Raw genomic sequence first — 72,089 nt, forward strand, 5'->3', positions numbered from 1 at the left:
GAGTTTATTTGATCCCACTGTCACCAACAATATGGAGTTTATTTTATCCCACTGTCACCAACCAATAGGAGTTTATTTTATCCCACTGTCTCCAACAATATGGAGTTTGTTTTATCCCACTGTCACTGACCAATAGGAGTTTATGTTATCCCACTGTCACTGACCAATAGGAGTTTATTGTATCCTCCTGTCACCAATAAATAGTTTATTTTATCCTGCTGTCACTAACAATAAGGAATTTATTTTATTCCGCTGTCACCAATAATATGTAGTTTATTTTATCCCACTGTCACCAACAATAAGGAGTTTATTTTATCCAACTGTCACCAACAATATGGTGTTTATTTCATCCCACTGTCACCGACCAATAGGAGTTTATTTTTTTCCTGTTGTTACCAATAAAATGGAGTTTATTTTATCCCACTGTCACCGACCAATAGGAGTTTATTTTATCCCACTGTCACCAACAATATGGAGCTTATTTTATCCCACTGTCACCAACAGTAAAGAGTTTATTTTATCATGCTGTCACTAACAATAAGGAATTTATTTTATTCCGCTGTCACCAATAATATGGAGTTTATTTTATCCCACTGTCACCAGCAATAAGGAATACATTTATCCCACTGTCACCAACAATAGGGAGTTTATTTTATCCAACTGTCACCAACAATATGGCGTTTATTTCATCCCGCTGTCACCGACCAATAGCAGTTTATTTTATCCCACTGTCACCAACAATATGGAGTTTATTTTATCCCGCTGTCACTGACAATAAGAAGTATATTTTATCGCACTGTCAAAAACAATAAGGAATTTATTTTATCCTACTGTCACCAACAATTAAGAGTTATTTTATCCCACGACCCTTACTCCTACACACCATGGTGGGGTTTATTTTTCCATCAACAGTGGAACTTATTTTACCCTTACTTTGTCCACGGTGTACCACCAGGCCCGATTTTGTCTATACACAATACCACACAATAAAACACATAAGGGGAAGGGCACTACAAATCATATGTCATAAAGTCACACCCTGTATATTTGCCATTTCCACTTTTTGGCCATACCCTATGCGTCTGGTCCCCTCCTCCACTCCATGCACCACATTTTATGTATCCAAAGTGTCCTTTCTAGTTCTTACTATATTTTGACAACTATTCTTAGTAAAATTATGGAATGGCTGTGTCTTACAGTACCCCTCATATTATGTTTGTAATTCTGTAGTCTGGCTTAAAAGAATCGCACTCTATAATAAAAATCCACCTAAATTAAATGTTCTTGCACCCACCTTACTGTCCAAAGGTGAACCTGCTAAATAAACCTTTGACAAGCATGAAATATCAGGATGTAATAAAGGTACATAAAGGTTTATTTTACCAATTTTTTTTAGTGTTGCATAAAAAGACACAAAAAACATCTTTCAAAAGCCTTAAAAAAAACGTTGCCGTACTTTGTATAAGAAATATACTTTTAGTACCTATATAATGGTGACAAATCACAGAATAAAATGTGCACCTTCACAAGCCACAGGCAGTTATAACACAAGGTTGGCAAGCTAAGTATGTGTATGCGTGTGTTACACACTAAAGCTGGCCATATACTAACATTTTGTTAATGGAAGAATCTCTAGTTATTGAATTCTGACAATTCAAACCCTTTGATCAGCTGGCAATTTTCTTCCCCAATATCCTTGGTGCCAATAGGACCAGCCATGGAACTGGATGAAACTTGTTCTGTGTATGGCCAGTCTAGGGAGTTTTTATTATCTGTATATGTATATGTTTATATATATATATATATATATATATATATATATATATATATATATATATATATATATATATATATATATATATATATATATATATATATATATATATAGTAACACATATTTACATTCACTGCATGTGTTTTTGCATGCAATTCATGGGAATTTACAGCAAACTCCGGGATTAAAACAAAAAAATTGTCTTGCAGTAGGGATCCCCCCATCATCTAAGTGGTAGATGTAAAACGTAACTTATTACATGCTTTTCTGGCTGCCGCAGCCCTTCTCTCTCTGACACTCACATACAATTCAGGACTATTGGTGCTGCAAGGTATGTGATGATGTCAGAGTGTGACTGCCGGCCATAGCGCCTTAGAGAGGAGTTGGTGGCTGCAGGAATGCAAGGCGTTTTCTGATTGGACAAGGTGCATAGGTGGGAAGAGACATCAAATTCCTCACCTTGCCAATCAGAGAATGCTTATTATTAATGGAAAGTAATGCAGCGCAATCTATAAATGGCACCCGAGCAAGCAAATCTCTGTGGTTGGTATGCAGCATGGCAGCCAAAACCCAGAAGACAGCAGTAATCACTGTGGTAACAATGATTACTACAGTGATACTCTACTTCCACAGGGGTCCCACAGATATGACAGAAGCATAAGGTGTGGGATGGTGCATTAAATCGAGATCACACAGAGGTGGGGGCTACACGTGATGGGAGGGAAGTGATCTATGACATATTGATGCTTATGGAAAGAAGAGGGGTGGGGGTATGATGGCAATGTATTGAATGTCTTTGTTACTGTGGTATAAAAGGCATGATGACACTGCAGGTTGTGAAGCCACAGCCACATTTTCCCCTTTCCCACTTACCGGTACACTTTCTTCAAACCCTTCAAGAAGCCCCTACAAATTATTTGGAAATGTTGGCACCTATGTCCAGAGCTATGATGACGCTGGATCAGCAGGACTGAAATGCCTAAAAAATTGAAAATGCAATGGTATGAACAGGCACCAGCAAAATTAGTGAGTTGTGTTTTCCTTGAGCAAAGCACTTGCATTTTACTGCAGAAAAAAAACATTAATGGGTCCTCAAAGTCTCCTGAAATAATGATGCAGTCCACAGCGGTTACATGTCAGCAGTGCTTTGCACTAGTGCTTTTTCATACAACGTATTAACCTTGTTTTGGCTAGCACTAAAAAAATTACCAATAACCATTTAAAAATATATTTCCTAGGTAAATTTTAAATATTGCATATAAAATATAGGTGTATTTTACCTAGTAGATAAAAAGGAAAAAACGGTCTGGTGTCACCCACAAACCCCTTTCATCCCAATATATGCAACAAAAACAGGAAATCATCCAGGGACTCTAAATAAGGTGAATGTGGTTAGCTAAAAATTGACAGAGTAAATGCAGTCTCAAAATTTATTAAAATAGTCATGCAAACATAAACATGAATAATAGCCAAGTCACTGAAATGATATATACAGTAGAAAATGTCATTACACTTATCAAGGTATAAAATGTAAATGGCAGAATACACATGCATAAAAAGTATTCCAACACATTTTGCAAGACCATGCTCGCTTCATCTGGGTGTGTAGTACTTCTGTAGGGGGTATAATGAACCAAATTAGTATCAACACAGACATGGTATCGTGACAATTAGTCAAGAGAGTCCAAAAATGCATGGCCCTATACTCACCAAAGGCTGGATCAGACTACCAAGTGCTTGATACCCAGAGGTAATGAGTGTCCGGCTCAGGAGCTGAGGAGGCAGAGGAAAAACCAACCCAACAGAGCACAAACGGGGGGGGGTTAAGGCCAGACATGGCCGGGATGGGGGAATGTGTCACCAAAGATCTCCCAGTATCCATTAATAATGTCAACTGAAACATAAATGCATATATATCAATAGGTGCTGCCATACCAGCATAGAAGTAAAGTAGTATATGATAAAAGTATGTATAGGCATGAACCAAACTGATTCAAGAATAGTATGAGTTAGGAATATAGGGTACAATGGAGATTTTTTTTTAGAAATAAAATAGGACAAAAACAGTGTGATAAAATGTGTGTCCCGTATAGCATGTAGCCAAGTCCATTGTATATGTCAACTGAGATAAAAATATATTTATATCAATTAGTATTGTACCAACAAAGTAACCATGGAGTTTGCAATGTAATGGAAAAAAATGATATATATATACATATATATATATATATATATATATATATATATATATATATACACACACACATATGAACCAATGTTGTTCAAAGCTAGATGGACTTGGAAACTCTGAGACAGTGAAATGAATATCTAGTAGATGGAGCTTTGGGCTCGACTTTTACGCCTCTTTTTTTCTTTTTTTAAGGATGGGTTTGGCTCCCTCCAGGCGTACCCGCCTTCAATATATCCATTATTATATACTATATGTGCTCTATGTATTTGCAAATGTGTGCAAACTAAACCCCTGTTTTGAACGTGAACAGCGCTCAAGCAATTGCGCTTGATGCAAAGGAATTGGCCAGTAGGTATACTGTCTTTAAGCCATTTTTGGGTGGTGACTATGCACTCTTAGTAACGTGTTTGCCGATGTCTCCTTCTGAGTTACCAAAGCCAAGTCCTTAATGCCAATCGAGAGATCAAGGAAAGAGATCCACTCGTGGTCAAAAACTTTGGTGAGTTTAATGTTTTGATCGTTTGCATTCAATGTACTCATAAATTCCCCAAGGGACCCTGTCCAGATCACAAGCACATCATCGATGTACCTGAGCCACGTATGTAGGTGAGTCAGGTACATAAGCGAGGTGTAGACCAGGTAATTTCTGCCCGCACACCACGTTACGACGGCCTCCCCTGCTGTGTTGGCGAACCCTCTAGGAAACCGATTGGTTACTACCCCCTGTAAAGGGTAGAGGGAAGACAGTGAGGAACTCTTCTCCATGGACCCACATCAGCCCTTATACGAGGAAGAGTGGAAGCGAGTTTTCTCGACCTAGAAGCATTGCTCTCTTAGATGACATTTGACCGGAAGGTATTTCCATACACTAGGAGATACGGTTAAGGTGAAGTTGCCCTACCCTGGAGGACGAATTATACTGACCAGTCCTGCATCCACAACCAGGAGTGGTAACGTATGATTGAGGTAGCACGCCAACGTTACACTTTCACCTCTATTTAGCGCCTAGTTACCAGGGTCATTGTCAACAGTGGACTTGCCACATTAGTACATATCTACTACCAGGCCAAACACAAGTTTATATTGAAGCCTTTATTTTTGATGGGTACTTTGTTCTGACAGTCCACTTATTACTGTGCCACTGACTCTATCATTGCTGTATTGAAGCCTTATTTCAACATACAGAACTGATTGGATTCCATGACTCCCCTCATTACCTCTCACCCATCTTTTCCCATGGTTCAAGCCTCCAGGGGGTTGGTGTTGGGTTATTTTACTCGCAGCCTCTGCTGAATACCCAGTATTTCCGAGTGAGTATAACTGACACCAATTTACCTGGAGTTCGGACGTTTTGTCCCACATGTATATGCATGTGTTTGATTGGTCTACTGTGACCAGCCACCACATGGTTTGAGCTAGTTTAGCATTAGTAACCTCAATCTATCATAATTTTTTTTTACATTTATTCAATAAAATGTTTATATTTTATACTATTCAGTATGTGTTTACTGTCATACAATAAGCCCCAACCTTTTTCTTTCCCCCTCTGTTTGGGAATTATTCGGTTTACAGTTTTTTCAGGGGCTGGATGACAGACACCACTGCATACATTTGGAACATGGATCTTCAAGCTTCTTTATAACACATGTTTAGCTGGTGTTCTAACATCAGCAATGATGACCATACATGTGACAATTTTCAGGCAGTTTCAACAACTTTCAGCCTTTAAATGTAAAAAATTACCAAACAGGTGAATGCAACCTACCACCAACAGTTTCTGCCCACGCTCTGAAAAGTTTGTGGTAAGATCCTTGATCACTCTGGTTGATTTTCACATTAAATTCTGAATCAATTTGTTGTGTAAAGCCAAATAAATGTACCTTTTCTTTTCTGTTGGCACAGAAAGACTCGCCAACCTGAAGGACTGGTGAAACAATATTTGAACCAGTGTTATGGAAGATATGCAATTACCGTATACACTTTCTCAATAAAAAAAAAAAATCTCCTGTAATTGATGAATCTCCAAAAATGTAAAATAATAAAAGTATGGAACTGGCCATATACTTGCCAATTTCCAGTCAATTTCAACTACTTTTTTTATTATTATATAGGATTTATATAGCGCCAACATTGTGCACAGCACTTTGATCCAAAAATGCAATTAAAGTAATTGCTTGAAACTAAGCATTTTACCACTCACAAGTTCAATTGAGAATTCAAAACCGGGTAGTAAATTAACAGCTTTAATACAGGTCATTGAGGCTCCATGCCCAATGGGCTTAAAAAAAAAACGTCTGTTTCCTTGGCAGAAAAAAACACTCATTAGAGTGTTTTTTTTTACAGAGTTTAGGTGAGTTTAGGAGAGTTTTGCATTTTTTCTGCCAGAAAGCTCCAATCAGAAACGTAAACCAGAAGTGTTTTTTTCCTGCCTCTAAATGCTGAGCTCAAAATATGCCTGTAATCGTCCTAATGTGTATGGATAACATTGAGCTGCTTCTACAGACACAACACAAAACTCTTGTAAAAAGCATCAATTTTTAAGCCAGTGTGCATGGACCTTTAACGATCAAATAGAAAATAGTATATAAATACAGATTATTGAAATATCAAATAAAAAATGTTTAAAATAATTCCACCGAAATTGATTGGAGTTTTCCACTACATTCAATATGGGCAATTGGAAATAAAAGCTGGATTGATCTAAATTGCAAAATGTATGGCTAGGACGAGTTACTTGCGAAATTAAATACACATATTTCTTTGGTTTATAAATGGCCATTGCAGTTGTGGGACTGGAGATTCAAACACAGCTCCTGGCAATAATGACATTGACTGCAAAGTTCATGAATACCTCTAATGTTGTAGTTTTGTAAGGAACTTTCCTGGTGAAATAATATTCAGAATTTAGCATTGTGTTGAACCAGTGATCTCACAATGCATTGATCAGTGCTCATTTCTCTATATCTGACATTTATTATCTGTAATGGTTAGACAGACTATGTGCGCACAATCTTTATTTCTGTATTAGGCTGGATTCACACCTAGGCAGTTTTAGTGCTTTTTGCATTTTGCAGATTTGTACTACAGAACGTGTTCCATAGGAAACAATGTTAAATGGACTGTAGTGCAAATCTGAAAAATGCAAAAAGCACTAAAACTGCATAGGTGTGAATCCAGCCTTTGATCTGTCATTGATCCCCCCTATTTTTTTTTTTTGTGTGTTTTCACAAAGCCAGTAGAAAGTCACAGCACTTGGAAGATCTATCTTTTAGCCTGTCTGTCTGGATAAGCTTTTCAGTGGAAGCAAAGGCAGACAGGTTTATCGCTAAAATATGTCTTCCTGACAAATAAATTGTAATTATGGTCAAACTGTTTCCTAATTCGGACAGTACAGCCAGGCTCTGACCGTACTTTTCTATACAACAACTCAAACAATACAGCATGGTCAACGGTTGTGTCAGCCTGTTATTGGATAATGAATGAGCAGCAGCACAGCGATCAGATCAACCACGAGTTCTCTCCACCAATTAGCCGTCTCCCTGTGCACTGTACTCTCTGAGTAGTAGTAGTAATAGTAGTAGTAAAACCTGACATGCTTACAGTGCCACCCCTTCCTCTTCCAGTTGGATTCATGCCAGGGGCGTAACTATATGGGGTGCAGCAGTCGTGCCCGCAACTGGGCCCTGTGCTGCAGGGGGCCCATGCAGCCCCCTCTACATATGGCCGGCAGCAGCTTAGGCAGCTAGGGGTACCAGTGCGCCATGGGTGGCTGGAGGTGGAGGGTGACTAGCAGAGCTCCATGCTCGACTATCGCACTGGCTGCTCTTTAGTTGTGCATTCCCCGCATGACCTGTGTCTTCAGCCGGCTCCTCAGAGTACCCCTTTCCTGCTCCATGCATTGCCGCTCAGTCCGATGTCTGTTCTCCCCAGCCAGAGTCCCGCCCCCCCCCGAGTCCGGCCCACACTGCACTGCATACTTCTCCCGGGTAAACAAACTTTAAGCACACAGATGCAGTGCAGCCCTATGAGAGCCGGCTCCCGGAGGACATTGCAGGCTTGTCTGCCAGCCCCCCCTCCTCCCCCGTCATACACAGATGATGAAAGGTCTTTCTGGGAGATATGCTGATCACCCGTCCAGCACACTGGATGGAGCCCAGGCCAACATGGATGAGTGCGTGGCCTGCAGCTTGGTCATGGTGAGTGAGAGGACCCCATCCCCCACACACCATTACATACCCACTCCATCTCCCCTGGGGACAGGGACCCCTTCTCACCTGGGGGCAGTAACTTCATCTGCCCTGGAGAAAAGGACCTCATCTCTTCTGGGGACGGAGACCCCATCCTACCTAGGGACAGTCCCCCAATGGGGCACCTAAAAATAACAAATAAAAACAATTAAAAAAAACTACTGATGCCAGTGGTGGAACTACAGGGCTCAGAAAGGTCATACCTGTGACCACGCCCTGGAGTTCCACCGCCGGACTTAGAGGGAAGGGCCCTGGCTGGGGTTCAGGGGGGCCCTTCATGGTTTCTTGCATCGGGGCCCTGAAGGTTCTAGTTACGCCACTGATTCATGCTATGCAGTTAACTATAAGAAGCTAATATAAATACAGACTGAACAGACTGAACTAATATATTAAAATACATGCAACAATATTTTAAATGTATTCGTATTTGGGTTAAATGAGGTACTTTCATGTGCTTGCACGTTTGCTTTAACAGTACATATTTTGATCAGTAAGTAAACATCCAAATTACGCAAAGCGGTACTAAATCTAAAACCAAAAATGTATTATACTGCAGCTTACGAATCATTAGATGTGGTGGCTGCATTTGTTTACTTTGTCTTTTTTGCCTCTGTTTTCGCTGTCAAATTATGAGACCAAAAGCTATTGGCTGCTCTTTAGTGATATGGGCAATAAAACACCTCCTGTATTAGGCTGGGTTCACACCTATGCAAATTGGACGCGGGTTTCTCCGCATTCAATTTGCATAGCAGGAGATTGTGGCCGGCTCTCTATGGAGCCGGTTCACACATCTCCGCAGCGGCTCCGGTGCGAATTGCAAAGGAGTCCTGTGCAATTTTGGTCCGTTTCAGGACCGAATTAAGCCCAAAATTCAGGCTGAAATTGGACCTGAAATGGTGAATGGAGAAGAACCGGACTCCTGCTGTGAGCCGATGCGATCTCTAGTGTGAAGCCAATCTTAGTGAGACACACCTCTGGATGAAAGAAAACAGGAGGCACAGCAGACAGCAGCCAGTTAGTCTGGGGAGGGGGAGAGGGAAGTATTTATTTATTAATAAGTGCTAAATGTATTAGCCGATTTAAACACCCTAACAAATTGAACACTTTATATAATCAGTTAGTCTACTTTCACACTGGAGCGGGCGGGCGCCGGAGCTATTTTATTCATTTAAATGTTTTTTTTTTTCTATTGAGATGAAGGTTTTAAATTAATTAACAAAAGCTGATTAAAAATAACAAAACAGTAAAGTTAGCCCAATTTTTTTGTATAATGTGAAAGATGATGTTACGCCGAGTAAATAGATACCTAACATGTCACGCTTTAAAATTGCGCACACTCATGAAATGACGCCAAACTTCAGTACTTAAAAATCTCCATAGGCGACACTTAAATTTTTTTTACAGGTTACATATTGAGAGTTACAGAGGAGGTATAGCGCTAGAATTGTTGCTTGCGCTCTAACGCACGTGGCGATACCTCACATGTGTAGATTGAATGGCATTTACATATGTGGGCGGGACTAACGTGTGTGTTCACTTCTGAGCACGAGCTACTGTGGATAGGGGCATTTTAAAAAACTAATTTTTTATTTTTATTTTTTATTTTACTTTATTTTTTTTCCTTTTTTTTTTATTTATACTTTTTTTTTTACAACTTTTTTTTTTTGATCACTTTTATTCCTATTACAAGGAATGTTAACATCCCTTGTAATGGGAATCATTCATGACAGGTCCTCTTTATAGAGAGATGTGGGGTCAATAAAAGACCCCATATCTCTGCTCCAGGCTGGAAAGCATGAGATCATGAAAAAAATGTCACCAATCCCATGCTGACAGCCACGATCGCGGCTTTGTTTACTTCCGGGAACACGGGCATCATGTCATAACGTCGTGCCCGGGCCTCCGACGGTCATAGAGATGACTGGTGACCATCTGGTCACCGGAAATCTCTATCGTCATCATCCGGCGCCGGACGATTCTTACTCTGAGTCCCTGATGGCGCGGGAGAGCCTGGAAAAGCACCGGATGGCGGCGGGAGGGGGGATGTCCCCTCCCGTCACCTGTAAGAACGATCAAGTGGCGGAACTGCCGCTATGATCCTTTTTATGGTGCACAGAATCGCCGTCTGAAAACAAAGATATCTGAATGATGCCTGTGGCTGCTAGCATCATTCAGATATTCCCACTGAAAGTCCAGGACGTCATATGACGGCCGTGGGCGGGAAGTGGTTAAGCACCCCTGCCATTGTTAAATGGTTTGTCTCATCCATATAAACTGGTACATTCTGCTGGAGAGCTTGTCCTTTTGAAAAACAAAAGCCTTTTTTGGAAAATCACCAGATGGAAATAGTAGAAAGAAAGCCTAAAAAAAGAAAATAAATGCAGCCATCACATCTAAGAATTGGTAAGCTGTTATATAATAAATGTTTGCTTTTGGATTTAATACCCCTTTAATTTAAGTTTTCCTAAACACAATTTTGTTGGGGGGGTATTCTGGGTTCTCCAATATGCACATCCATACCTGCTTAATAACCTCTAAATGAATCTAAAAGAAGTTGTGACTATAGATCTCGTCATTGCTTGCCATTGTTGTTGGGAAGATATCCTGATGGATGGGACAGCAGTTTCCCAGTAAAAATTCTGGATTTCAAACAGACCTTTAGAATGAATGATAACTTTCTTTCAGAGAAGAGTCAGGTGCAGAAAGTGAAACCAAGGCTTCAGAAATCAAATCTTCTGCTTGGTTTTTGTAGGGTAAGCTGATAGCTCCTGGCAAGGAATGGGTTAATTGGCCCCACTAGAAGCCATGGGAGAGAAGACTCAATAGAGCCTTGTGTCCTGGCCAGTGACTGATGACCATCTGACCTCTAGTCTTCTACTGACTAGCACATGAAAGACCAGGGGCTAATTAAAATGATAAAGAAGAAGGGAGGAAATTGGGAGTTAATTAATATAGACACTTTAGCCAACTATTCGCAGATTCCCCTCTGTATCATTAGAAAGACCTTAGAGCAATGCAGAGAGGTAGAACTGGATACCTAGTACACACACTCCCTACAATTAATAAAACTTTGTGAGGCTCTTCTGGAAATGGCTAACAAAGGGGGAATACAAACTTGGTATTGTCTTTTAATCTTGTAAGGCTTATTTATACTAGATCAAAGGAAAAAAAAATATTTCTAATAACAGCCAATCAGAAGCCATGCATTATTTTTTTTGTATACATCGCACCTGATTGGTTGGTGTGATAACATACATTTTTGTCTTTGCGCCAAACAAATAATGTTTAGGAAAATTGTAAAATATTGTATTATCTGTATTTACTGAAGCCCACAATATTTATTGGGGGTTCCGAGTATAGAAAATTAAAGTGGTTTTAAACCACAAACCAAAAATGTAATATATTGAAGCTTAGCACTTCTTAGATATGGTGGCTGCACTCCTTTTATTTTTAGACTTTTTCCTCCCTCTGTTTTTACCTGGTGATCTGGCCAGTAACATGCCTGTTAAGCCGCGTATATACGATCGGACTTTCCGAAATGTGTGATAACAAGCTGTTGGCGGAAAATCTGACCGTGTGTACGCTCCATCGGAAAATTGTTGTCGGATTTTCAGCGGACAAATGTTGGATAGCAGGTTTTAAAATTTTCTGCGGACAAATCTCTGTTGTCAGATTTTCCAATCGTGTGTACACAAGTCCGTCGGACAAAAGTCCAAATTACAAACACGCATGCTTGGAAGCAAGGGCGAGCTAGAAGCGGTCAGTCTTGTAAACTAGCGTTCGTAATGGAGAATTAACATTCGTGACGTGGCAAATTATGAAATCTCGAAATGCAACGCACAATTCTCTTCTTCTTTAATGGGACAATAATGAAGCTGCTTTGCTGGTGATACTGATGGAGTTATTGAAAACAAATTTTTCAAAGGCTTTTTTTTTCTAGTGATATCAAGAATAATATTATTATGTTTTTTATTTTTTTTATTTGTGCAGGTTACCACAACACCATTATCCCGTAGTTTTTAAGATCAAAGATAAAACTATGTTGGTGCCCCTTGTCAATTTTACATTGTATTTTTTAAATGTAGCTGCCTACTCCCAAACTGCCATTTGAAGCAAAGCACGTAGCCAAGTATTATTCTCCACAATTTTTTTATTGTGCATTAAAAAAAGAAAACAAATAAAATTAGACATGCTATCTGCCAATAAAGCTTAACCAAAAAGTGCATTCTATGCATCCAAAAATATAGAAAATATACAAAATCGGATCATTATTTAACCAAAAATAATGTCAAAGCAATGACACCAAGGCCAATAATAAATAACATGTTATCTCCTCTGATTCCACAACATGGCTGGTTGATGAACAGCTGTTCAGAAACAAACTGAAAAGCACAAACTGAAAAGCGAGAATTGAAAAGCACGAAATAAAAAGTACGAAATGAAAAGCGCGAAATGAAAAGTGCAAATCAACACTCACCAAACTTCTACTAACATGAAATTAACAGAAGGAGCCCAAAGGATGGTGCTAAAGAGCTGAAAAACAATGTAGTACAGCACTAGGGTGGCACAGCGGTGTAGCGGGTAGCACTCTCACCTAGCAGTAAAAAGGGTTGCTGGTTCAAATCCCAACCACGACACTACCTGCCTGGAGTTTGCATGTTCTCCCTGTGCCTGTGTGGGTTTCCCCCGGGTACTCCGGTTTCCTCCCACACTCTAAAGATATGCAGGTAGGTTAATTGGCTTCTCTTCAAAAAAAATTGGCCCTAGTATACAAATGGGGACTTTGGATTGTGGGCGCTCCTTGAGGGTAGGGACCAATGTGAGTGTGCAATGTACAGGGATAGGGATAATTGTAGACACTTACACAGGTTGAACTGGATGGAATGATGTCTTTATTCAACATAACTATGTAACTAGGTTCATAATTGGTGGCCATGTGTATGCATGATGAGTTTTGGCCAACGCCCTTCATACAAAAGTCCACGGTTTTGTTGGCCAACAATCGGATCGTGTGTACGAGGCTTTAGGCTCCATACACACTGACTTTAAAATTGCTGCTTCTACAGGAGTTTTGTGTTCTGCCCGTAGAAGCAGCTCAATGCCATTCTTTGTGTCCATGCACATTAGGACAATTACAGGCATATTTTGAGCGGCAGCAAAAAAAATCCTTCTGGTTTGCATTTCTGATTGGAGCTTACTGGCAGAAAAAATGTAAAACTCTTCTAAACTCCTCTAAACGTTGTAAAAAAATGCTCTATATGAGCGTTTTTTACTCCCAACAGAACAGACGTTTTTTTAAGACCAGTGTGCATGGAGCCTCCACTCTGGATGAAAGAGCAACAGAGACACCTTTTGGAATGCAGCATTGTCAGTTGGGGGAGGAAAGTGTTAGATGTACTAGCAGATTTAGATGCACTAACAAATAGAAGCCAAATGCCAGCTAACACGTATAAGCAGTTACAGCAACAGTTTTTTTTTTCCTTTTGAGATAATAGTTTTAAATAAATAAATAAGAGCCAACCTTTGTAAGCACCCCTGTCAATGATTTGTCTCAAACCACTTACTGCTGAATTCACTTATTTATTGTATTTATTTATTTGAGGTACTTATATAGCGCCATCAGTTTATGCAGCACTTTACACAATATTGTACATTTGCATTAGTCTCAGCCCTAAGAGCTTACAATCTAAGGCCCCTAACTCACATTCATACACATACTAATGCCCCATACACACGGTTGGAAATTCCAATAGAAAAAGTCAGATCGGATTATGTTGTCGGAAAATCCGATCGTCTGTGGGCTCTATCTGACTTTTTCTGTCGGAAAGTTTGAGAGCTGGATCTAAAACTTTTTCCCATCATGTGTAAAGAATTCTGAGGCACAAAGTGCCATGCATGCTCAGAAAAAATTTGGAGACGAAAGCTATTGGCTACTGGCCTCTACGTAGTCCCGTCGTACGTTTTGTACGCCACCTCGTTCCAAAAGATCGGATTTTCCCGACAACTTTGTGCGACCGTGTGTATGCAAGACAAGTTTCGGACAAAATCCGTCAGAAAAAATCCGACGGATTCTGTGGTTGAAATGTCCGACCGTGTGTATGGGGCATAAGACCAATTTAGACAGGAGCCAATTAAACTAGCAGCATGTTGAAAAACATCAGAACACTAGGGGAAAATAAAAGAAAGAAAGCCTAAAAAAGAAAACAAATGCAGCCACCCCAATTTATGAACTGGTAATCTGCAATGTAAGTGTTTGCTCTCCAGTTTAATACTGCTTTACATAGATAATCATAAGTAAAGAATAAAATGCATGATTAGTACAAAATGTTTATATTCTCATATGTAGTCAAGTATTGTACTTTCAATTTGTGTTTTTTTTTTTTTTGTACCATTCTTTTATATCCCTCCTGCAGGGTTCCACTGCTTATCTATTCTGCTTTATTGCAGTCTTCTATTTTTTTTTCTAGTTTACTTACATCAATCCAGCACATGGGGTCGAGTAGTGATTTCACTTTTTGCCACCAAATGGTGCTCTCATACAACCCTGAGTACGCAGAATTATACAGGCAACCAAAGCCACGCTCAGCAGTTTATTTTTGGGATGTAACTTATCATGGGTGACCAATTAACAAAGAAGTAAATAAATAGTATTTTAATTAAATAGCTTATAACACAAGCTAAAAAATAAATAAATCACCAAACAGATACAAGTTGGTTGCAGTTGTGTAGTATCTTTGAGTTTTCTAGAAATTCAATTTTGTGAATAATACTGAAATAAATCCAGTGTAATTTACTAGATTTCCCAACAAATATGCAACGTATATGGAAATGATTGTATGATGCAGTTACACATGATAAAATACATTTTAAATCCTGCTCTGCTCATTCCAGTGGAGCAAAGCTTTTGCGCAGACACTTTGCATATCTTCTACACACTTCAGGTACACCGAGAACAATTGTATTTACAGATCCACAAGGATATTCCTGCCAGGACTGGCTGCAAGGCTCAGGAGCAAGTCCGTTCACATTATGAGCCATGCTGGGCAGACGCAAGCACATTGGCTACAAAGAGAGAATTAAAAAGAATTAATAGCTAGCTGGCAAAGGGATCCTCTGGGTATAGTCATGTGAATGCCTGCGGGCAGAGTAGGGTATTGTGAAAATGAAAAAGGTGCTTAATCTACTATATGTTTTTAGGTAATTGGTTTATACTAATTAGTGAAAAAATACAGATTAGAATATAAATTGCATTTATTGTTCCCAGATCACATAGGCAAATATATAGATTACACTACTGTGCAAAAGTTTTAGGCAGGTGTAAAAAAATGCTGTCAATTAAGAATGCTTTCAGAAATAGAAGTGTTAATAGTTTCTCTTTTTTTAAATTAATTAATCAAGTGGTAAGTAAACAGAATCCAAATCAAATCAATATTTGGTGTGACCTTTGCTTTCAAAACAGCATAAATTCTTCAATTCTTCTAGGTCCCTCTGCACACAGTTTTTGAAGGAACTCAGCAGGTAGGTTGTTCCAAATATCTTGGTGAACTAACCACAGATCTTCTGTGGATGTAGGCTGCCTCAAATTCTTCTGTCTCTTCATGTAATCCCAGACAGACTCGATGAGGTTTAGATCAGTGCTCTGTGGGGGCCAAACCATCACTTCTAGGACTCCTTGTTCTACTTTACATAGTTACATAGTAGATGAGGCTGAAAAAAGACAAGTCCATCAAGTCCAACCTATGTGTGTGATTATATGTCAGTACTTCATGCTGAAGATAGTTCTTAATGACATTGGCTGTAGTTTTGGGGTCTTTGTCCTGCTGCAGAATAAATTTGGGGCCAATCACATGCCTCCCTGATGGTATGACATGATGACTGTATTTCTCAGCACTGAGGACACCACTCATCCTGACCAAATGTCCAACTCCATTTACAGAAATGCAGCCCAAAACTTTCAAGGAACCTCCACAATGCTTTACTGTTGCCTGCAGACATTCATTATTATACCACTCCAAATACTGCCAAATATTAAAATTTTTGACTCATCGGTTCAGAGCATCTGCTATCGTTTTTCTGGACCCAGTTCTTATGTTTTCATGCATAGTTGAGTTGCTTAGCCTTGTTTCCACATCTGAGGTATGGCTTTTTGGCTGCAATTCTTCTATGAAGACAACTTCTGGACAGACTTTTCTGGACAGTAGATGGGCGTACCTAAGTCCCACTGGTTTCCACCATTTCTGTGATGATGGCACTGATGGACATCTTCTGATATTAAAGGAAAGTATGATGTGTCTATAGTCCTCTACGTTACCCGTTTCCATGTGCTTCTTCAAAAGAGTTTTAACAGCAGATCTTGAAAACCCAGCCTGCTTTGAAATCTTTGCCTGGGAGAGACTTTGCTGATGCAGAATATCTACCTTGTGTCTTGTTGCTGTGCTCAGTCTTAATATGGTGTATGACCTTAGTAGCAGAGTTTGGTGGCTCTTCGCCCAGTTTTAAGCCTCCTACACATTTATTTATGTTTCAGTTAATGACTGTATTTCAACCTATATATAAAATTGATGATCACTAGCTTGGTATTATTGGTTAATCACACACCTGACTCTAATCCTACAAAAGTCCTGACTTTGTGCAAGTGTACAAAGTATGCAAGTGTAAGCCCTTGTACACACGGTCGGATATTCCGATGGAAAATGTTCGATCGGACCGTGTTGTCAGATAATCCGGCAGTGTGTGGGCTCCATCGGACTGTTTCCGTCGGAATATCCGACGGACCAAGTTTTAGAGCTGGGCTATAAAATTTTCCGACAATATGATCCGATCGGACTTTGTCTGATCGTTTGTAGAGAATTCCGATCGGACAAAGTGCCACACATGCTCAGATCAAATTCCTAGACCAAAGCTATTGGCTACTAGCCTGAACGTAGTCCCGTCATAACTAAATGACGTCATCACGTTACGAACGATCGGATTTTCCGACAACTTTGTGTGTATGCAACACCAGTTTCGGACAAAATCCGTCAGACAAAATCCAACGGATTTTGTTGTCGGAATGTCGGACCGTGTGTACAAGGGCTAAGAATTGATGCTGGTTTGAATCAAAGGACAGCCACCAAATATTGCGTTGATTCCGATTTTTAATCTGTTTGCTCGCTTTGCAATTTGTAAATTGATAAAAATAAACAATTAAAATATATTTTGTTAAAAGCATTCTTACCTTACAGCATTTCTTCACACCTGCCTAGAACATTTGCACAGTACTGTATATTATATGGCACTCAACACTTAAAATAAAGTATGAAAAGCCAATGTCTGCTCTTTTATGAGTCCTTTGTAATGATGCATATCTAAATTAGTAAAACAAAATATGCGCTAATACAGTTGGATTAAGAATATTGTAAAACAAATCTCTAATTATCCTTCTTGCCAGTTTTGTCTTCTCAGTGTATAAACCGGTACACTTGGCATACAGTTCATGCTTCAGTCTCTCTAAAGAACAAATGTCCTATGTTCAGAGTTTTCTATCTCATGTTATGTCTATAGTTATCACACAAACTGCCTGTATGTATGGCTATACATAAGGCAAAGGATATATAGAGCTGCCAACCAGGTTCCAGCTTTCATTCGTTCACCTGGGAAAGCAGAATTAAAATGAAGCCTAAAGTGACGGTTTTGTTTTGGGAAATACTTTCTCTATCCTAATTATTCGTAAATCAGACGCAGTGAGTCCGTGATGATGGACCTTTTCTAATGCTTCTGAATGATGACTGAGTTCATTATATTTCTTGTATTTAACCATATCTCACAGGCACAGACATCCTTATCCTTAGGTATATGCTTAACCAATTTGCTTTGACTGGCGAGCCCAAGTGCACATTGCACCTAAAACCCTTTCTCTGCTTTATCGAACTGTAAAATATTGGGTCCTCTTAAGCCCCATACACACTATCAGATTTTCTGCTGAGTTTTTCCTTCAGAATTACCAAAAACAAGTAATATGAGGTCAAACATTAGGAGTTTCAATTTGTATGCAATCAGGCAGGCCCTTCTACTACATGGTTTTGGTAAATCTGATGACAAAAATCAGCAGACAATCTGATAGTGTGTATGGGGCTTTACATTGTAGGGAAATTTTTCAGCAAGAAAATACCGTGCAAAAGTAAGTGCCTCTGACCCCTGCAGGCTCTCATTATTGCCTCCTAGCCCTTCAGAAATGGCCCAATAATTGCAAGCAACACTCAAAACCAGGAGTATTGCTTGTATTTATCAAGCTGTCATTTCCCAGCTTTGGGTAGTAGCGTGTCCAGTTTGAGCATGGCTGACAAGATCTGAGAAGAGCAGGCCACAGTACAGTAGACTGAATCTGGGATTGGTTTTAGATATTTCCCAACATGTTGTAAACTCAGTGGTTGATCCCTTTTTCTTGTTTCTATACAAAAATGTAACATTGTACCAAATCAGGATGAAAAGTCATACTGGCATCCAACATTGTCAATATTTCCAAGGAAGCTGCAAAATTCTGTGGACTCTGCCCAGCTATTCCTAGCCTTGATTTAATGCAGCTGTCATTTATATATATAGTATCAATATAAGCAGTGCACATATAAATACATCCATATATAATTTTACTACAATCTTTGACTGTGGGGGAGATTTACTAAAATTGTAAAACTCAGAGTCAGCTGTGCATAGTAACCAATCAACTTCTAACTTCAGCTTGTTCTATAAAACCTGGAGGCTGATTGGTTTCTATAAAGAGTTGCACCAGATTTTGCACGCTCCGGTTTTAGTAAATCAACCCCAGTGTTATCTAATAGCCAAAATACTATCCTGGCCAAAGCTTTGCTTTCCTGAAATAGACAATCATATGGTACCTGTCAAGGTCTCACATCGGCTAATTTCTAGACCGGCCTTTTTAAAAAAAAAATGTTACACTTGAAATAACTTTCCGGTATCAGGGAACCCCTGCTAATAAGTTGGAAGATTGATGCTCATGCTTGTGGTTATTGGGAAGAATCTTCTCTTATTGATCACTAAAAAGATCAATGATGTCAATGGAAACTTATCTGAGAGGCAGAAACTACTCATTGCTCGAAGAACTCTTAGCAATCACTAGAGGTACCCTAGGGTTCCACAGAACTTTATTTGAGAAAAGCTGCTCTATATTTTGAGATCATCACCCAATCCTGTTGAAATTGATTAGGTTAGTGGAAGATCTTTAAAATCTATTATTTTACTTGGGAAAATAGTTGACGATGCCCAATAATTACTTTTCCATTTGATCCTAATTGTATTGTGTGCCATTCTTATATATATCTTATCTTGATGATCTCCTAACTATGGTACTCAGTTTACTTTTTGTACAGTCCACTACAAGGATGGGCTATCACTAATTAGATCTTACTAATTAGCAGATAGTGGAAAGATTCCTTTGTCTGCAGTTGATGATGTGTCAGAAACGTCACCTAAGTGAAGAGAATAGAGGATAGCATCAGTAACATCTCACAACAGTTAAAGCTTTATTTTAAATCAAAGGTATTTTTATACCCTCTTCTAAACTGGTCACATTTCAACTCTATACCAAAGAAGGGTTTAATTCTTGATGGGCAGATCATGTCTCAAAGAATTGCTGGTAAAATAGGTATGATACAGTCAAGGATTATGAGTGGCTAAATGGCTTCTAGTAAGCTAAGCAGCAGCACTCAATGTCAAGTGGCAGTTGCTGCTGTAAATACAATTTTGGGAGATAAAAAAAAAAGTTTAAAAGTATTGCTGCCACGTATGACTCGTATTGCCATATATATATATATATATATATATATATATATATAGTATCTAACAAAAGTGAGTACACCCCTCACATTTTTGTAAATATTTTATTATATCTTTCCATGTGACAACACTGGAGAAATGATCATTTGCTACAATGTAAAGTAGTGAGTGTACAGCTTGAATAACAGTGTAAATTTGCTGCCCCTCAAAATAACTCAACACACAGCCATTATTGTCTAAACCGCTGGCAACAAAATTGAGTACACCCCTAAGTGAAAATATCCATATTGGGCCCAAAGTGTCAATACTTTGTTAGGCCGCCATTATTTTCCAGCACTGCCTTAACCAGAGCTTCCCAGGTTGCCACTGGAGTCCTCTTCCACTCCTCCATGACGACATCATGGAGCTGGTGGATGTTAGAAACCTTGCGCTCCTCCTCCTTCCGTTTGAGGATGCTCCACAGATGCTCAGTAGGGTTTAGGTCTGGAGACATGCTTGGCCAGTCCATCACCTTTACCCTCAGCTTCTTTGGCGAGGCAGTGGTCATCTTGGAGGTGTGTTTGGGGGTCATTATCAGGTTGGAATACTCCCCTGCGGCCTAGTCTCCAAAAGGAGGGGATTGCGCTTGGCTTCAGTATGTCACAGTACATATTTGAATTTATGGTTCCCTCCATGAACTTGTCTTTGTACTCCTCCCCTGGTTGCCGCCACACACGCTTGACACCATCTGAACCAGATAAATATCTTGGTCTCATCAGACCACAGGACATGGTTCCAGTAATCCATGTACTTAATCTGCTTGTCTTCAGCAAACTGTTTGTGGGCTTTCTTGGGCATCATCTTTGGAAGATTTCCTTCTGGGGCAGCCATGCAGACCAGTTTGATGCAGTGTGCGGTGTATGGTCTTAGCACTGAAAGGCTGACCCCCCACCCTTTCAACCTCTGCAGCAATGATGGCAGCACACATACGTCTATTTCCCAAAGACAACCTCTGGATATGACGCTGAGCATGTGCACTCAACTTCTTTGGTCGACCATGGCAAGGCCTGTTCTGAGTGGAACCTGTCCAGTTAAACTGCTGTATGGTCTTGGCCCCCATGCTGCAGCTCAGTTTCAGGGTCTTGGCAATCTTCTTATAGCCTAGGCCATCTTTATATAGAGCAATAATTCTCCCCAGTGAGTTCTTTACCATGAGGTGCCATGTTGAACTTCCAGTGACCAGTATGAGCGAGTGAGAGCGATAACATCGGATTTAACAAACCTGCTCTCCAGTCACACTTGAGACCATGTATTACTAATGAGTCACATGACACCCGGGAGGGAAAATGGCTTATTGGGCCCAATTTGGACATTTTCACTTAGGGGTGTACTCACTTTTTTTGCCAGCAGTTTAGACATTAATGGCTGTGTGTTGAGTTATTTTGAGGGGACAGTAAATTTATACTGTTCTACAAGCTGTACACTCACTACTTTACATTGTAGTAAAGTGTAATTTCTTCGGTGTTGTCACATGAAAAGATATAATAAAATATTTACAAAAATGTGAGATGTGTACTCACTTTTGTGAGATATTGTGTGTGTAAATATATATATGGTACGGTTTTTTGCAGCTCATTCCGGGAAAGACATTTTAGGTGGGTTAAAAGATGGATAACCTATTAAAAGTAAAACAGGTCTCACTTATAATGAAAGGTTATTAAATTGGGTCTGTTTACTTGGGGGAAAAAAGTTGGCCTAAATGGTATCTTCTCTTGATTACTATTTGCAGGGTAAATATAAGGATTTGAAAACAAATTTGTTAGCCCAAGAACAATAAAGAATAAAGGATAAGAAGATGTCAGTTATACATACAGGAATATATATTTTTACCAACAATATATGAAGTGGCTCTTTACAGTAAAGGTAATTCAACTTTGGTAAGCCCTACCATAGTTTTTTTTATTATCTTTATTTATTATTTATTTTCCCACCAAAATGAATGAAACTGCCTTGTTAGATATAATTGGCCACAGTCACCTGGAAAATGTTCTTTTGTCTTTCTCTGGACCAACAATACCGGAGTCTTTGAAGGGTTGAATTTGATCAACATAAGTTTTCTTTGAGTCTAAATGAAGAGGGACATATCGAAATCCATTCCACTGACAAATCCTCCATTCTCAAGTAACATGCGCCATATTTTTAAAGCACATTCACTGCACATTCCCCCTATTTTTAGCAGAACACATTCATCAAGTCAGTAAAATTTGCCAAATGCCTCCTCTCCTCATTGTACTTTCACCAGTGCATCTGCATAATGCATAAGTGCATCTGCCCTATTGTTTTCTGCATTTTATATGCAACAAAAATTACCAAATAATACAGAAAATGTACAAGTCTTCTACTTTATTTGTCTGCTTATAATTTGTTTTTAGTGTACAAGTGCTGCAGCACATGCACAGTGCAGTGTACAAACCTGGCCTATTTCCAGCTTCTGTAAGATGGCAAGAATGGTGCAGAGTGTCGGGTGATGCACAGTGCGCAAGAGTTACATATTCCGTGGCTGCCAAATAGTGGGCCTGGGGATTCCAAATCAGGGAGATGATGTCTGCAGCCATAGAATGGAGCACTGAGGGAACTTGCAGGCCTCACTTTGCTGCAGGAGGGCAATCCAGAGGGTAGTGTCCCTTAGTGTGTAAATACACTGTGCATATTGTACATTATGGCAAAAGAGCTCCAGGGATCCACAGTGGATTTAAAGTGGACCAGCCTGTAGGTAGGTTGCCTACAAGGATGCTAGAACAGACAGTGGTTGGCCCAGGCTGGCGGTAAAGAGTTAATTTGTGTTTCTGCTGGGCTTTTTGTATCCAGCAAGCCCATAAAAAAAGGGGAAGGCTGTGGTCTGAGAGCCAGTCATTGCCACTACTAGCCGCACATGCTGTGAGTGCATTGGGAGAGGACTGCTATGCCTTGCAGTCCACCAGAGTCAACAGAAATCTGGAAATCAGCCAGGACTTGGAGAATGCCTAAAATGGTGTATGCCTGGGCAGCCAACTAGAGACCGCTAGGGCCATGTTGAGGATATTGTTCATCTACAGTAAAGTTGCATCAACTGTTCTACGCTTGGTCTGACGTTATTCAAAGGGGTGCATGCTGGTCCTGGCATATCAAAAGAACTTGTGTCAGTAAATCACATGTGGGGTATGATGCAAAGCTACTACAAAGGTCTACTCTGCATGTCTAGCAGGAGGAGTAATACGGTTACTTTGGGTAACTCAGAACTAGCACAAAGCACTCGCAGCCAGTCATAAAGGGTGGTACCTGGTGTAGATGACATGTCCTCCTTTAGCAAGGGGGTTGATTAACTGAGTCAGTCTGAAATAGCAACCGTCACCAAACTCATGTTAAGGAGGCCTTTAACCTGACAACGCAGTTCTGAGGTGAAGGAGTTAGCAAGTGCACACATGAGGTCTGTGCTATGTGCACTGCGAAAACCCATTCTGTTACTGGAAGTTAGGTAACAGATGTACTCTTGAATGGTGGAGAGGGCACAGGCTCGGCAGTGCCCCTCCAAATTGTAACATACATCTGGTAGCAGTGTGTAGTGACACAGGACAGCACTTCTCAGAGGACGCTGGACTTTTTTTTACCCCTCACACTGACACTGCTCATCTCTAAGTCAGGGAATTGCCTTAATATTTCATTTTTACATTATCGCAGCCCCTGCTTGGCCCCATGCATTGATGAGCATCTTTACGGTGAAAGATACCCCCATGTGCAGGTCCACTACAAGCCACATGTACACACCTTTTGCAAATAACATTTCACTAGATTTAAGTAGTAAAATCCTGAGAAGGTAGCAAGGTGGCTATCACTTATGGTTCTGGAGTGCTTGGGTTCTTAATTAAATGTTGTTTTTACAATTACACCTTGGTGCTAGGGTTTCTGTGTTATACTGAGCTGTCATGATAATATTAAGGCAGCTCTAGGTTACATGGCCTGAAAATATTACAATGGTATACTGTTGGTGATGCATGCTAGAGTTTGATGTCTCTTCATTTTAGGTTTAGCAAAAATATGAGGACCCACCTAAATGATCTAATCAGTTGCATTTAGGCAAGCCCTTGCACTACATAGTTGTTGGTATATGTAAAAAAGATTGTACAGTCAGATGCTAACATATGTAATGAGTTGTTGGATAAAGGCAGGCTTAAGATGATTGTGCGCCAACTAACCTCACCCCACATTGGATGCCAAAAGCTTTGGTGATCTATTGTGATGGTTCAATATGAAAGATTGCTCTCATGGAACAACATTGTCCATATAAGCTTGTTAATAGCCTGCAGGCTTTGGCCACTCAATGGCTGCTTTAGATTTGGTTCTGACCCATACATGGTCAGATTATTGGTTCTGATGCATTCAAGGCCAGATTATTGGTCAGGTAAGACCTAATGTGTTAAAAAAACAGGACATATTATGTTAGAAAGAAGGATTAAAGGGTAAACTCAATATGTCTCCTCCTTGAGAAATTGCTGCCCGCAGCCTTGGCCTGTGTGGTTTTTCTACAGATCCAGGTCTGTACCTACTGACAAAAATGTGTGAGAATGTGAAGTACAGAGTGTTTTAAAGCTCGGAAAGAGTTAAACATTAAGTGTTGTGGCGCGCGGAGGAGAAACTCCACGCCTAATGATTTCGATAATTGCCTTCCCATTTCTCCCTGCTCTCTCCCTCGCTGTTATCCCCCCCTCTCCTGCCTTGCTACTTCATTCTCCTTCTGCTCCCAGGCCTTCACAGTCCTATGTCTCCTCTCTACCTCTCACCTGCTATCTCTATTCAGGCCCCCTCCTCAGCTCTTCTTACATCTCTTTCACTCTCTATTGCTCATCTCTCTTGTCTCTCTCCTTATATCTCCCCTTCTTATTCTGTCTCACTCTTCCCCCCTTTTTTTTTTTCTTCTTGGCGGATTTGCAATTTCACTATAAAAGTGAGAATTCATTTCCAGGCTAATGCAGTGTCAGGCGGCTGTTTACTGAGCATGGATGATATATCGGGGACAGTGCATACAGAGGACTAGTTAATGATGCATTGAATTAAATCCTGACTCCTCAGCTGAGCTGTGCGCCTCCCCCTAGTTCTCAGGCTCCATTCTCTCTCCTCTCCCACAGCCTGGGCTTTGTCTTTTCCCCTCTCACCACTAGGGGTGCTGTTTGATAATAAGGATACCCTCAAAGCCAGGAAGGGCAGCCTATGACGATACTATGGCCAATATATAAAACTGAGGCAGAGGGAGTTTAGACAGCAAGCAGAGGTATCAAATTATTGCTCACTGATAACAATAATAAAGATGGCGAGCCTAATAATGTGAATTATTATTTAGCAAGCAGAAAAGGTCCAAGTTGCAGTAGCTATCAATATAAAGGTTAGCTATCAATAATAAAGATGGCGAGCCTAATAATGTGAAAAATTATTTAGCAAACAGAAGGGGTCCTAGTTGCAGTAGCTATCAATATAAAGGTTGCATTGCCTATCTGTATATATACATATATATATATATATATATATATATATATATATATATATGTGTGTATATATATATATATATATATATATATATATATATATATATGTATATATATATATATATATATATATATATATATATATATATATATACATGTATATATATATATATACATATATTATAATTTTTTTTCTTTTTTATTGATTTTTTTTTTTACTTTTTTGTCTTAGTATAGCATCTTTGAATTCACCTACTGATGTCTGACTAACTATCTCTGCTGCAAGTCTATTCCACGCATCAGCTACACTTTCAGTAAAATAATGCTTTCTAAGATTAAGTTTTGAACTATCCTCCTGTTATTTTGAGGTCACTCACATTCCCGTGTTCTTGATCTTAGCTTCTTATTGAAGATACTGCTGTCCTGAAGCTTATTTATCCCCTTCATATATGTAAAGGTATTTCAATCATGTCTCTCCTTTCCTTTCATTCCTCTAGACTGTACATATTAAGTTCCAGAAGTCTCTCCTGATATATTTTGTCACACAGACCTTTTACCATTTTTTTTGCCCGACAGGTAAGTATTCAATTTTACGTTTTCCTGGTGCCTTCACTGCCCCATACATATGGCCACTACCATATGTATGCTGCCATTGGTGGGCACCAGAAAAGGAACAGTATGGCAAGGTAAGTATTCTGTTTTCTGTTATTTATTCACATGGTTCAGGCTTTTCTCAGTTTTCTGTTATTTATTCACATGGTTCAGGGTTTTCTCTTATGCCGCGTACACACGGTTGGATTTTCCGACTGAAAATGATCAATGGGAGCTTTTTGCTGGAAATTCTGACCGTGTGTAGGTTCCATCTGACATTTTCCATCAGAATTTTCGACACACAAAATTTGAGATCTGGATCTCAAATTTTCCGACAACAAAATCCGTTGTCGGAGATTCCAATCGTGTGTACACAATTACGACGCACAAAGTTCCACGTATGCTCGGAATCAAGCAGAAGAGCCGCACTGGTTATTGAACTTCAATTTTCTCAGCTTGTCGTATGTCACCATGTTCTTGACGTTCGTAATTTCCGACAACATTGTGTGACAGTGTGTATGCAAGACAAATTTGAGCCAACATCCGTCAGAAAAAAATCACACAGATTTTGTTGTCGGAATGTCCGATCGTGTGTACGCGGCATTATTATATGCTCTATTATTATACAGGATTTATATAGTGCCAACAGTTTGCGCAGCACTGTACAATATAAAGGGAGACAATACAGCAACAATACAATTCAATAAACTTACTGGTACTACTTTTTAAGAGAATATTGAGACACTGCGCTCTATCCTGTTTCCATACATATAAATAAAAAAGATTTCTATGATGTGTCCTGAATTTGGAATAAAACTCAATGATGGATTTTATTAATATGTGAAATGAACTTACAAAAGCACTCTCTCTAAATGACCTCACAATTTTCTGCATTGCTTGCAGCAGAAAGTTAGATGTAGCTATAGATGTCAATTATAAAGATGTGATAGCACTATGAAAGTCTGACTTGGTAAAGACTTTATTGTGATTAGGAAGGCTGTTAGCTGAGAAGATGGCCAAGGGGCACACCACCTAAAGGCCAGCCATTGCTGTAGGGTCAATCAGTCTTTTTGAACTGGTTAAACACACTACAGTTTGATTGTGCATTCTAATTTAGATTTGCTAACAATGCAGCACAGTGGCTTAGTGGCTTCGTGGTTAGCACTTTTACCTTGCAGCGCTGCATTCAAATCCCGGCCAGGACACTATCTGTATAGAGTTTTCCTGTTCTCACTGTGCTTCTGTGGGGTTTCTCTCACACTCCAAAAATATAGGGACCTTAATCATTGAGTGGCCAAATAAAATTGATAATATGGTGCTTGACATTTGGCAGACCTACAGCTGGGACAGTCATGTATTATCCAATTTACTGTAAAAGTAGTTTTACAGATAATTAATAAATTGTACACCGAAGAATCCCCTTTCCTATTGAGTTGTTTCAATCTATCTCTATCTGTCATAACTGTGGGGGGCCTTTTCAAATTCAGTGGTGTTTGCCCAGGTCAACTGAATTCTTTCTTATTCTGAATTAAGGATATGAACACAAATGGCTGGTTGCTATGGGTTGCAACAGACATAAGCAACACAATAGGGACCTACATATCTGGTTTAAGTTCAGGGCAATGTAGACAATTTGGGTAGTTATACAGAACATCAGTGTTCACAGATCTTTACAATAGAATGGAAGGATGCCTAAACTAGATCTAACCCCTCTCAGGTTATTTTTTTGCCATCTGTGTCCCATTGGGGAGATTTCCCTCCACTTCCTGTCCTATAGCCAAAACAGGAAGTGAGGGGAAATCCCTTCAAAATGAAGGAATCCTCGGTTGTCACCATAACTAGAGCCCCTATTTGAAGATTTCCCCTCTCTTCCTGCCCTGGTGACAGCTCAGAATTTGGGATTTTCTTTCACTTTCTGTGATAACAGTAAAAAATGCAAAAAGAGAGAGTGAATCTCCCTAATAGAGACACAGAAAGCAATAAAAACCTGGCAGGTGTGGTAATCCCTCTTCACTTTATCCAAGTCTAAAAATAAAGTTTTGCACTTTTCACAGTTCTCCATTTCAGGGACGAATCATGCCTTAATTTTTGCCTGAAATCAGACCTGAAACTGAGCCAAAGACGCACAGGACCCCTATGCAATGTGCTCTGCGGCCAAACCAGAGTTGTGTCAACCGGCTCCACTGAGAGCCGGTCACAGTCTCCTGTCATGCAAATTGGATGTGGAGAAACCCTGCATCTATAGACACCAGGGATCTAACACTAACTTCTCTATTCCTTATAATGAAAAACGAGTATACATACCTTTTTGGATCTGACCCGCTCTGACCCAATCCCACACTGAGCTGTCAGCCGTGGCTTCTCTGTGTAGGCGAGTGCAGAGGAGATGGAGGACAACAGAAACACCATAGTAACTCTATGGGGTGAGGTTACTTCCTATTAATTTCACAGCTGTTGCCATCCGTGTCCTCTGCTGTGCTTCCGGCGCTGGAGATTGGGTTGGAGCGGGTCAGATCGTCTTCCAAAAATGTACGTATACTCATCTTTTTTTTACAGGGATAGAGGTTAGTTTAGGTCCCTGGTGTCTATTGATGCAGGGATTTTAGATTTTGCTTGGACTTCCACCTTAATGTACATTCATCCATAAAAACATGAATTCAGAATTCACACACTGCCCTCCACATGTGAGAAAAATACTTGCATAAATGCCCATGTATACTACCCTTAAAGTGTTTGTTAAGCCTTTAAAAAAAAAATGCCAGCCGCTCTAATGCCGCGTACACACGATCAGAATTCTCGTCGGAAAAAGCTCTGATGGTTTTCCCGACGGAATTCCGACGGAATTCGGCTCAAACTGTCTTACCTACACACGGTCACATCAAATTCCGATAATTAATAATGCGGTGACGTACAACACGTATGAGGTGACTAGAAAAAGGAAGCTCAATAGTCAGTAGCCAATAGCTTCTGTCTCGTAGTTGAATCTGAGCATGCATGATTTTTGGCATGTCGGAATTGCATACACACGATCGGAATTACTGATAGAAAGTTTTTCCGTCGGGAAAATTGAGAACATGCTATCAATTTTTGGCTGGCGGAAATTCGGACAGCTAAATTCCGATGGAGCATACACACGGTCGCATTTTCCGATGAAAAGCTCTCATCTGTCTTTTTCTGGCCGGAATTCCGATCCTGTGTACGCGACATTAGAGGCTGGCATAGCACACTGTGTAAATCTTTTCTAAAAACGAGAATTCTAAATAGCTATTTAGAGCTGTCTTCAGGCCGGTTACGTGACTCACGGCCGCTTTTCAGCTCTGACACACATCTACTGCAGGAGGGACTGTGATCTCCCTCTGACATCAGCCGGGGAGATCATGTGGCGGCTTGGCTCCTCCCACAGAAGCTCTGTCTTAGATCTTTAAAGCGGCCGTGAGTCACGTGACCAGCCGGAAGACAGCTCTAAACAGCTATTTAGAATGCTCGTAGAAAAGATTTACACAGTGTGGTATGCCAGCCTCAAATAGAGAAGCGGGCAGTGACTATTTTAGGTTTTTTATTTTCAATAATAGCCACAAGGTGGAGCGGAGACAGAGACAGAGAGGGGGCGTTGACAGGCAGCAAGGAGGGGGTGAGGGGGGAGAAAGGAAAGCAGAGCAGCGGTTGACGGAGGGACGCACTTTGACCATGGTAATCAGGGCTGAGTAGCCCTGGTTATCGTGGTCAGTTTAGAGAGGGGTATACAGGAAGTGGCAGGTTCAGGGAGGTTTTTCTACAGTTTAGAGGGGGGCAGATTACAGAGCACAAGCACTGTGCTGTTTAATTTGCTTTAAAGGGGTTATAAAGGTTTGTTTTTTATTTAAATAGGTTCCTTTAAGCTAGTGCATTGTTAGTTCACTTACATTTTCCTTCGATTTCCCTTCTAAATGTTTTTTTTCTTTGTCTGAATTTCTCACTTCCTGTTTCTCCTCAGTAAACTTCACACCATCATCCGAGCGGTGTTTAGTCAGCTAGAACAGCTTACTGAGGAGGAACAGGAAGGGAGAAATTCAGACAAGGAAAACAAAGAAAAAAAACATTTAAGGGAAAGCGAAGGAAAACGTAAGTGAACCAACAATGCACTAGCTTAAAGGAACCTATTTGGAAAATAAAAAACAAACTTTTACAACCCCTCTAAAGGATCAGGATCTGTATTATTTTTGTTGGGGGTTAACAAACACTTTAAAAGCTAAACAAGGATGTAGAATCTTTATAAAGAAAACTCTTTCAAAACCAACACAACTTTCATTAGGATTGTATACACAAGAAGAAGACTTCATCTGCTACAAGTAATGTTACAGTTAGTCTAGAACCTTTTAGACAATTATTGTTTTTATTATACAGGATTTATATAGCGCCAACAATTTACACAGCTCTTCACAACAAGAGCATACCTCCCAACATTTTGAAATGGGAATGAGGGACACCTACTAACAAATGTATGTAGGCATAGGACACGCCCCCTGACATGCCCCTTAAAGGAGAATTAACCAAAAAAAGGTTAATTAAATACACAAGGACTTTTTTTTTACCACTACTATTCCTTTATATTGGCTTTTAAAATGTACAAATGCAGCAATTTAGAAATTGGATGAAAGGTTTAGCACAGGGAAACGCCTTTTGAAAGATAAAAAGTGCATTTTATATACAACTATATATCAGACCAAAATGAGGTGGAATGAGGGACAAAGGGACATTGCTCCAAATCAGGGACAGTTGGGAGCTATGCAAGAGGACAGACAGTACAATTACAATACAATTCAATACAGTAGGAATCAGAGGGCTCTGCTCGTTAGAGCTTACAAATTCTCTTTGTCCTTCGTTTTGATGTAGCGAAAAGACTAGGCATGCTCTGAGGCCTCCAAAAATTGCACAGAAGTATTGGTTAAAACATCAATTACTGGGTGAAAGATCATTACCAAATGTAATTATCTAAAATTCTAGTCTGTAGATGGGTGGAACACATACTGTAGCCCTTTTTGGGATGTGCTCATCCTAACAGAGATTGCTGCACATGCAGGAGAATTTAAATCATGACCCCTGTAATACATTAGTACAGGGAGCCCCGGAATGACACGTACTGAAGGGGAGGGGTAATGGAGGGGCGGGCATGACCGGGTGCCTAGAGACACCAAGACAGAGGATAGGTGGAGGAAGAGAAACACACAAGGGGGAGGAGCCATATAAAAGGGGGGCGGAGCCGGAACGGGACCAGTCTCGAGGGGAAGACATCAGAGGAGGCAGCTTTCCAGCGCTGCTCCTCTCTGGACAAAATGGCGGCGATCGACCACGTGTTGGAGCGGCTGCGGGCGCAGGCGGAGGTACGGGGTTCAGAGTGGCTAACCGAGCAGGTGGAGCGCTGGATGGGCGAGACGGAGGCGGGCACGAGTAGCGGGGAGCCGGTGCTGCGGGCCCGGAGGTCCCGGCCTCCGGCGCGCTTTTCGCCGGGACCCGCCCCTCGGCCACCTCGTGAGCGGCGGAGCCCGGGGGCGGACAGGTCGGTCCCCCCCGCAAAACGGAGACAGCAGGACGATCGGGGCCTGGGGCGGTCTGCACGCCGCCGGCCTACCCCGGGGGGCGGGGCCACGGGCCACGATGGCGCCGGCTCCCCGCCGTCCAGCCCGGCGACCGTTCGCGTGGGGGACCCCTGTGGGGGGCCCTGCACGAGCAGGGGGACAGCCAGCGGAGCGGAGGTTTCTGCAAGACGGACGGAGTCGGCCTACAGGGGGACACGGGCGGTGGGTGGGGGGCGCCGGGCGGATGCGGGCTCAATTGATGGACAGACTGGAGGACTGACGCCCAGGGGTGGTGCGGGGGGGCGCCCTAGGTCTGGTTCGCTACGCCAGTCTGGGAGCAAGGCCCCTGTGGTGAAGGATCTTCACAGCCACCTGCTTGCTGCGGCCTCTGGGAGCGGATCGCCCAGGGGGCTTCTGGCGCCTGCGGAGAGGGAAGAGGAGGACCGGTCGGAGGGAGAACTGTCCGCTGAAGACGACGTGGTTCCCCCGGCGGTGGAGAGCGGCAACGCGGCTGCGGGACGTATTCCTGGTCGGCCCGGTAAGTCAGTACCTACTGTTTTATCTGATGTTTGGCAGGGGTTGCTGGGGGTGGTACAAGGGGCGGCTGGTTCAGCGGCGCCTCCGGCGCCGCTGGGTGGGGTGTCGGTGGCGGGGTCGGGTCAGGTGGACCCGGGGCCCGCGCCGCCCATGCAGGGTTTGTTGGAGGGATTGCGGGCTTTGGTGGACAGGTTTGGGGGGGGTGGGGGATCTCCTGCCCTGACGGCGCCTTGGGGGGCTGGTAAGGTAGCGGGGGCGGTGGGGGTCCCGCCGGCTGCGGGTGGGGAACCTGCGGCGTCCGCAACGGCAGTGCCGGTGGTGGGCGGGGGGTCCGGCGGGGAGGAGGCGGCCGCGACACCCAACCGTACGGATGTGGTTCGGATTGGGGATGCGGCGCGTTGTGAGGTGTACGTCTGCTTCGAGGGACCGCTCGGGGCGCACCTGAAGCAGGAGGTGCGGGAGAAAATTGCAAAAGGTGAGTATGTGGAGATATTCTCGCTGCTCCCACTGGAAAAATTCAATTTGGATCGGGTCAAGCCCAATGACACGAAAAAAGACGATGAGGAAAAGAGGCGTTATAGGCTGATACCGCGTACGTTTGCGAATTGGTTGCAGGCGTTCGCGATTTTAGCGAGCGTCATCGGCGAAAAGAACCCCGAGCACTGCTCGGCGTTGTTTTGCTATATGGACGCCATTGGGGAGGCACACCGGGTGTACGGGGGGGTGGCATGGCTCCGGTACGACGAACAGTTCCGGCAGCGGAAGGCGGTGCGTCAGGAGTTGCGGTGGGATCACAAGGACATCAGCCTCTGGATGAGGCTGATGTCCTCCGCCCGGGCCCCGCCTCAGTTTTTTCAGGGGGGGGCCGGGGGTACACCCTCCTCAGGACTGTCGGCCGGAAAGAAGTGGGGGGTGTGCTGGTCTTTTAACGAGGGTGCCTGCAAGTTTGGAAGTGCGTGCCGGTTCAAGCACGAGTGTTCCGGCTGCGGGGGGGCTCACGCCCTGTCTCGCTGCTTTAAAAGGGGAAAGCGTCCCGGCGACGCTGCTAACAAGAGGGAAGACGCCGGTGAGGGTGGAAAGGATGCTTCCTTTCCTAAATAGGTACCCGGACAGGGTGGCTGCGCGGCTGCTGGCCGAGGGGTTCCGGGAGGGTTTCCGGATTCCCTGTGACTTGAAAGGGGTGCCGCCGGTGGCGCAAAACCTCAGGTCGGCCTTGCAGCACCCTACGGTGGTGGACGAAAAGTTGGGGAAGGAAGTGGCGCTGGGTCGGATGGGGGGGCCGTTTACGGTTAAGCCGTGGGACTCGCTGGTGGTGTCCCCCTTGGGGGTTGTCCCCAAGAAGGAGCCGGGCAAGTTTCGGCTCATACACCACTTGTCGTTTCCAAAGGGGGGTTCGGTCAACGATTTCATTGACCCGGACGTCTGTGCGGTGTCGTATACGTCATTTGACGCGGCTGTTCGGTGGGTGCGGCGCTACGGCCGGGGAGCGCTCATGGCTAAGGCGGACATTGAGTCGGCTTTCCGGTTGCTGCCGGTGCACCCGGACAGTTTTCGGTGGTTGGGTTGTCACTGGCGGGAGCAGTTCTACGTGGACAAGTGTTTGCCTATGGGCTGCTCCGTTTCTTGCTCCGTGTTCGAGCAGTTTAGTTCGTTCCTGGAGTGGGTGGTGCGGGATGTTTCCGGCAGTGAGTCAATCATTCACTACTTGGACGATTTTCTCTGCATCGGCCCCCATGCCTCCGCTGTGTGTGCGATTCTCTTGTCCACGTTGCAGCACATCGCAGGCGTTTTTGGGGTGCCATTGGCGGCCGAAAAGACGGAGGGCCCAGTGGGGGTGTTGAGTTTCTTGGGTATAGTGATAGATTCGGCGGCTATGGAGTGCAGGTTGCCGGATGACAAGTTGGCGGATTTGCAGGGGGCGATTCGGGAGATTCAGGGCCGTCGGAAAGTTCAGCTGACAACCTTGCAGTCATTGCTGGGCAAACTGAACTTTGCGTGCCGCATCATCCCGATGGGACGGGTGTTCTGCCGGCGGCTGTCGGCGGCGACGGCGGGGGTGCGGGCGCCCACGCACTTCATTCGGTTGACGAAGGAGCACCGGGACGACTTGGGGGTGTGGCAGGATTTCTTGTCCTCCTATAACGGCAGGGCGGTGTGGATGTCGGGGCCGGTGAGCAACTTCGATGTCGCATTGGTCACAGACGCAGCAGGGTCTACGGGCTATGGTGCGTTTTTTCAGGGCAGGTGGAGTGCGGAACCTTGGCCGCGCTCGTGGAAGGAAGCGGGTTTCCTGGGCAACCTGGTGTTGCTGGAACTCTTTCCGATTGTGTTGGCTCTGGAGCTGTGGGGGGAGAGTTGCAGGAATTTGAAGCTGCGCATCAACTGTGACAACATGGGTGTGGTGCAGGTGGTGAATCGCATGTCTGCCTCCTCCCCTCCTGTTATCAGACTTTTGCGCCAATTGGTCCTTCGGTGCCTGCGTTTGAATGTGTTTTTGTATGCTGTGCATATACCTGGGGTGGAGAATGCCTTAGCTGACTCCCTGTCTCGTTTCCAGTGGGACAAGTTCCGGGAACTGGCACCTGGCGCGGAGGCAGTCGGGATTCCGTGCCCGGGGTGGATTTGGGAACTGCCCTTGGAGTCGCCGCGGGCTGGATACGCAGGTCTGTAAGTGGGGCTACCTGGACGGCATACGTGAAGGTATGGCGGGAATGGCAGGAGTTGGTGCGAGAGGTGGACGGAACTGGGGGAGCCGGGGATGGGCGCTTGCTGGCACTTTATTTTGTGGTCCGGAACGTGGAGAGTGGGCGCTCGGCGGCAGTGATCGATCGGAAACTGGCAGGCTTGTCATTCCTTTTTAAGTTGTTGGGGTCGGAGGATTGGTCGAAGGGTTTTTGGATACGTCAGATGATGAAGGGTTTTCGGAAGCAGTCGAAGAGGGGGGACACGAGACGTCCGGTGACGTTTGGGGTCTTGGGGGCCATTTGTGGTACATTGGTTTCGGTTTGCACGTCTCCGTTCGAGGTGCGGTTGTTCACGGCGGCCTTTTCATTGGCTTTTTACGGGGCTTTTCGGATTGGGGAGTTGGTCAGCCCGTCCCGGAAAGTTCCTGGGGGGCTGGGGGATCAGGACGTTCGGGTGGCAGGATCGGTGGTGGAGATAACTCTTAGGCGTTCGAAGACGGACCAACGGGGTAGGGGTGTGAACATTTGCTTATTCAGTTTGGCAGGGTCGCAGGTTTGCCCGGTAGAAGCGGTTCGGAGTTACCGAGCGGTTAGGCCGGGGAGTCCGGGTCCATTCCTTGTCCACGCGGACGGGTCTTTCCTGTCCAGATTCCAGTTCGTGGCGGTTTTCCGGCGAAGTTTGGCGCTGAATGGTTGGGAGGAGTCGGAATATGCTTCACACTCCTTCCGCATCGGGGCGGCCACAGAGGCGGCCCGGTGCGGGTTGGATGAGGCGGCGGTACGAAGGATTGGTCGTTGGGAGTCGCGTAGGTTTAGGTCATACGTTCGACCTCAGTTAGCGGTTGGGCGGTCCAGGGAGTGGGATGGCCCTTAGTTGTATTCCTGGTTGGTTGGTAATAAGGAATGCGATACAGGAACCGTTCCTGGGACTGATGGAGTTTTTTCCACGGGGGTAGGGTTGGGATCTCCGTGGGGTGGTAAGGGCAGTGGTTAGTGGTTTTGCTGTGGGGGTTATTGTTTTTCGGGGATCAGCAGGTTTTGGTTTCTCGTTTCAGATGGAGGTTCACCGCGCCTCGTTTGGATCGTGGGCCACTCCTACGTGTGTTGGGGGGCCAGGAGAGGAGACATGAGACCTGCGGGGAGGCAACTGGGTATTTCCAGGGCAGAAGCGGAATTGAGATGGTTGGGGATACCAGGAATGCGGTGGGAGAGGGTGGTGAGTGTGGTTGAAAGGTTCGTGTGGCTGCATGGGCCCCCGGATGTGTTGGTTCTGCATGCTGGGGGGAATGACCTGGGAGCCCGGAAAGTCCGGGATTTACTGAATGACATTAAGGCGGATTTTCTGAAGCTGCGTGCTAGGTTTCCCAGTACGATCCTGCTGTGGTCGGATATTGTCGCCCGGACGCAGTGGAGATGGGCAAGGTCAGTGGCCAGCATTCAGAAGACGAGGATCCGGGTGAATAAGGTGGTGGGGAGATTCGTGATTCAGAATGGAGGGCTGGTGATCAGGCACAGGGAACTGGAGTCCAACGTGGGTCTGTACCTAAGGGGGGATGGGGTTCATCTCACGGATGTCGGGATTGACCTGTGGTCTTTGGGTTTACAGGGGGGGATCCAACAAGCTTTGAGGGTGTGGGGTTGCCCTCAAGGGTAAGGTGGTCACCCTTTTCAGGCTGTGGCGTGAGATTTCTGGTGGTCTTTGACGGTGGCGGTAAAACAGAGGTGATATAAAAGGGTGGGGGGGGCTCATTGGTATTATGGGCCCCTCAGTTGTATTCCCGAACGGTGGACGGAATACTGGGAGGTTTTTCACTGCAGGAATTATTTGTCTCTGAGCGGTCACAGCGTGAGGCCTGGTATGGTAAACAAAGGTAAAGCAGTGAGGTTGGTTTTTGGAATTAAAGTGGGTCACCGTCAGAGATCACCAGACTGGAGTTGATAAAAGTTGTTCAAGGTTTTGGTTTACAGTTGTAGATATATATTTATATATTTATATATTTATATACATATTTTGGAGGGAGTAAAATATTTTGGTTATGTTTAATAAAAGGCTGTTGTGGCCATTTTACTCCAAAGAAAAGGTGTGGTCTCATTATTATAGATATATAAGGGCTGGTATGGGACATTATTGAGAGGGGGACTGTTGGGCTACGCAGGTCAAGGGAGCCCCGGAATGACACGTACTGAAGGGGAGGGGTAATGGAGGGGCGGGCATGACCGGGTGCCTAGAGACACCAAGACAGAGGATAGGTGGAGGAAGAGAAACACACAAGGGGGAGGAGCCATATAAAAGGGGGGCGGAGCCGGAACGGGACCAGTCTCGAGGGGAAGACATCAGAGGAGGCAGCTTTCCCACCCTCCCTCCCTACTGGATAGCATGTTTAGGTGTGAGTTGTTGGTTGGATTGCTGGTGTTTTTCGTTGTGTTTGTTTTCTGTCTTTCAGGTGCAGTGGGATGTTCGTCACAACAGTGAAGTCGGCCCTTTGGGGGGCTGCTGTGTGAGATTTCTGGTGGTCTTTGACGGTGGCGGTAAAACAGAGGTGATATAAAAGGGTGGGGGGGGCTCATTGGTATTATGGGCCCCTCAGTTGTATTCCCGAACGGTGGACGGAATACTGGGAGGTTTTTCACTGCAGGAATTATTTGTCTCTGAGCGGTCACAGCGTGAGGCCTGGTATGGTAAACAAAGGTAAAGCAGTGAGGTTGGTTTTTGGAATTAAAGTGGGTCACCGTCAGAGATCACCAGACTGGAGTTGATAAAAGTTGTTCAAGGTTTTGGTTTACAGTTGTAGATATATATTTATATATTTATATATTTATATACATATTTTGGAGGGAGTAAAATATTTTGGTTATGTTTAATAAAAGGCTGTTGTGGCCATTTTACTCCAAAGAAAAGGTGTGGTCTCATTATTATAGATATATAAGGGCTGGTATGGGACATTATTGAGAGGGGGACTGTTGGGCTACGCAGGTCATGCATAGTGAAAAGCCTACTGCCTATTCTCAGTAGAATCCTGGAAAATCCTAGTGACTAGTCTACAGAGATGTCCCTGGCAGAAGGAGCTGCTGGTCAAGTCACAGAGAAGACAGAAGCCCCAATGTCATGCTGGAAAGGAAGGAAGGAAGGAAGGCAGGAAGGAGGGAAGGAAGGAAGAAGGGAAGGAAGGCAGGAAGGAAGGAGGGAAGGCAGGAAGGAAGGAGGGAAGAAGGAAGAAGAGAAGGAAGGAGGGAAAGCAGGAAGGAAGGAAGAAGGGAAGGAAGGAGGGAAGGTAGGGAGGAAGAAGGGAAGGAAGGAGGGAAGGCAGGAAGGAAAGAGGGAAGAAAGGAAGGAAGGAAGAAGGGAAGGAAGGAAGGAAGGAAGAAGGGAAGGAAGGAGGGAAGGCAGGAAGGAAGGAGGGAAGGAAGAAGGGAAGGAAGGGGGAAGGCAGTAAGGAAGGCAGGAGGGAAAGTAGGAAGGAAGGAGGGAAGGCAGGAAGGAAATAAATGATGCTTCGGTATTTTATTTCCATATCCATGAGACTGATAAGCAAATGGTATCACTAATATACATCTGTCAGAGGTATCCATGTGCTTGACATACATAAAGGAGGATGGATTTATGCATAGATGCAATAGGGCCCTTTTTCGGGAGTGGGTGGATGTTTAAAACTTAAAAATCCCTAGTTACACCTCTGGATTGTACAGTCAGTACTAGTCATAGTTCAGTTACTCCATTACCCAGCTGTCACTGGCAATACTGAGATCAATCACATCACTCGAGGATATCTGTCAGTGTATGGCAATTCTTTTGGCCAGCTCTCAGCTTTAATGTAGACAATTATAAATACATGTTAATACAGTTAGTTGTAGAAGGTAAATGCAGCAGGGGTCAGATGTCAATGCACACCCTCCTCGTCCTGTACAGGGGAGACACTGGGCCCTTTGGTTCCCCCCCCCCCCTCCTTGCGTTTGCCTGTCTCTCCGAGTCTCCACAAGCTGTCTCTTCTATATTCCACTCCCCTCCTCCCTCTGTATGATTTATGACCAGTCCTGCAGTTTCTGACAAACTATTTGTTGGAAAATTAGATTTTTTTTGCTGTTGGATGCTTCCTCTGGGAAGGAGGGGGCACACCGCCGAGCCCCCCCACTGCACACACAGTGCCACGCATGAGAGGGGTCCCCCAGCAATAACCCAGCCACTTAAGATAAATGAGAGAGATTAGAAAGCGTTTTACAGAAACTTCTTACTACCTCTTGCGCGTCTGTCAGTACGCCATTTGTGTCGGTGTCACTTGTGTCATGGCGTCCTATATCTATATATCTCTGTGTGTAATATAGTGTGCCTTTGCTTGTTTTTATTTATATATTGTATATTCAAAACTATTGAGATCTGTCTGTCCATCTGTCAAGTGTACATGTCATGTTGAATTAATATTTGTAGATGCTATTGCTATATTAAGCTGGTTATCAGTGTGGACTTAGACCACAAAAAGCCCTGTGCAGGGAAAAGCACAGTGTGCCATGCATTGGGGTGCCATTGTGCATGCCCTTGCACCAGGATGGAAAATGTTCTCAGGGTGGCACTACTCTACATATTTTTACACTGCCTAATATTTGAAGTTCAGGATTAATTATAACCTTGTGTCTAGAGTTTAAAAAGTGTAAAGCTGTAGAGTTTAAGAACAATCTATAGATACCAATTTAAGCACAAAGACATATTTTCAGATCCACGGGTCTGTGGTGCTAACATACAACGCCATCATTCTCATCCATCACCTGCCTGTGTTGTGCAATGTGTGAATGAGGGACAGAAGGAGCCAATGGTATGCTGGTCATTCCTCTTTTTGAGATATTTTGTTACTAGACCCAAAACCCAGTTCATCCAGAGCACATGGGGGACAAAAAAGGGAGGAGAAGGGTTATGCCAATCCAAGGGCAAACCATAGGCATGCGCAGGCAGAGGGTGTGCCTGAGCACACTCTAATCACCCCTGTGCAGCATTCATGCCCCCTGCTGCCCAGGTCAGTGTCATTTACTGGCTGCTTCGTTTTCTGAATGAGCACAGTGAGTGATTGGTACATATCACTCACTGTGTTCATTCATAACTGAAGCCTAGTAAACTGTGTTTATTAGGCTTCAGTTTGTGAAAGAACAGGTAGCCGCCCAGTACAAAGCATTTCCCATTCATTCTCTGTCCAGTGCAGCTGACGCTGCAGAGAAAGGGGCTGGGAAATCTCTGTCCTCATCCCCTTTCTCTGTCGCAAAAGTGAGACATCAGGGGTCTGTTTAGACCCATGATATTTCAGAAAAAAAGCTCCCAGTGGGGCCCCTAAAAGAATTGTAAATAAAAAACACTGTAAAAAAACTACAAATAAAAAAACTACTGACACTGCCCAACTGACACCAATCTCTGACACCATCCACCACCCTACTGACACCGTCAACATTTTAATACATTTTAAAATGTTTGTTTACATCTATAAGTGTATGTCCTTCTGTGTATATATATGTATATATACATAGATAGAGAAATATATATATATATATATATATATATATATACATGCATGTGTTTGAGCTTTGGGGTGCACACTCTAATGCCCCATACACACGGTTGGACATTCCGACCACAAAATCCGTTGGATTTTTTCCGACGGACTTTGGTCGGAACTTGTCTTGCATACACACGGTCGCACAAAGTTGTCCGAAAATCCAATCGTTCAGAATACGGTGACATACAAAACGTATGACCGGACTATAAAGAGGCCAGTAGCCAATAGCTTTCGTCTCTTAGTTTATTCTGAGCATGTGTGGCACTTTGTCCGTCGGAATTGTCTACACACAATCGGAATTTAAACTAACAAATTTTGTTGTTGGAAAATTTTAGATCCTGCTCTCAAACTTTGTGCGTCGGAAAAACCGACTGAAAAAGTCAGATGGAACCCACCCACGATCGGATTTTCTGACAACGTGATCCGATCGCACATTTTCTGTATGGGGCATATAGCAATAGACTGCGCACACCAATGATGGCCACCTGCGGATCAGAAAAATATTGTTTTGCAGGTTATGATAAATGTTTTCTTAAAGTAAACCTTAACAGAAAGAAATGAATGTGCTGTTATTGCTGACCTCCCTATAAAATGCCAACTTACTGGCTGTTATGCTCGTTTTAATATCTACAATGGCCTAGAATCATGTATGCTGACCAAGAAAATCAGAGAGAAGGTCACACATCCTTAAAGTGATTGTAAACAATCACCTTGCAAACCAACACATTCAGTTTAAAATAGAAAGGAAAGGCAAGACATTTATGTAAAGATATAAAAATATATAAATACCTTTTTTCCCTTTTTTTATAAGTGATCTCATTCCCTCTGTTCTCAGCTACATAAGAGCTTAAGAGCTGGGGTAGGAGAAGCAGCAGCACACTGAGCTTCCCAGTGATAGATTGTGCAGTGTGGGGGGGGGGGGGTGTCAGGACAAGTCTGATCATTGGAGGAGAGCACATTGAGTTCCCAGCATAGCCAGAGAACTGACCATGGTGTGCTCTCCTGCTTAGTGTGGTCTGTTTTAGGAATGAGGGGGACTAGAAGGAATGCCAGGGATTTCACATAAAGGAAGCAATACAAACAGAACAGGAGACTTTCTCATGCAAGTACATGGTACAACAGGCATATATCAGGAATATAAGTGTTAGGGTAACAAACGCTTTAACTGCACACTTGTTCCAGGACAACAACTTAAAGTACTGATGTCAGAGGATCAACATGATTTGTATTTGCAGGACCAGAACTCAGCAGTGACAGCCCAAACTGTATCTGTGTAGTCGAAAGTGGACTTCGCAGACCACCCTCATTATTCTCCATCTATTCCAATGTCCCTCTAGTGCCGGGCTTCAGTAACTAACATGATCTCTGTGAGCCAAGCTGGGAGGAGTGTGGGACTAGTAGTCTTTTGATCAGCCATTCTGATGTTGTGATATTACCCGTGAACTACACATCCCATAGGTCCCTGGGCAACATGAACAGACCTCTGGGAGGAATTACAAAAGTGCCAGCAGATCAGCCCGGTGCCCTCTTCTTCCTGGGCCTCGCAGAGTGAGCACCTCTCTGCTGTGACCGAGTGACTCCAACCTGGCCCCGGAGGGCCCAACTCTGCTTGCTGTTCCCGAGACATCTCTGGGGCACCACTTCATCAAACAGATCTGACGGTCGCCCATGTGTAACAGCTGGTGGATCATTGCTGTTTGCCTCCCCGAAGGACATCTTATCCAGGGTCGCTGTTTAGGAGGCTCCTATCCGGTTCTGCAGTTGGTGAGAGGGCGGAAGCCTATCATTCACAATCCTTGCCTGGTTATCTTGCTTGAACACTTTGTACAGACACCTTGCCCATGGAAACACTTTACTGCATTCCATAAGACACTGTACATAGAAATCCATATCCCGAATTACTATCCTGCTTGCCATCACCTCACTGTGCCATATTTTGGCATATTTTGGATATAATTCAATGAGCTCCATCTGCCGGTGAAAAACATTGCAGGCCTGCGTTCTGGACATTGCTGTTGCTATTGGTTAAAGGGCCCTATCCTACTCCTATTCTATCTGGTCTCTCATTAGGATATAAAGGTTGAATCGGCCGGCCTGGGAACCCCCTTTTGTGTGGTACCATATTGCATTAATCGGTGGATTCCTTGCAGCAGTACCCTCGTAAGGGCTTCTGATTTGATTACTTAGCAATCCGCCAATCACCCTGCTGCCAGACTCCCCACGATCAGTTAAGACAATGAACAGTCATTTTTTACGGTTTTGTTACGTTTATTGCGGGATACAACTTGAGTGGAACAAAGGGGTGATATGAGATGCCCATAGCCTTTGGTGTATTGCACAACAATACTTAAAAGCCTTGGTTTGAAAATTGGTGCACACATAGTATTTTCAATCTCTTTCTTCGGTAAGACTACGGAAACACTATTTCTTCACTTCCATTGTGACGAGAAAGAATCACTCTGAATAATTCCACCTTGCAGACCATAACGGCATTGCCTCAGTGAATCAAAGAACCAGAGGCCTACACAGCCTCTCCCCGATGGATCAATGAATCAGACAGCCATACAGTCTTCGGAAGGTATTGCCAATGTGCTAACCAGACCAGAGATAACACAGTATCTCCCCCCGATGGCCTGACACATGGTAATAGGTGGACTACTGTTCTCAGCCAGTCCTTTACTGTCAATGCTGTGTTCCCCGGCCACAGCATTCTGCACTACTCTTGACAACTTCTCTTCCCTTGTTTCGGTTACACTGACATTTAGCTACTTGGTAGTTCTGTGCCGGTCATAGAACATTGATCTACTCTGCTCTGATTTACTGCTACTTCTTCTGTACTGATCTTGTCCAGCATACAAGTCTTGTGTTCCCTGGTCACAGCAGCTTGATACCTTTTCAGAGACGAAGATCTTCATCTAATGCTCCCTCCTAGCGGTTCCTCCTTCCCTTCTCCGCGCTCGGTGCACCTCAATAATCCATGCTGTTTTTCCTGCACTACTTACTCCTCCCTGGCAGCATGTGGCCCCAGCTTATATGGGAGGTCTGCCCCAACACCAAAAGATAATTGGTCAGGGCTTCTCACGTGAGCTGCCTGCTACTCAGACTTCAGGTCCAACCCCCATTCCAGAACCATCTTTCTGAAAGCAGTGGAGGCATCTCTGAATCAGAGCACAGGTGACCACACCCACCACTACACTGAACACTCCCAATCCCAAAATCAAAACAGACAGGCCCAGCATGCAGTATAAGCCTGCCTAAATTTACCTGCACATATCCTGAGTCTTGGCTGTTATCCAGAACTCATTTGATCAATAACCCCTTTTTGTACATATAACTTTATTCCAATAAACCTAAGATAATATATATTTGACTGGTGTTGGAGTGTAATGCCTGGAAGATAATATCTGAACCCAGAGTGTCAGGTGGGTTGGAGTGTTCACAGGGTCAGGACGCTGCAGTTGAACAGGTAAATCAAAGCAGTGCTACATCTGTAATACTCTTTAGAACACATAGCTTACTGCACCTGACAGCAGTGTGATAGTGTAAATGGGCCTCTAAGGTAAATATACACTATATTATCAAAAGTATTGGGATACCTGCCTTTACATGCACATAAACTTTAATGGAAATGATGAAACAAGAAAAGCCGCTCCAGGTGAGTGAGTCTCTGGTTAAAACGAACACACACTGGTCAAGTGCTAGCCCAGTCATGACTAAGCGCTAACATTTGTGCGAAACACATCTACCTCTTTGTCCCCCTGCTCACTACACTACTTGTCATATGAAGCTTCAATAAAAGGATTTTTGGAAGTGCAGCCGTCCGGAATTATTTCTTTATATTTAATGACATCCCAGTCTTAGTCCGTAGGGTTCAATATTGAGTTGACCCACCCTTTGCATAAAGACATGGATGTTTGGGGTGGGGGAAATTGACTGGCCTGCACAAAGTCTTGACCTCAACCTGATAGAACACCTTTTGGAATTAATTAAAGCTGAGACTGTGGTCAAACATTCCCATAGACACACTCCTAAACCTTGTGGACAGCCTTCCCAGAAGAGTTGAAGCTGTTATAGCTGCAAAGGGTGGGCCAACTCAATATTGAACCCTACGGACCAAGACTGAGATGCCATTAAACTTCACATGCATGTAAAGGCAGACGCCTCAATACTTTTGGTAATTAAGTGTACCTTGGATCCTTAGTAATGTATAATCTTCTGTGAGGGTTTTCCTCATACATTGTTGAAGGGGGGAGAGAGTGAATGTGAATAACACCCACGTGAGTGTGTGTGTGAGTGTGTATAGGTTTTAATGACTGTTCTTATGTTGTTGTGTCCTGTATGACCCTGATTAATATCCATGATGTTCTTTGGCTCATGGGGCTCATGGCTTGGAGTCAGTATTGTTATAAGAAATTGGCTCTCATGCAAAAAAACTAAAATAAATACCCTTTAAAACAGTAATTTGGACTATTCGAGAGGAGCCCTACCTGCGATCACTCCTCAATGATTCTGGGCAGGTGGTTGTAGAGAGGGAGGTCTAGCACTACCTCAGCACCTCCAGCTTTGGTATTTATCTTTGACTAAAGAAGTCTCACCATAAACAGTATTCTTTGCCTGAGCAAATTCCCTGTCCCTCAATTCTTCTTCCCCATCTCTGACCTGGCAAACCTTCCAAAAGCCACCTTCTATTGACAGCAACTTCTGATCTCTCACTTCAGGGATTGTTCGATATTCTCCAATTTGGAGCTAGGGCAGAATGCCGGTTTTTGATTGGTCTCCTATGGATTCCAATTGGAAGGCTTTTTAGAAGTATTTTGCAGGTCACTGAAGGTGGAATAGACTGGGTAATGGGACACCTGCCCAGGCAAAGAAAGTGGTATCTATAATTGTAGAATTGGACAATTGGGCAAAATGCTGTGCTTCACATCCACACATTGCCTAGATTTGGTTTATCTGAATGAGCTTTTGTTTCATTGCTCATCTCATTCAGTGAGACATCTGCCTATCCATGTCCAGTCCCATAGGCTTTATTCACACACAAGTAGTTATACACATGTAGAAACACAGTGAGGGAGATTTACTAAAACTGGTACACACTGAATCTGATGCAGCTGTGCTTATGGACCAATCAGCTTCTAACTTCAGCTTGTTCAATTCAGATTTGATAATAAAATCTAGAAGCTGATTGGTTACTAAGCACAGATGCACCAGACTGTGTGCACCGGCTTTAGTAAACCCCCATCAGTGGGTTGTTTTACTAAAAGAATAGAGACTCACTTAGGAAAGTGTGAATAAGGCGAAGTTGTGGTCACTGTAAATCTTTGACTTCATGTGATTGAAGTGAACACAGGGGTTGATTTACTAAAATTAGAGAGTACAAAATCTGGAGCAGCTGTTCATGGTAGCCAATCAGCTTGTATCTTCAGCTTTTTCAATTAGGCCCGGTTCACACTGGTGCGACATACGCTCCAACTTCGGGAGCTGATGTCGCATGATGTGCATAAATCAATGGTTCTCTATGAGAGCCGTCTTAACCAGTCCGACACAAGTCGGTCCGACTTTGAAAATGCTTCCTGCATTACTTTAGTCTGACTTGGGCATGATTTCAGCGCATTGATTTGAATATAAGCCGCATCCAAGTTGGATCATCTTCTTAACTGATCCGACTTGTGGAATGCGACTTGTGCTCTGAGGATCTTAAGGGGTGGAACCACACGGCAAAAAAAAAAGGGGGCATGTGCCCCCCCAAATTCATACAAGACCCTTATCCAAGCAGGCAGCCTGGCAGGCCAGGAAAGGGGGAGGGACGAATGAGTGGCCATACCAGGCCACATGCCCTTAACATGGGGGGGTGGGTGCATATGGGGACAAGCTCCTCTTCCTGACATCACTGGGCGGTGGCTGTGGGGATTTGCGGACAGGGGGCTTATCGGAATCTGGAAGCCCCCTTTAACAAGGGGACCCCCAGATCTTGCCCCCCGTGTGAGTGTGTATGGGGTACATTGTACCCCCACCCATTCACCAAAAGTGTCAAAAAGAAATAAAAACAGTATTACCAATAAAACATTAATAAAAACATTAATACCAGACTCAAAGGGCCTGACATCAGGTCGGATCAAAGTCGGATCCTGTCATCGCATGGATGTCGGACATGAAGTCGCAGGGCAAATTTGGATCAGAAATCATCCAACTTTCATGTCGGAGCAGTGTGAACCCAGCCTTAAATAGGAGGGCCGGGTTAAAAAAAAAAAATTAAAAGTCAGCAGCTGCAAACACTATAGCTGCTGACTTAATAAGCACACTTACCTGTCCAGGGCGCCCACGATGTCGGCCGCCCGAGGCCGACCCGTCCCTCGGCTCTCGGGTCCCGGCCCCGCCATTCTATCTAAGGAAAATAGGCAGTGGAGCCTTGCGGCTTCACTGCCCGTTTCCTACTGCGCATGTATTTTTTTTTTCAGGGTGGCCCTCCACTTTAAGCTTTGACAAAAAACCTGGAAGCTGATTGGTTTCTATGCAGGACTGCACCAGATTTTGCACTCTCCAGTTTTAGTAAATCAACCTAACTGCTTCAACGTATTCAATAAGCTAAGTCAACATACACTTTCCTGTGAGAACATTTCCTATTACTTTAGTAAATCAACCTAAATAACATGGCAAAAGGGATGTTTTTGACCTAAATTTTTTGTGTTTTCCTACTTTCAAATTTTATGCTTTTACAAGTATTTACACCAATTATTAGCAGTTTTATTTTATAGGTTTTTAATGTGTTTCCTGCTAAATCAAGTAACTGAACACATATTGTACATGCCTTTTTAGTACCTAGAAGCATTACAATGTGAATTATGTAAATCACAATCTTAATTTACATAGAACATCAATGCAACTGCTTACTACTAGTATGAACGGGGTCTTAAAGTGTACCTAAAGCCCAAACTTTTTTTATTTTTTTTATTTAGCTTTGGATAGAGTGATGAGGGTTCAGAATCTGTAAAATTTTATTACTGTCTTTTAGGGAGATGTCCTGGTGGTCATTGTCACCAGGACTAAAATTGACAGGGAAATTACAAATTTTATGTTGTCACCTGAACAGGAGGGTAAATCTTCCAACGAGAACTGCTTAAAGCCTCATACACACAATCAGATTTTTAGACGAACGGTCCGTTTTTTGTTGCATGATAGTCTCATGTTGAAAGTGAAGAGGTTACTCACCATATGGAAATTTTTGTACAATAGAATACAGAAATGATGTAATGTGTTGACTAGTTTTTTATGTGTTCTTTTGTTTCTGAGCATGCGTAGTCTTGCTCTTACGATTTTTTCTGTACGAAAAGCATACTAATTAAATGAAAATTGGACGTTGAGTTCACGTACGACAACAATTTTATAGTCTGCATATCCAGCTTTTGTCTGACGAAAAACCAGAATCGGCTGTTGAAAGCACCATACTAACAATCCGAAAATCGGCAGATTGTTCATCAGACAAAATTTTACTTCCGATTTTCGTATCGTGTATAGACAGGCCTTAAGACTGGCCATACACACACAGAAGGAAATTAGCTTAAACTGGTGCACACAAAAGCTGGTGTAGCTGTGCATAGTAACCAATCAGCTTCTAGGTTTTATTGCCAAAGCCTAAAGCCTTGTACACACGGTACGATTGTTGACAGGGGATTGCCTGTTGACAGACTGTTTTCCTAAAATCTTATCGTTAGTATGCTCCTTTTGACAATTGTTGTCCAACTTTCGGGAAAACAAATGACATGGATGACAGCCTAGTAAAATTTTGGCGGACAACAGTTTGACATCAGATTTTCATATGGTTAGTACACAAATCTGTCACACATAATTTGAAAGTACAAAAGTACAAACGCGCATGCTCAGAATCAATGCTCACCAAACACGAAATTAGCAGAAGGGGCCCAAAGGGTGGCGCTCAAGAACTGAAATTCCTTTTCAGTTCGTGTTTGTTGCATGACAATTGTGTACCGTTAGTATGCAAGACAAGATCCTGGCACATGCCCTTTTGAGAAAATCAGACGCTTGGTTGGCCAACAATCATACCGTGTGTACGAGGCTTAAGAGTTTAAATTTGTATGCAATCAGGCAGGCTCTTGCACTACATGGTTTTGTTTTTTAGTAAATCCAAAGAAAATCTAAAAGTGCGTATGGGGCTTAAGGGCCCTTCCATACGGACATTCTGATCAGGTCTGCCTGTCAGTTTTTCAGACGGACCTGATTGGACCCTCAATTCATTCCTATGAGGCAACAGATGACATGTCCGCTGACACCCGCTGCTATCCGATCCGATCCTGTCCGTGAAATCCAGACGGATAGTGACACTATTTTCCATCTGTCTGGTGGATTGGATTGCATGAGATCGAATGAAAATGGACAGTCCATTTTCATCCAAACTGTGAGCGGAGACGGACCTGTCATCCACCTGCTCAGCAGGGATCAGTGGATTGCTGGGCGGATCCCCTCATGTGAAAAGACCCTATGACCCCTTTCACACTGAAGCCTGTAAAGCGCCTCTTCTCTCACTTCAGCGTGCGCTGGCAGGATGCACAAAAAAAGTCCTGCAAGCAGCATCTTTGGTATACACCGCTCCTAAAGTGCCCCTAGCCATTGAAATCAATGGGCAGCGCAGACGAAGCGCCGCCAAAGCCGGTTAAAAGCGCCCCGCTAGTGGGCAAAAAGTGCTGCTAAAATAGTGGCACTTTACCGCCGACGCCTGGGGCGGCTCAGTGTGAAAGTGCCCTAACTGAACAAGCTCGAGTTAGAAACTGGTTGTTTTGCACAGCTGCACCAGATCCTGTGTGCACCAGTTATATTAAATCTCCCCCACAGATTTCTTTTGTTCAGCCGGCAGATCAGTTCCCTCCTTCCACCCAAAACATGGATGGATGAATCTTCCTTGTCGGTCATTGTATTTTGATAGCCAGCACCTGTCAGAAAATCTGAAGACTGACGGCATCTTTATGCATAATAAATGGATGACGACACACTGAAAAAATTCTTTATAAAAGGTAAAACTAAAGGCTAAACTTTTGTTTTGATTTAGAGTAGAGGATGATTAGAGTATCTGCCAGGGTTTATTTCTATCTGTGCCCCTGTTTCACCCTGAAGATTCACTCTCTCTATTTCTCTTGGTAACCATTATCAGAGGTATCCATACTTTCCTCTCACTTCCTGTTTTGGCTATTAGACAGGAAGTGAAGAAAATCTCCCCAGTGGGACAGAGATGGCAAAAAAAAAAATTGACAGAGGTTATAACCCTCCTTTACTCCAAAATGAAAATGGATTGCCTTTAGTTCTAATTTAATGAATACAAATTAGCAGAACAGTAGATCATTGTAATGTAATCCTTTTATGCCTTTCACCTGTAGAGTCTATAAACAAGCGCCTGTGTGCATGGATCATGTAAGAGCTTTCATTCATTTGCAATCTTTTTACCAGCCCCTTCCTTTCCTGAATGAACACAGTGAGTAATCAGTATTGATTCCTCCTCTGTCCATTCATCGCTGAAGCATAGTAACTGTGTTTATCATGCTTCAGTTTGCGAATGAACAGTAAGCCATTCAGCACAGAGCACTTCCCATTCATTCACAGTCCATTGCAGCTGAGACTCTAGAAAAAGAGACTAATGGATCTCTGTCCTCAGTTCCTTTCCCAGACTCAAATGTGTCTGTTTAGACCCCTGATATTTCACCAAAGCCTCCCCCCCCCCCCAAAAGGGCAGTTAAATATTTATTTATTTTTTACTGTAAAAAAAAAAAAATTTAAGGGCTCCTTTACATGTGCTTTGCTCTCTATAATTTCTGCCATGGCTGTGGCAGAAATTGCGGCCATGGCATGTGTGCACCTCTAGCCACTGCCTCTGTTGCTAAAGCGGCTATTGTTTGGTGGGCAGTTCAACCATGGGGTTTTTACCCCCCCCCCCAACCTCATGTATATGAATACAGCCACAGGTCCTAATTTGTCCGGTTTACAGGTGTGGATTAGTGGCCCTGAATGCACACTGTCCTCGGCGCTAGCCACATAAACAACCACCCATGTGAATTCACACACCGAGCTTTAGGAATTTTGTTGTGTTTGTGTCCACGAATAAAGATTTTAGTGTATTTTATTTCATTTGATATTTTTGGGGGGGCTGTCTGGTATGCTGTATGGGGCCCTGTTATTTCTAACAGCAGCCCTGTATGTTATTATTCACTATTCCATTGAATGACAGCAGAGTCCCTATCCCCAGATTCAGTGTATGTATGAAGAATGTGCTACTGGTTAGAAATCAATTAAAGATACTGATATTAATACTACCATGACTATATATATAAATATACATATGTAATATCAGAATAGTTGGATGCAGCACAAGTAGAGAATGCTTTGTTCTGTCCTCCTTTCCATCTGTGTCTTTCCAACATAGGAAGAACCACAGTTGCAAGATAACAAATAGATGACTCCCATAGTTACATAGTAGTTCTACAATTAATAGTGTCTGGGCTTAAAGTTGCTGCCATCAGGTAGAATTTGCCATCTATTTATATCTATATAGTGACAATATGCAAATTCCCTGCATTGGTAAGTACCTTTAGCTCTGCATGGATCTGTTGAGGGAGCATACTCCCTTCCTCCTGAGGAACAAATTTAAATGCGTCAGAACCGTCCAAGATCTGCACCCACTTGAGGACAACTCTAATAATACATGATGTTGGTTTGGTGGGACAATAGAGACACATTATAGTGACAGGCATGTATATGTACATTGACAGCTAATATTCTGTATTTTTTGTAATACTATTAAAGCGGAGGTCCACCCTAAAGTGGACCTCCGCTCATCGGAACCCTCCCCCCCTCCGGCGCCACAATTGGCACCTTTCAGGGGGGAGGGGGGTGCAGATACCTGTACAGTACAGGTATTCTGCACCCACTTCCGGGATAGCTCTCTGCGGAAAGGGGCGTAGATTAAGCCCCTTTCCGCAAGTGCCCCGCTGCCTGCTGGGAAACACACAGATCCCAGAGGCAGCGGGGACCGTCCTTATTGCGCAGCGTGATTCGCGCATGCGCAGTAGGGAACCGGGAAATGAAGCCGAAAGGCTCCATTTCCTGATTCCCATACCCAAGATGGCGGCGGCAGCACCCGACAGACGATCTAGAGATCAGCTTCGGGTGCCGACATCGCGGGCGCGCTGGACAGGTAAGTGTCACTATTTTAAAAGTCAGCAGCTGCAGTATTTGTAGCTGCTGGCTTTTAAAAAAAAAAAAAACTCCCGCTTTAAATGTAATGTTAACAATAAAACGATTGAATTTTAATGAGTAATGTTTACTTGTGAATGCAGAGAAAGCCTCATATAATTTTGGTGTTATGTTGCAAGCTGTAATAACATAACGAAGGTGTTATAATTATAATACACCAAAACATACTCAAAGATCCACAAATGACCTGTTCCTGTCACCTACTATGTTACCATCTTCCATTCTAAGAACCCTTTCACATCAAGGGCGTTTTGCAGGTGCTATAGCATTAGAAATAGCGCCTGCAATCTGCCCTAAAATAGCTGCACCATTGTCTGTAGTGTGAAAGCCCTCTGCAGCGGTGTGCTGGCAGGACATCAGGAAAAGTCCTGCAAGCAGCTTCTTTGGAGCGGTGAAGGAGCGGTGTGTTTACCGCTCCTCCACCGCTGCTCCCCAATGAAATCAATGGGGCAGTGCTGCAATACCGCTGGCAAAACGCCACTATTGCAGCGTATTGCCGGCGGTTTTAACCCTTTCTCAGCCGCTAGCAGGGGGTAAAAGCACCCCGCTAGCAGCCGAAATGCGCCGCAAATCCGACATTTTACCGCCGACGATATGGGCGGTGTGGTGTGAAAGAGGTCTTACAGCCTAGACTTCTCTACTGCAGTATCATTTCTCTGGAACACTCTCCTTCCCTCTCAATCTGTCCTTTTGGGCCAGGTTCACATATGTGTGGCCATGGATCTGTGCCTTGGGTCCGGTGTGTGTCTGTTCACAGGTTCAGGTGCGAATTAGGTTGGAACTTTTGGCAGAATTCGCACCTGAATCGCACCCAAAGGTGCACATGACCCTTTTTGAATGCGGACCGCGGCCGCCCCAGATCTGTGTGAACCGGCTCCATTGAGAGCTGATCACACTCGCCTGTCATGGGAATTGGATGCAGGGAAATCCACATCCAATTTGCATATCTGTGAACCCGGCCTGACATAAAATGTTTTGCTCCCTTTACTTTATAGGAAAAACAATGATCAGTGCTTGGCCAAGATTTTGCAACTAATTGAAAAAACTATGTGCTCAATAATAAATACTTCTAGTGGTCATAAGCACATCAAAAGGCATGAGAGGGATGACATTTTGCCAAACTTTCAGCTTGGTTCATTAAACTCTTTAGGCAAAGTTTCTTAAAGTGGTGTTGCACAGAAAAAAAAAATCATTAAAATTCCTAAAAACTAAATAAATAAAAAAAAAACATTTGGAAATTTTTTTTTTTAACTCACCTCTAAATGCCTGTTGCTAGGGGGTCCCTCATACTCTGCCTGCTTCAGTGCCTGGGCTGGTGACATCACTTCCCCTCGGCACAGGAAGGGCTCAACTCCTGTCAGTCCTCCCTCCTGTCAGTCATCTGGGACACGTGAGAGGTCTCAGATGACTGCGTGGTGCCGCTCGCGCCATGCACAGTGGGTGCCCGGCTGTGAAGCCACAGCCGGGTGCCCACAGTTGCAATGCTGGTGCCGCCGAGCAGAGGGGGTGACGAGCAGGGCTTTGATCCCCCACATTGCTGAACCCTGGAACAGGTAAATGTCCGATTATTAAAAGTCAGCAGCTGCAGTATTTGTAGCTGCTGACTTTTATTTTATTTTTTTTAATGGAAACTCCTCTTTAAATAAAAAAAGAGACAGATTTTTTTCTTATTTTTTTCACTGCCGTATTTCTTCTTTTTTTTAAATAAAATAAAATAAGGCAGATGTTTTTTGGTACTACAACATAGAAACAAAATGATGGCAGAAAAAAGACCAAATGGTTCATCGAGTCTACCATTTTTTTTTTATACATGTATAGTATTTTTCTTTTTATTTATTAACTTTTTTGTCTGAGTTTAGATCTATGTTTGTCCCAAGCATGTTTGAAACCACTTACAGTTGACTGACTCACTCCCTCTGCTGTGAGTCTATTCCAAGTATCAACTACCCTTTCAGTAAAATAATACTTTCAAAGATTTGTTTTGAACTTTCCAGTTATTTTGATGTCCTGTCCACCTGTTCTTGATCTTGGTTTCATATTGAAAATAACAGGTCCAAGATAGTTGAAATGAGCTTCTGTAACCCACAGAAGCCTTTTAAAGCCCATTGCACCCTTAAAAAGCACCCCAATTTCTCCCTCCTAGTCAGTGGTAGCCCATCCAATAAGGGCGCACTGGCGCCACCTCCCCTATCCATGCGTTCGGCTACCTGATCTACATATCAGTGGCGCAGGACCATGGATTCTAATATGGGGTGGGTGTTTTTTTGAAGCACCCGATTAGAGCCAGAGGCTCTAATAGGCTTCCAAAAAGGGTGGCCTTGGAGCAGAGCATTGCGCTCCGAGGCCACCCAGTTGTGTGACCATAGCAAATTAATTTTCATTAACGTTCCTCCCTGCCAATCAGGAGGCAGGGCTGGGAGCTGGAGGAGTGGCTACCAGAACCGTGGCAACTGCTGTCCACACTCCAGGGGAGCAGGAGAGGACATCAAAGCCCCACCACACAAGCGGGGTAACTGATGGACCGAGGGGGTGCTGTTTCAGTGCCGTGCCACATCACCAAGGTGGGAGGGTGTTGCTTTCCGCCTACCCAAAAGAACCCAGCCACCACTGCTCCTATTGATTTTCACTTTCAGTAAGTTAATATTTGAAATCATCAAGATACAGGCAAGAATATAAAAGAGCATGCATATACAGTATGAACAGTATACAAAAAATTGCCCAAGTCAAGTTGTAATGGCCAGAGGTGTAGGGTCATATCGAGGCCCAATTGGAACCTATTGTTTTTCTGGTCAATGAGACTATGGTTCAGGTTCTGTGGCCTACATATATTAGGCATTGACTTAAATGAGTTTCGGGAAAATTAAAACTCTCAACTTCCCTCATCCATAATTATCACTTTCTAGGGTTATCCCACAAAGCCCTGTAGTCATACCAAGTAAAGGCCAGTTATGGTGCTGTCTGCTGTATGTGTGTTGCAGGGTACATGCATTTTAGGTGCGTGTTACATGCGTTATCATTGAAATATATTGTGCTAGATGTTGCAAGCAGGATTTATTTTCCAAATCTAAAATGCACTGGTGTCAGTGAGCCCTAAAGCTTAGTTGTGTGGTTTGCTTGTGACTACTTTGTCATTTATGGCTTATTTTCCTCATTCACTACACATTTTTCTTTGCCGAGTATGGCCTCTCATTCTATATTCTATCCATCTCTCTTTTCATCTTTTCTTACATCCCCCCCCCCCCCCCCCCCCGCTACATATTACCTCCATGTCCCTAATACACTTATATTTTCTTTATGATCCTGTATAGTGCCAATGGCGGTATTGTGCCGCTTGTCAATAATGGTAAATAGACTTATGAATCATTTGTAGACAGCTGTCATTCTCACTGATCATTTCAGACTCCACATTCAGCAGTTTGTACTCTGGAACTTATTATCTAATGTATCTTGATACACTGCATATCTTATCTCCAATCTAAATGGTTCATTTGCTAGGACTTTTTACCTAAAAGCTGGCAATACAAGTTTAGATCTTCCTGTGATTATGAAGAATAGTGTAAGAAATGCCCCTTCTTCACGCTCCAGAAATTAAGCTTTCCCTTCCCTTCTTCCGTTAGTAATTTCTTGTTCTTGCAAATCATTTTAAAAAATGGTTCTTACTGTTAAAGCTGAATTCCAGACAAACAGCTAAATACACAGGTAAGATATCTACAAGGGAGCTGTTTTTGTCCGTCAAAGGATTTGTATTTCTGTCCATCCAGTCCTGAGAATTACACAGCCCTATCACAGAGCACAGCGCTGTCTGGACAGGAGACCTGATTTTTCTTTGCTGCAGTTGAAAGGTTATACAATATCCCACCCTTGAAACCATGGTTCCCCATTACCCTGCATACATTGTAGTAGAAATCATAAAGTAGATCCCATTTTTATTTTATTCTATGTGGTCATGTGACCCCAAATTTCTGTCACTTCACATTCATACAAGGGATGTGGATGCAGGAATTGTCCCCGGTGCGTTATCATATTCTGACAGCAGGGACTACCCCCCTCCCTGTCTGAATACACAGATCACTGCAGATCAAATGCTGTTTTCCAATGAGGACTGTTTGATGGAAGCTGGTTTAACAACCAGCTTCTGTTGAACTGAGAAAGATACACATGTTCTGCTGAACCAGCCGAATCTCAATACCTGTTTACCCAGCTTTAGTAAGTTGAAGATCCAGAATAAGCATCTCGTAAATAAAAGTTAGAATTCTTTATCTCCATACTTATTCCAGGTAAGTGATGCATGAGCATGACAGCCAGGCAATTAGCATTCTCTAGAGAAGTCAGCAATGACAGCCTTTACATATTTCCCTTCTGACAATGTTCCTTTAAAAGCTAAGTATACATATCCACAAAAGAAAAGGAATAAGTGCAGTGCATTATATAAGTCCATATGTATATAAGAAAGGAACCGTAATAGTATAATTAATGTTCTTGAGCAATAGGAAACAGGAACACCTCGTGATGGAAGACACAATGAAATCCTGTTGAAAGTGTTCAAGGTGACTAATCCTCCACCAACCAATCCAAACTCTTACCAGATCTGATGGACCTCTGAGCTAACAGAAGGTCATAAAGGCTTGTATCCACAGATGGGATAGATGCAGTTGGTGAGTGTAACCGATGGTACCAGATGACCCAGGATCAGATATAAAATGAAAACAAACACACTCTAAGTGTTCTCGGTATAATCCATTTAATAAATCCTGAATAATAATAATAAATAATAATAAAAGGTTCACAGTATAAAATTCATTGATAGCCCTGATATAAAAAGCGCTGAACCAGCAATGAAAATGAACGGCAATATAAAACAGCAGTAAGCCTTAGACAGCTGTGGGTGATGTCCGAATGATAGCTCCTCCTCCCGTACGCGTTACGTCTTACAGGACTTTGTCAGCGGAAATGCATGAGCATGATAGCCAGGCAATTAGCATTCTCTAGAGAAGTCAGCAATAACAGCCTACATTTTACCCTCCTGACAGTGTTCCTTTAAAAGTTAAGTATACATATCCAGAGAAGGGAAAAAGATTGCTGAAATTCCCCTGTGGGGCAGCAGCACTGGTGTATGGACAGGCAGCCATGGGGGAGATATGTCACTGAGATTACAGGTAACATTACCGATACCAGCCTGGAGTTAGTGCAGTGGTCAGTTACAGGGGATGGCATGCTCCTTTGTACCCCTGTATAAGGAGATGGTCCATCCAGCATCCTGTCCAACAGCATCTAGAAGGAGCACCAGTCTAAAAGTGAGAAGACACCTATGCATCATTATTTGTTTTATTATTAAGTTCCGTATGAATTGGTTTATGTCCAATGAAAAACTTTTTTCTATCGTTTGTGATAATATAGACAATTTTCAGATGGATGGACACAGGTGCTCCACACGTGCTTAATTACAGTCCAAAAGTGATCCCATGTCTGTGCTTTACCATATATAATATTGAATGGACGTTTACCAGATGAGAAGACCCCAAACGAGGTCTAGCCACGCATTAGTGGGCAACACCCCCCACTATGGGTATGCAGGTAACATTCATTTCACTGGACCCATATGTTAGATGTGTCAAAAAGATCCACCGATAATGCGGCTGGTTAGTTGTCATAATTCATTAACCAAACATGTGTATAAAAAAGAAACACAATCGCTCATTGCACAATTTCCCAGCATAAGAAATTTATTTAAAAGAACACTATTCTACTCACAAGTAAAATTAATAATTGATGTCTCAAATCTTTCATCCAAACCTTGCCTACTGATAGCCAATAGTCCATAGTATAATGCAATGGTTTCCATACACTTAGTGATATCAGATTATACTATTACCTATTGTCCCTCTAATTGATAGCTCATTTCCTACCTGAACCATATCTTGCAATGTAATCACCAAGAGCTTCCCCCCTTCCTCCAACTGTTAGATAAAAGACCGACTGCCATCCATCCAATGTGCACCCTTTAATGTTTACCACCGGACTCAGTATGACCAGTTTAATCCTAAACTGTACTATTAAAATGACTCTTTGTTTTTTTTTTTGTAACATTCATTGGCAAAGTTTTGCAGCCACCCTTATGCTATATACACACGATCTGACATTCTGCTTGTTTCCGAGCATGCGTGGACTTTTGTGCACCAGAATTGTGTACACACACTCGGAATATCCGACAACAAGTCTTCTTGTCGGAAAATTTGAGAACCTGCTCTCAAACAGTTGTTGTCGGTAATTCCGACAGCAAATGTCCAATGGAACGTACGCAGGGTCGGAATTTTCGATAAGCTCACACTGAACATTTGTTGTCGGAAAATCTTATTGTGCGTACGGCCCATAACTATCAATTGCATTCTCACACTTATGGTGGCCACAAATGCTTCAATAAATGATCGATTTCTTTTCTGATCGATCATTATAATCCTATAGAGGACAGCCTATTCGTCAATATATCACACATGGGAAGTGAATTTAGATCAATAGTTAAGATAAGTTTCCAGAATGCAATCTTATAATGTGATCAATTAAAATATTAGTATATTAACATATTAAATATTAGTATAAGTATTAATGAACAAAGTATCTCAGTGCTGCCAATGGATGCTAAAGGATTGATAATTTTCTGCCCTGGCCAATCAATTGGAGAGAACTTATGGCTAATTGATTTTTTGCAGATTCAATCGTTTTGATCGAATCACAGCTCAACTGAATAAAAAAATAAAAAATAAAAAAAAAATAAAAGCTTGTATGACCACCACAAAATAAAGGGAAAAAAGGGAGACCTTTTGTGAGATTAGAGGGTCCTGTAGAAATTTTTATGGGGTCCAGGGATTATACCTTGTGACAATTATCTTACATGTTTGGGTATCTTAGGAACAACAAATACCAAACTATTAAAAAAGTAAATAAATAAAACTGGTGGGTGTCAGGAAGTTCTCAGGACTCAACTTTTTAACCTCACGGACTTTGGCTAATTGTCAGTTGTGAAAAATTGCGATGTGTATTGGAAACATTGAGTGGTTTTGTGTACGCTCTTCCATCATTCCCATCGATATGATGGGGGAGTTAGGAGATCTCCCCCCATTTCCATCATCCCTTGTACTGTACCAGGGATGTTTATTTACAAACACCTTGCCTTTTGTTTGTGAATAATGTAAGGGGGGCGGTTAATTCGGACCCCTTCTTATCTGTGCCTCTGATCTAGCAGATAAGATATGGTTAGAGGGCTTCATAGAACATGACAAAAGGAATAAAGGTTACTTTTGTCACTTCCTCTGATAAGGGAAAGCTTTGAACAGAGTATATCATTCTGGATGCTCTAGCATCAATCTGCGTTCTGACTATTTTATTAGCTATTTCACACTATAAGCCATGCCAAGAGTTCTGGATCCAGAGGTCAGAGTGTGATGTACTTAGCTCATAATCTGCCGAGTAAGATAAGCTTATCCTGATCCTATGAAGGGAGCACAGTATGACTGCTTTGTAATCTAATTCCTAACAAGTATTGGACTAAGTAAGGCAAATGAGGCATGCAAGGCTGATAACCTGGACCCTTTTGCCAAAATATCCATCAAAACATTTTACCAACAAAGTGGATCATGCATGTGGCAATCTGATTATTTTTATTATTTCTATTATCCAACATGTACATGCAATTCAATAGACTTGATCTGTTAAATAAATAAAAGCTGTTCACATAGTTTAGTAAATAAGGTGAAACTCTGTTAACTTCATGCAAACTATTTAATTGAAGTGAACATGGCTGCACCTGATTCACTAAGCAAAGTGAATAAGTGAAAAGTGAATCATCTCCATTGCATGCTGGGACATACACGCATAGACATACATGCATAGGGGTTGATTTACTAAATCTGGTGCAGCTCTGCATAGAAACCAATCCGCTTCCAGGTTCTTTTGTCAAAGCTTAATTGAGCAAGCTGAAGTTAGAAGCTGATTGGCTACCATGCACAGCTGCACCAAATTTTGCACTCTCCAGTTTCGGTAATGCCGGCCATACACGGTTCAAATTTCGAAAGAATTTTTCTTTCGAAAATCGTATCTAAGAATTTTCGTATGAATTTCACACCGTTAGTGGGCTGCAGCAACAGCCGATTTTTGTGCGGAAATAAAATTTGAGGAATTGGACATGTTGGAAATTTTTTGAAAAACTAACGATTTTCTAATCAATGATGGGAGAATCGTGCGAGAAATGTAATAAGAAAAGAAAATTTACAGAGATAAAATAAAAATTTACGGAGAGAAAAGAAAATTTACAGAGAGAAAAGAAGATTCCCGGCCAAGAAAATTATTTTCTGTAACAACATGAGGTGAAATTGAAGGCTTGGTCGGCCGAATTTCGAAAATCAATGGTGGCATCATCGGATCACAAAAAAAAAAGAATTTTCTGATTTTGAAAAGAAAATTAGTTCGAAATTTGACCATGTATGGCCTGCATAAATCAACCCCATAAATTTCCCTCTTTCCCCAGTGCTGGCTATTGTATTCAGGCAGCCACAGCTGTCAGAATACCCACACACTAACTACATCTGATAGGATGCAGTTACTATTGGGCCACTCATATTCCATCCATCTCCTTTGATTTTGAAAACTTTTGTGAAGCCAGGTTGTGCTCACTGACATCCAAGGTTAAAATGTTGGCTGATTCAGCAAGAATTGGCTGAAAATGAATTCCTTGTATGGCCAGCTCAAATCTGCAGTATGTTGCCGGGCAGAGCCAAACTATTTCATTTCATTTGTGCTTTACTAGCAGCAACCTAGGCTACATTTTCCAAATCATTCGATTAAGTGTGATAAGTGGAATAATTGTCACATGACTGGGTTGGTTATGCAGCCATATCACCATCCCCAAAGATCCCTACACCCGAATACAGGTGCATTCAATCATGTCATCACATTGTTGGGACATAACAGGGAAACCCATGCAAACACAAGGGAACAAACCTTTCACATGCATACAGTGCTTGGTATAAATCAGTAATCTCCAACAGATTTGTCAGAAAACCTTTACTATCCTTTCATAATCAACATTTTATATTGGACACTATACTACAAAATACTCCCACAAATGGGGGGCATTGATTGCAACCAAGATTTGTTAATTTGCACACACAAAACAAGTATTTTTCTTATCATATTCATTCAAGACCATGTTGCAAAAATGAATACACCCTAATAAAAGCCATAGGAGCAAAGCTAAATTTTAGACAGCAAAACCCTAATTAACAAGAATTAAACTACAGGTGAGTCGCATTATTCATTAAAGAGGTGTCCAGCAGACAGTTGATTATAAAAGGGTGTTACTTAACAAAGAAAACCCCTTCTCATTTCATGGTGTCAGCAATGGCACCACATGGAAGAGAAATGTCACAAGACCTGAGAAAGAAAATAATTTCTTTACACAACTTAATTCAACTCAACTTCTTTACACAAGAAAGGTGAAGGCTACAAGAAGATCAGCAAAGCTTTACTTATCAGTCAGAATACTGTAGCAAAAGTGATACAAAAATTTAACAAAGATAGAACTGCAACCATCTCATGGAGACGTCCAGGCCGTCCATGGACGTTAACACCTCGACAGGAGCATCTTCTCATGAGAAGGGTTGAAGAAAATCACCATGCTAGTTTACTGCAGTTAGCTAAAGGAGTAGAAAGTCAAACTGGGGTGTTTATTTCCCGTGACACAATACGGCGTACACTGCAGTGGAATGGCATGCATGGGTGTCGTCCACGAAGGAAGCCTCTTTTAAAGCCCATGCACAAAAAGCCCACCTAGAATTTGCCAGGGCCCGTGCTGAAAAAGAATAAAGCCTTGTACACACGATCGGATTGTAGGCCAACAAAACTGCGTTGGCCCAAACTTGTCTTGCATACACAGGGCTACACAATTGTTGGCCAATAATTATGAACGTAGTGATGTACTAGATGTACTACGTGGTTTTTCAGCTCTTTAGCGCCACTCTTTGGGCTCCTTCTGCTAATTTCGTGTTAGTAGAAGTTTGTGAGTGTTGATTTGCGCTTTTCATTTTACGCTTTTCATTTCGCGGAATGTTGCGGAATCCGAGAAGTTAACGTATTATTTATTATTGGCCTTTGATGTTATTTTTTTTTGTTGAATAATGATTTGATTTTGTATATTTTCTATATTTTTGGATGCATAGAATGCACTTTTTGGTTAAGCTTTATTGGCAGATAGCATGTCTAATTTTATTTGTTTTCTTTTTGTAATGCACACAAAAAAAAATTGTAGAGAATAATACTTGGCTATGTGTTTTACTTCAAATGACAGTTTGGGAGTAGGCAGGTACATTTAAAAAAATACAATGTAAAATTGTATACAACATAGTTGTATCTTTGATCTTAAAAACTACAGGATAATGGTGTTGTGGTAACATGACCAAAAAAAAAAGCATAATAATATTATTCTTGATATCACTTTGGAAATGTATTTGCAATAACTCCATCAGTATCACCAGCAAAGCAGCTTCATTATTATCCCATTAAAGAAGAAGAGAATTTTGCACTGCATTTGGAGACTTCAAAATTTGCCATGTCACAAATGTTAATTTTCCATTACGAACGCTAGTTTACAAGACTGACCGCTTCTGGCTCGTCCTTGCTTCCGAGCATGCGTGTTTGTACTTTGGACTTCTGTCCAAAGGACTTGCGTACACACGCTTGGAAAATCCGACAACACACATTTGGAAAATATGAAAACCTGCAAGCCAACATTTGTTGGCGGAAAGTCCGACAACAATTGTCCAATGGAGCGTACACACGGTTGGATTTACCGCCAACAGCCTGTCATCAAACATTTCCCGTCGGAAAGTCCGATCGTGTGTACGCGGCTTAAGACTACTGGGACTCTGTACTCTGGAGTGATGAGACCAAGATAAGTGTTTTTGGAACCGATGGCTTCAAAACTGTAGGGCGTTGCAAAGGTGAGGAGTACAAAGAAAAATGCATGATGCCTACAGTGAAACATAGTGGTGGCAGTGTCCTTCTATGGGGTTGCATTAGTGTTGCTGCTGTCGGGGAGCTGCATTTCATTGATGGTATCTTGTATTCACATATGTACTGCTCTATATTGAAAGAGAAGATGCTACCATCACTCCATGCCTTTAGTTGCCGTGCACTTTTCCAACATGACAATGATCCAAAACACACATCTAAGGCCAACTGTTGCATTTCTGAACAAAAACAGGGTGAAAGTGATTCAGTGGCCAAGTATGTCTCCGGATCTGAACCCAATCGAAACACCTATGGGGAATTCTGAAGTGACAAGTTAAGCGTCGCTCTCCATCCAGCATTCAGGTTCTAAAAGAGGTCGTTTTTGAAGAGTAGAAAAGGATAGATGTTGCCATTCATTCCATGCCTAAAAGATTTGGTGCTGTCCTTACAAATCATGGAGGTCATACAAAATACTAGATGTAGTAGTTTTTGTTGTGGGGTGTATTCGTCAACTAATGTGAGTAAAACTGAAGATTTTGTGATCTAAGTTATATTACTAACCATACTTTTATGTAATGAGCTAAAAAAAGTTCTATAAAACTCAGTTTTTCAAAATTTTGGAAATTGTTCTTGTGTTCATTGACATGTTGATTAAAATCTTACTTTTCAAAAGGGGTGTACTCATTTATGCTGAGTACTGTATAAGTGGCTAAGCTGGCCATAAACGAGTAGATTTGTGATTATAACGTATTTCAAAAATTAATTTACTTTTAACATTTGATTTTGGAATTAACAGCCTCAAGACCACTCACTGCACTTATACTTCGGCAGGGTGGCCTCGCTGCTCCAAACCACGTACATGTACATGATTTGGTATTTCCAGGTAGGGGGCACGCACCTGCCTCCCCGGCTGTGCCGTCATTCGCTAAGCACAGCGGGTCCCAGCCAATAATTGCACCTAAATGTTAACCCTTTCCCAGCCAGTGTCATAAGTACAGTGACAGTATATATTATTAGCACTGATCACTTTATTGGTGTCACTGGTGATGTCAGTGTCAGTTAGTCAGTTCCCACAAAGTGTCAGATTACTCACTATTTCACTATATGTCACTGATTAGTACCATTGCTAGTAGATATAAAGAGATAAAAACAAATACATTTAAATTCCAGTATATATAACATTGTTTTTAGACGCTACGTTCACACAAACCAATTAATATACATTAATTGGATTTTTTTTTTTTTTTTAGCCGTAGCGATCTGAGCGGGAAGTGGGGGTATGTACCTGTCAAAATCAGGTACCTGCTTCCCCCCCAAAAAAATGCCAAATGTGGCAATGGAGGGGGGAGGCAAACAACCTTCTTTAGAGAAAAATTTCCCATTCTGTTCCTTTAAATTTTCTTGTCACTATGGTCAAAAACGAATGTTGTTTGGACCCCAATAATGGTTGAAAAATCAAATGATGATTCTTACAATGAGAATTTCGAATTAAATGATACTAGTGTATAACAAGCTTTCAGTTTAATTGAACCATGCTGCCTATAGCAGACTTGTTCAAAACAAATAGAACAAATTCAGCAGAATATTTTCCTTTTGGCGAACCTCTATGTTGCCAAAGCAGGGCAAAATAACAAGTTCATTTATTGGCCATTTCCCCCATTCTCATCCATGCAGACCCTATACTTACGTCCCTTTAGCGTCCCCATTTTCACCTGTTGGAGCAAGGTGAGATATGTGACTCTTTCTTCTCCCTTCCACAATATTGCGCTGAATGCCACCAATCGCCAGACCTTGAAGCTATCAAGAAATAAGAGGGGAAATAATAAGTTCTGATTATACCAACTAGTATTTTACATAGAGATTTTTCATTTGGCCCTGGCAGGTGAATGGGGTGGCACAGCAAAGAATGTGAGGTATGTATACACGGTTGAGTTGGGGGATTTGGGTGGAAAATTATCTTCCACAAACCCCCACATCCCAAATGTCACAGGTAATACCCCGACCTGTTGTATCACCGGCATACATAGGTCTAAAAGCACCCTAATTCTAGGTTTCTCATTTTATCGAGTATTACAATGGCATGCCAAAAATATTGTACTCATAAATACTTGCATTTTATTTGAGTGTAAGCTGTTGGTCAAGTTCCCATTAATTATAGACTATAGCAATACAACATTTAGCATTGGACAGACACCGTGTCACCTCTGCCCTTTAACTCATTAAACTTCTCCAGCAAGGGTTATAAAGTGTGTTTTCTTTTCATTATTTGATAGATTCTCTCTTCCCATGCTCAGGGTCATAAAGCTGACAGAACAGAGGCATTCTCAGCCTATTCCCACCCCTTATGCCTTTATGTGACAGGGGAATGGTACCCCCTCCAATGTGTGGGTCACGACACTCTTCTTTGTAGGTATACATATAGACCAGTGAATAAACAGGAGGGATGAGCTAACATTTATTATCATCATCATCAATAAACAGGAGGGATCCAACTTAGAAAATAATTATCTTTAGTGCACACTAAAAATAAATAAAGCAAAGTGTAATGTGTAAAATGCAGTAACACATAAATACCAATCAGAATTCAGCATTTAATAATCCAATGGCATTAAAGTAAAATTTGATTGGTAGCTTGCGTCTATTTTTGCACATTACTTCTGTTCTTGGCGTCTCCTTATTAAATAACTATTGTGTTGAAAAAATAAGGCAAGGAACTATGTGCAAAGTGCAGTAACCCATAGCCAATCAACAATGTTCTTACAGTGTTCTGGCAAGTCTAAACCAAAGAAAGGTTAAAGGTAATTGGTGGTTATAGGTTACTTGTCTTTAAAAATCATAACCTTTTGCACTACTCTATTAAGTGCGGCCAAATAACACAATATAGATGTACAAACTGCTGTAAATGAGTTTAGAACATTTCATAGTGAAAGAAAGTTAAAATGATATATGTCATAACGCTGTTCTCTGGATCATTAGGCCTTTTCACATCAATTCTGTTACAGTAAACAGGCCATATTTTAGCTGATGCAACACAAATTCAATGCTATGTACACTAATCTTTCAGTGTCAAGTTGATAAAAAAATAAGAAAAGATTGTTTTCAGATGGCAAAAAGCAATTTCCAGCATGCTGGACAATGTCTGAAATTTTCTAAATTTGCTATAATACTTAGTGATCTTCTGAATCCTAGAAACAATTAAGTTTTTCCTGGAAAACAATGTGAAGAGGAATATTGGTTGTCTTTATTAACCCTTGGTGATCATCTGTGGATGATATGGGACAAGAACTCAAGAAATCCATGATCCACCACACATAGTTACATAGTCAGGTTGAAAAAAGACACAAGTCCATCCAGTTCAACCACAAAAAAAAAATAATAATAATAATAATATCATACAATCCCATATACCCAATTCTATACCCACAGTTGATCCAGAGAAATGCTTAAAACCCCAGCAGAGCATGATCCAATTTGCTAAAGCAGAGGAAAAAATTCCTTCCTGATCCCCCAAGAGGCAATTGGATTTTCCCCGGATCAACTTTACCTATAAATGTTAGTACCCAGTTATATTATGTACACTTAGGAAATAATCCAGGCCTTTCTTAAAGCAATCCGCTGAGCTGGCCAGAACCACCCCTGCAGGGAGTCTATTCCACATTTTCACAGCTCTTACTGTGAAGAAACCTTTCTGTATTTGGAGATGAAATCTCTTTTCCTCTAGACGTAAAGAGTGCGCCCTTGTCCTCTGTGTTGACTGTAAAGTGAATAACTCAACACCAAGTTCACTATATGGACCCCTTATATATTTGCACAGGCGACCAGCGAAATATGCTTAACCAGGTCTGTGGATTTTTTTGTACAAGGGGAAAATATTGAAAATATTGATATCTTGCAGTACTAGTCTGATGGGTAATGTACTGGGAGGAACTGCTACAGTGCCTTCAAAAAGTATTCATACCCCTTGACATTTTCTACATTTTGTCATGTTACAGCCAAAAACAACCTAAATGTGAAGTGGAAGGAAAATGATAAATGTTTTTTTTTTACAAATAAATATCTAAAAAGTGTGGCGTGCATTTGGAGTCAGCCCCCTTTACTCTGATACCCCTAAATAAAATCTAGTGGAACCAATTGCCTTGAGAAGTCACCTAATTAGTAAATAGAGTCCATCTGTGTGTAATTTAATCTCAGTATAAATATAGCTGTTCTGTGAAGTCCTCATGGGTTTGTTAGAAACCCTTTGTGAACAAACAGCATCATGAATGCCAAGGAACACACCAGACAGGTCAGGGATAAAGTTGTGGAGAAGTTTAAAGCAGGGTTAAGTTATAAAAAAAAATATCCCAAGCTTTGAACATCTTACGGAGCACTGTTGAATCCATCATCCCAAAATGGAAAGAATATGGCACAACTGCAAACCTACCAAGACATGGCCGTCCACCTAAACTGACAGGCCGGGCAAGGAGAGCATTAATGACAGAAGGAGCCAAGAGGCCCATGGCAACTGTGGAGGAGCTACTGTGATCCACAGCTCAGGTGGGAGAATCTGTCCACAGGACAACTATTAATCATGCACTCCACAAATCTGGCCTTAATGGAAGAGTGGCAAGAAGAAAGGCAGTGTTGAAAAAAAGCCATAAGAAGTCCCGATTGCAATTTGCGAGACGCCAACCTGTGGAAGAAGGTGCTCTGGTCAGATGAGACCAAAATTTAACTTTTTGGCCTAAAAGCAATACGCTATGTGTGGTGGAAAACTAACACTACACATCAACCTGAACACACCATCCCCACTGTGAAACCTGGTGGTGGCATGTTTTGAGGATGCTTTTCTTCAGCAAGAACAGGGAAGCTGGTCAGAGTTAATGGGAAGATGGATGGAGCCAAATACAGGGCAATCTTAGAAGAAAGCCTACTAGAGTCTGCAAAAGACTTGAGACTGGGGCGGAGGTTCACCTTCCAGCAGGACAGAGACCCTAAACATACAGCCAGAGCTACAATGGAATGGTTTAGATCAAAGCATAAAGTATATACAAAGCCGCGCCAACCCTCCACTACATATAATATAAAAATAAGATTAAACAAATAAATGAAATAAAATATGAAAATAAATACTGATACAATTATGCAAAAAGACCTCAAATAATGTGTAGATGACCAAAAAAGTCAAACATGGCATTAAAGTGAAAAAAGTCCAATTAAAGAAAAGTTCATAAGTGAATCCAAATGACGGACGTAAGTGTTCTTAAATGACAACACCACAGTGGTTCAACACTTTCCAAGGCGCGTGAGATACCCGTCACCATATGTTGAATGCGCTTACCAGAAAATATATGGAATGAAGCATATACAAATGATAAGTGGATGACATCCAGGTTAACCTTCCTCAGCTGGGTCAGCACTCCATCTCTTAGCGGTGTTTCCAAGATAATAGTCTATTCAGTGGTCTCGATATGAAGCACTCTATATCTGAGCAGCTCCCGGCGCTCACGTGACTCCTCAGCTCTCTCCTCTGCCCGACTGACAGCTCCAGCGGCGGGGCCAAGCACTCCCGATGATGTCAGCCACTCACGGTCCACTGTTCTGTGTCCAAGGCCATCCGACCTGTCAGCACTTGCTAATGGCTGCCCTTCTTCCTGCCTACAATAGGCTAGGAGCAAATCTGTGCCCTCTGGTGGCTGGGGAAAAAACAGCAGCCTGGTTTACATTTTTCCTATTTAGATCAAAGCATATTCATGTGTTAGAATGGCCCAATCAATGTCCAGACCTAAATCTAATTGAGAATCTTTGGCAAGACATGAAAATTGCTGTTAACATACGCTCTCTATCCAATCTGAAAGACCTTGAGCTATTTTGCAAAGAAGAATGGGCAAAATTTTCACTCTCTAGATGCGCAGAGCTGGTAGAGACATCCCCAAAAAGACTTGCAGCTGTAATTGCAGCGAAAGGTGGTTCTACAAAGTATTGACTCAGGGGGGCTGAATACAAATGCACGCCACACTTTTCACATATTTATTTGTAAGAAAAATTGAAAACCATTTATCATTTTCCTTCCACTTCACAATTATGTGCCACTTTGTGTTGGTCTATCACAAAAAATCCCAATAAAGTATATTTACGTTTCTGGTTGTAACATGACAAAATGTGGAAAATGTCAATGGGTATGAATACTTTTTCAAGACACTGTAGGTACCACAAAGGCTATAAGATATTAGCTATCATAATAGGGTGTTTGTATAAAAAAAATTTAATAAAATCAATGAAAATAGACAAGAAATAGGCAATTGTTACAATATGCCGACAGGAAAAGGCAACGGCTTAAATACATCGGGAAAGAATTGGGCAATCATGACAATATATGGATAGGTGTGATAATACATGGGCTACAAACTGGCAACTCTGGCAATGCCTCATGTTTGCTGTATCATCTATTATCATGTTCCCAACTAATGAATGGCTTGATTTTGCAACAAGAACAGTTTTTTCCCCTAAAATAACAAGCATGTTATACTAACCTTCTCTGTGCAAAAGTAAGGCACACAGTGGCCCTGAACGCCCTTTTCTGGGGTCCCCGCCAGCACACTCAGCTTCTCCTTTTCTGTGTCTGCCAGCATAGCAAGCCGCTTGCATCTGCCACCATAGCAAGCCAGATGTGCAGGCTCAATCCCAACCCAGGTTGTGTGCGTCCATAGACACACAGTGTGGCTCGGCCCACCACCCACTTCCTCCTCACTGAATTAGAGGGAGAAAGGAGAGAAGATGCTGCTGGCACAGCGCCAGATCGATCCAGGAGTGAGGGAAGTGTTTAGGGGAGAGGGGGGCACAGCAAGTTCTAAAATGTTTTTTAACTTGATGCAGGGAATGCATTAAGGTAAATAATGTTTTAGCTTTAGAACCGCATTAAAAGTAGCTTGTATAACCCTAAGGAGCCATTTAAAGCCCACTGTACCTTTAAAGTGGACATTCACCCCCCAGATCACCTGAAGCTCTGCGCACAGCCACTGTCCCCTGCAATATGAATCAGCAATTTTTTGGGAATAAATTTTAGGCTTGGCCCTCACCTATCTGCCACCATTCTCGCCTAGAAGAGTATGATGTGTCCCTGCAGCCTCAGCCTCTGGGGATTCCACATTACATACCCCAAAAGGCTGCAGAAGTAGGTAATATGCTGTGGTTGTCATCGGTGGCTGGCTACCTGAACAATGAAGAGGCAGCTAGCTTCCAATGTCTGAGGAAGACCAAGATGGTGGACCTGGGCTGCTCCACTTGACCAATGAATCACAGTAGGACAATGCTGGATCCACTGGGCAGATGAATATCTGAGTCCAGGACAACTCTTTAAGACAGGTAAGTGGGGCTAAAAAAAAATCAGAGGAGCAACTGAAGTTCCCCTTTAAACACCACCAAAACCACATTCATTTCTCCTGCTACATTGGTGAATTTGGTGAAGCGAAAAAACTCTAACTTTAGCTCATCCCTACTCCTGATATCTCCCAATGTGCAGAAAAGGGATACTGACTACAATGGTTTAATATGTACTAGGACTTGGCAAACATCAGCTTTATGTTGGGTGCAGGGCCAGGACAAGGGGTGGGCAGGAGTGAAAGTTGCCCTGGGTGCAGTGAAGCAAAGGGGCAAAAAATGGACACGTATTAATAGTGGGGGAGGGCAAATTCTGCATCCTTGCCCAGGGCTCTGGATGACCCTATCCCGGTACTGGTTGGGTGACAATAAAAACAACCATGGTTTTCACCAGTTTCTTTGGATACTGCAGTCCTGTTCATCGTTAACACTTCCCCAACACCCCCATCATCCAGAAAAAAACGACTTATTGGGTTTGGAAGCAAGTTGCTGGATGCATTTTAAACAGGTGCTGAATATACAGTACAGTACTTCCTTCTCACTCTTAAGCCTCCTACACACGATCGGACTTTCCGACAGGAAATGTTCGATGACAGGTTGTTGTCGGTAAATCCGATTGTGTATATGCTCCATTGGACAACTTTTGTCAGACTTTCCACGGACAAATGTCTGTTGTTGGATTTTCCGACCGTGTGTACACAAGTCCCTCGGACAAAAGTCCAAAGTACAAACACGCATGCTCGGAAGCAAGGACGAGCCAGAAGCGCTCGGTCTTGTAAACTAGCGTTCGTAATGAAGAATTAACATTCGTGATGTGGCAAATTATGAAATGTAAAAATCCAGCGCACATTCTCTTCTTCTTTAATGGGATAATAATGAAGATGCTTTGCTGGTGATACTGATGGAGTTCTGCCAAACGTATTTAAAAAGCTGCTTTCTAGTGATATCAAGAATAATATTATGTTTTTTTTTATTTTTTTGGTCATGTTACCAAAACACCATTATCCCGTAGTTTTTAAGCTCAATGATACAACTATGTTGGTGTCCCTTGTTAATTTTACATTGTATTTTTAAATGTACCTGCCTACTCCCAAACTGTCATTTGAAGTAAAACACATACTGTAGCCAAGTATTATTCTCCAAAATTTTTTATTGTACATTAAAAAAAAGAAAACAAATAAAATTGGACATGCTATCTGCCAAAAGAGCTTAACCAAAAAGTGCATTATATGCATCTAAATATATAGAAAATGTACCAAATCAAATCATTATTCAACCAAAAAATTATGTCAATGCAATAACTCCAAGGCCAATAATAAATAACACGTTATCTCCTCCGATTCCGCAACATGGCTGGTTGACGAACAGCTGTTCAGAAATGAACTGAAAAGTGAGAACTGAAAAGTGTGCAATGAAAAACGCAAATCAACACTCAGCAAGCTTCTACTAACACAAAATTAGCAGAAGGAGCCCAAAGGGTGGCGCTAAAGAGCTGAAAAACAACGTAGTACGTCACTACGTTCATAATTCTTGGCCAACAATTGTGTAGCCGTGTGTATGCAAGACAAGTTTGGGCCAATGCCCTTTGGACAAAAGTCCACGGTTTTGTTGGCCAACAATCTGATCGTGTGTACAAGGCTTTAGGCTTGGTTCACACCAATGTATTTTTTCATATTTTTTGCTTTTTGTAGAAGCAGAGCACTTGTTTCTTAACATGAGTTTCTATGGAGCACGATCACATCAATGTATTTTTTGCCTGTGTTTTTGGTAAGGGTCAGGGACTTCTTTAAATGCAAAACGCTGTTTTTTTTGCTTTTTTAGTTCAGTAGACTTCAATGGAGATGCTGTAGGCTCACACTTATGTTATGCAGGAAACGCAGTGAATTTTGTGTGTTCCCGCATCGCATTGCAATCACACAGTGTCCATGCAATCTGCGGCAGTGTCAATGTCATCTCAACGACACCCCACAACAGATAGCAAAATGCAGTGAGATTTCCAGAGTTTCAACACCCATGCAATGTGATTCAGGTGCGAGGAAAAAAAGGGCCTGGCGCTATTTTTGGGCAAATGTGATGTGATTTCAGCCATACAA

The sequence above is a fragment of the Lithobates pipiens genome, unplaced genomic scaffold (assembly GCF_037356315.1).
Source record: "Lithobates pipiens isolate NorthernLeopardFrog02 unplaced genomic scaffold, aLitPip1_a1.2 Scaffold_8, whole genome shotgun sequence".
Taxonomy (NCBI): domain Eukaryota; kingdom Metazoa; phylum Chordata; class Amphibia; order Anura; family Ranidae; genus Lithobates; species Lithobates pipiens.